Raw genomic sequence first — 69,539 nt, 5'->3', positions numbered from 1 at the left:
AGACGGAAGATCTGGGGAGAGGCAACGTGGCCAAAGACCACTGCTGTGTGTGGCAGCAGGAGGGAAGGATCCCAGCGGTGCCGGGAGGAGACAGCTAAGGCACAGGGTGCAGGTGCCGGGACCTCCATGGCTGCTGTCACAGCAGGGGTGAAACATCCTAACTTCACCTATTCCTTCAAGGTCTTTCCCCGGGTCTGCCCTAGAGGTCTGGGGTGATCTCAGTGCTTTCCGCTGACTCCGTTTCCCATTGAGGGACCTGCAGTTTCCTTTTCCTTCGGAGCTGCCCAGTTCTTCAGCTCCACGAGAAGCAGCAGTTTCAGTGGCATCCATTACAAAGCGGCTTTGCTGTACTGAAAGTCAGCTGGCGCGTGGCCGGGGACACAAAGCAAAGCATCTTTGCAGCGAGAAAGCCTGAGCATCCCCTGTGCCAGCTGCAGGGACATCTGGATGGAGCTGGCTTGGTGGAGGCTGCAGGGCAATGCAGCATGGGGGGCTCCGTAGCAGAGAGCCTCGGGGCAGCAGGAGCTGGTGGAAGGACCCTGATGTCCCCTTCCCTTTCCTTCTCACCCCTGGAAGCCTCTTCTCGCCAAACTCTGTGCTGCTCAGAGACTGGGGGCTGCGAGGAACCTGCTCTGCTGAAGTGATGCGAGTGAATGTATCTTAAAAAAAAAAAAAAAAAAAAAAAAGAAAGAAAGAAGGATTTAATTAAAGAAAAAAAGAACGATCATTAATGTGGTCTGATTTCCCCACAGATCCACAACCGGTTGCATCAGTACAGCTGAGGGGGGTGGAAAACTGAAGTGGGGGCAGAAAGGAACAAAAACTTTGCAAGTCAGCTCCACTGCTGAAAATTCCCAGGCTCTGCTGAGTCCGTGTCCCTCCCAGACCGTAAGAGCCGCTCCGGTGTGCGGAGACACAGCCAGCAGACCTAGGTAGGAAAGGGAGGAGAGATGATTTGTTTGAAGCTGAGCTGGGAGAAGGGAATTGCTGCTTGTTCTGAGGTAGGCTAATTATATTCTCTGTCCTTGGAAGCTAAACCTGTCCTACTCTGCTTGCATAAGGGAGATGCGATGGCTTTTTGCAGCAGCACGAGGGTTTCCCTCCAGCCCCCAGCCCAGAAGCACCTGCCTCTCAGTCCTGCCTCCCCCGGAGGGCTGCTGAAGCTCTTGGGATTCCTCGGGGATGGAAACCTTGCTAGAAATGCAGGGTAGGCTTACTCTAATTCCTTGCTGTTTGGGATCAAACTGAAGCCTGCTGCTTAATGGGGGATAAGTGGGTATAATGCAGTCAGTCAATAACTTTACGCACACACAGAGCCCTTTGGATTACTGATTTCCAAAAGACAAGAGTCTCCCTCACGAGCCCTGCAATACACTGACTCAGCCCTGAGCCTTTTGACTTTGTTTTTCCTTCCTTACAAAGTGACTTGTACTTCTAATTCCTTTTTTTTTTTTTCCCCACTTTTTCATTTTTTTCCCACTTACTCAGTTGGGGGGGGCCCCCCCCCCATAAAAGTTTCCAGCTTGTCAAGCGACTCTCCCTCTCCCTGTCTCTTTTCTCTTTGCCTCTTGCAGTGGGAGGAAAGATAATAATAAAAGGAGCGGTTTTCAAATAAAAAGCCCCACGTGTTACCTGGGAGCTGTCTCCCAGCATCCAAATACCCGGTGGGGCAGAGATCGCTCAGTCCCCGCTGTACCTTTGTACCCTCCAGACACTGCGTGTGTTTTGTCACTAAATGCTCCCATCGGGTTTGTCTCCTGGTACAAGCAGTGCTGCCTGGGCCCTTGTAAAATATGATTTACACCTTTACACCTCCCTGCTAAGCACTTCCCTCTCCTTCCCTTCCTCCTGACGGGAGGAATTGCTGCTCCTGCTGCTGTTCCAGCACCCAGCAGGAGGAACGGAGTCAGCAGGGTTTGTGCTGGGTGCCTCAGTGCTCCAAATCCCTCCTCATCTTGGGCACCCGCCTGGTGCTGCCCCAAGTCTTAGCAGGAGGTGCTGGGAAGGGGCAGGCGAAGGGGACGTGAGCTCTCCTTCCTCTCTGTGTGTCCTCAGTTCCTGCTCAGCTCCAAGCTGGGACCTTCAGAAGTTCAGCTCTCTCCACAGCCTCTCAGGACATCTGGGTTTGGGCCATTTAATGGCTTTTACTCGATTGCTCCTGCAGGGACAGCACTGCAGGAGACGCAGACCCAGGAACTCCTGTAAGGACTGAAATATCTCCCTGGGCCCCCAGACGGGGAGAGGCAGGAGGCAATGATCCCCTCTGCCTCACTTATCCCAGCCCTGGCTCCGAGCGAGGAAGCTCATTTGACTTTTATGAGGGCTGCAGAGACCAAGCAAACAAAGCCTGCGGGTTTAGTCAGCGCCAGCGGGCAGAGCACGTGCCTCTTCCCTCTCTCCCTCCTTACCCTCCCGCTGACAGCTCTCCCAGGCATGCGGCTGTGTGCGGCTCCACAGCCTCTCGGCGGGAATGAGCCCGTTGATTGGGGCAGGAGAGCATTTTTTAGGGGTTTTTCTTTCAGCTCCAGGCCTTTTTGATATCCTCTGAGCCTCAGGGAAGCTGAGGAAGGCTGGGAAAGGGTGGGAGAGGTGCTGGAAGTGCCTTGAAACATGAGGATGCTCTAGTGGGTGGAAAAACGATTCAAAGGACCCAAAAGCTTCCAGGTAGAAGGGGCACAGTGTTTTCCATCCTTGCTCTTTCCTGGAGAGTCTGTTAGAGCCACGGCCTGTCCTTTCCACTTCAGCAGTGATGGGGGAACACAGGAATCACCAAGCTCGAGTGGCAGCCCCCTGCAGCCTCAGCGTCCCCCAGGCTGGGGATCTGTGAAGGTAGGGCTGGAGGCAACATTTGGAGCCGAAGCAGAAAGCTCCTTTTCCCCCACACTGCTGGGTTTTGCTGTCTGTGCAAACCTCTCCCTTGCCTGCTGGGTCTGTGCTCTGGGGCTGGGAATGAAGCACCGCTCATCCTGCTCATCCATTCATTGCAGGGGCTTTGGGGAATATTTGTAAGTAAGCCAAGAGCACGAGAAATAGAAATCCCTGCCTGACACCACAGACCCTTTGTTCTTGGCTTCTTCCTCCCTCCCAATGCCTCGGAGAAGCTCTTCCAACAACCCACCGCCCTGCTCAGCCTCTTCTACCAATTAGCAGTTACCCATTAACTAGCCACGAACCACCAATTAGCCCATCTCTTGAGGCTCTCCTTCCCCGGGAGATGCAACTCCACTTCAGCACCAGCACGAAAGGAGCACTCGAGCCATGCACACGTGTCGGTGCGTGTAGACGCATGCCCATAAGGAGAGGCTTTGTTCCTGCTGAATTTCAGCTGGTCCATGGAGAACGCAGGGCCAGCTGCAGCCTTCTTGCCGCTGGGACTCCTGCGCTCTGGGCCGTGCTGATAGAGGGGAACCCGACCTCTGGGCTTCACTTTTCTTGCTTTTTTTTGTTGTTGTTGGAGGAATTTTTAAGGACACCAAGATATCTCTGAAACAGCCCGTGGTGACCCGGTCAGGCGTGGAGGATCCGGGATGGTGAGAACTAAGCCGTAGCTGTTGCAGTGGTGGCTGCTCGATAACATAAGTGTTTTCAAAGTAAAAGGAAAGTAGCAGGAACGAGCAGAAGAAAGGATGTTTTCGGTCCTTGAAGGGAAATCCGGAGAAAGAGAGATCCTTTTAAAGTGTGAAAAGGAGCCAGTAGGAACAGAGCGCCGCTACTGCTTTGATCAGAGCAGCGAGCTGGAAGTGGGAGGACTTGCAGGTTACCCCAGATAGGAGGAGAAGCCAATGCAGTGGAGGTTCCTTAGATGTGCTCTGGTCCTAAAAAAAAAAAAAAAAATTAATTAAAAATAAAGGACACACTCCTGCTCACCTGAGCCCAGTAGGAAGCAGAAGCAGCCACACTCACACCTCTGCCCTGCTTTGTCAGTGCTCAGCACAGGCGTTTTGGGGCCATGCTCTGAGCCCTGCCTGGGATTCCCTTACTGCTCTTCTCCAGTTTTCATGGTTTCCCCTGTTTATTTGCCCTGACACATGTGCACCGCTTTGCACTGAAGGCATCACTTGGCAGATCCTTTCTCCCTGTTCCTGGGCACATCCTAGCTTCTGGTTTATGTCCTGCCAATGCCTGTTCTCCAGATGCTAAAGGTGAGCTGCAGGGACAGCAGCAAGGCACAGGAGGAAGAGGGGAGGTGAGGGGATCAGCCAGGACAGGTCTGTGGGGCTGGGAGCTCTTAGGAAGGCTGAAAGCTGGGGCTACCCAACCCTAGCCTGAGGTGGAGGACAGAGGAAAGGGGAGGGACGTGATATTCCCTGGTACCTGCATTTTTCTCTTGTTCCCTCCAGCTCTCAGCTGCTGGTACAAGCAGGGCAGCGCCCAGATGGAGCGACTGGGGCTGTTTCTTCTCCCATCAGCCAGGCAGGTCTGCACATCTGCAGTCCCCAGACACCTCGGGAAAACTTCTCCATCGCTTTTCACAGAGCTGTAGGAGAGCATGGCCAGCCATCTCCTAGTTCCCTGAGGGAAATGCTAAGCAGGTACCGGAGCAATTACATACCCAGACCTCAGGAGCAGGCTGCGGGCACTGCACCAAGCTCAGTAACGCAGCTGGGCCATGCACTCCCTTCTGCTCAGGTAACGCGAGGGAGAAGGACGGTGGCTACAAATTAATTACCGTTAACGATGCCGCCTTCCTGCAGAGCACGACAATTTCTGCAGAGGGCATAAGGCTTGGTTTTAGCAAGAAACCAGCCTGCAAAGATGCCTCCTGGCATCCCTGCGCTGTCCGTGAGCCCATATGTTCCCAGCGGGAGCCGCGGAGCCATCAGGCAGCGCCGGATGGAAGCACGCTTGGACTCCCGGGTCAGAGGCTGCGCAGAGCCCATCGCTCCCAGTCACTTCTTTAATTGACACGGTGAAAGAAGCCACATCTTCCTGCCCGATTCTGACCGGCTCTGTAATTGAATTCAGCCCAACATCTCCGCTCCAGCCCCCCGGGGGCCCGGCAATTAATGATGGATTTTTTCTCGCCTTGGGAATTTCTCCTCGCTCCCATTCTTTTTATTTAATGGGATCTGTTGAGAAATCCGGCAGTAGTAAATCTCCCACCCCCATCCCCTACCTGTCCCAAAGGTACCTTGTGAAGAAAAGTGCTTGGGCATTAAAAGAGAGACAAGTGAACATCAGGGACTGAAAACCTGTGCAGTTTTCCCGACTCTTGTTCCTTCATCCTTCCTCTCGCTCCTCTCAGGACTTTTGTTTCTCCTTGCCAAAACTGCTTGTGTGCACTTCAGTCAGGATCTAATGAGACCGTTTTAGAAACTGCAAAGCTGAATTGGATCCTTCTTTTTCCCTCAGAGTGCAAAGCCTGTTTAACCTTTCTCCCCTGGCATCCATCTCTCCCGGCAGCCTATTTGCAATTCCTATGGCTGCGAAGAAATCCCAGTGCTGACTGAGTTTAAAATGGGGGCGGCTGGGGATGGAGGCAGGAGCACGGGATAGGCGGTGGGGTACGATTTCGGGAGGGCTGCAGGGGGCAGTTGCTCCATGGGTCTGACTTAGCCTGGTCCCTCCAGGCCCTGGCAAGATGGAGAGGTTTTTCATTGCTCCTTGAAAGGGAAATTTGCATGTCAAAGAGTGGGAAAGGGCAGGGGACAGCAGCTCTCCAGCCTCTTTCTCTCTCCTCTTCTCCTCTCCCCCCGCCTCCCTGCTTCCCCCAAGCTTTCCTTTTGGCATTGCTCTGCCATTAATGAGTTACCGCTTCGTTAAAGCAGCCAGTCATCTCCTCACGGGAGAGATCCTGGGGTGTCTTGAGCTGCTGGATCCCGGTGATCATCCTCGCTAAACTTCGCCCCTCCTGCTGCGTGCGGGGAGCTTCCCACGCAGACCAAAGTTCGGTCCCCAGCCCACCGCTTCTCCACGCGCGGTGACGTTCGAGCCCGCACGCAGGAGGCGGTGAGGGGAGGCTGCCTGGGAGAACGTGTCGGAGGCAGTCACTGTTTGCTGAACGTGCAGAGAAAACGGGATCGGGATCGGCGGTTACCCAGCTGCTGCTGGCATGGTGACTCCAGTCCCTGCTAGAGAAAGGCCACCAGCAACGCTCCTTGTCCTTGCCAGCTGGGGACGGGTGGGAGGAAGGAGTGGAGGCAGCAATCCCTCTCTGCCCCTCTCGTGGGGTTCATTTCATCCCATCTCATATACGTGCACAGGAAAATTGCCCGGGTTTTGCAGGACAGCAGGATTGCTATAGGTAGTACCTGCCTGAATGACTAGAAGGCAGAGATTTTTTTCTCTCCTTCCCTTTACTCTGCATTTCTTTCCCAGTTTCCAGGAGGGTTTTTATTTTTATTTTTATTTCTTATTTATTTTTTTTTTCGCATGTGGCTGCCTGCTCTGTGCTACTCTTCCTCTTGGGGATCCACACTCGCTGCCCACACCTCCTGGAGCAGGAGAGCCAGGACGATGCTCACACCCGGCTGGGAAGAGCGCACAAACCTCGGGGTGCTGCTTCCAGCCACCTGCACCCAGTAAGGCTGTACCTGCACACGATGCTGAGGCTGGTTACACCAACAACTCATAGGACAACGTAGCTCTGTGATGTCCCAGGTGTACCAGCACCTGCTATGACTGGCAGGAGCAGTATCCTACTCTGCACGTGCTGAGACCCCCTTTTAGCTGCACTGACTGTCCTGGGGGCTGGAACAGTCGTAGCAGCGTGTGCTTGTGTCCTGCCTCCACCAGCTGTGAGGAGGAGGGAATCCTCACTGCTAGGTTGTGCTGAGGCATCGGTGGGATCATTGGCTCAAGGAGATGTGAGCGTTTGTTTTCCTGTCTTGCTTTCCCAGGCCCGGCAGAGAGCAGGGAAGAATCATCCGTGGGTCTTGGTGCGATCAGTGGGAACGGGGCTGTTGCCCTGCGCATGTACAGGATTGTTCTCACGCCCCGTTTCCTTTGTGGACAGAAAGGAGAGATATCAGGAACCTGCACCTGCTTCCAGCTGAGGAGAGGAAATGCTTCTGGAAGGGGGAGAGCACGGTGCTGGTGTCTCGGGGGTTTGAGACAGACCAGGGCTCTGCTGGGCTCAGCATGGCAGAGCCTGGCACTGTGATTTTCTGGTCAGGGTGGCTGGAAAATCATGGCCATCAGCAGGACCTCACACTTCTAGTTCCACCCCACAGCAGTGTTTTCATCCTGGGGAGCCTCAGCTCTAACCCTGGCTGCATCCCAAGAGCCCCAGAGGTCCAAAGGAGGTGTCCAGAGCTAAGCTGCCTGGTTTGGGGACAGGGAGGGCAAATATCTCAGGGCCGGGGGGCGATCCTGATAGTGTGGTGCATTAATGGGGAAATCGAATTAAATGGCTTGACCAGGGATGTAAAGGGAGTTGGTGGAGACTCTCAGTCTGCCTAATGGGCGCCCTCCCCCGGGTTTTCTGCCCTATGGTGAAGCAGGATGTGCTGCTTTCAGGCAGTGCATTAACTCCACGCTAAGTGCCTTCTTAGAAGCAGGTGGGAATGAAGAAGCCAGGAACTGGAAGGAAGCACACAGAGAGCAAATTTTGATGCAGCTCTCACGGGGCTGTGCTGGATCTCAGCTCCCCTCTGACCGTGAGCGTGGCCAAGAGCCTGGGCTCTCCAGCCTCAGGAACAACGAGGTGCTGGCTCGGCTCCACAGCAGCCCCAGCCCTTCCCTAAGACCGACTTGTCCTTGGAGGCACCTTCCTGCATGAGTTGGGCAACAGCACAACCAGGTTCCCCCCCCGGCACAGGGCACCCAGAGCTCCGCTTACCTTTGCGTAATGAGGTTAAATCACTGCCTCATTAGAGCCCTCAAATTAAGTCACCACCTCGCGGGATCGATACCGTTTTCCATGATGCACTTGTGACACTGAGCCCGGAGATGGATTGGTGCCGGGAGGCTGAAGGGCTGCGGGGCAGCTCCAGCTAGACCCGGTGCTGGGCAGGGTTTGTTCTCGGGGGAAAATAATAATAATAAAAAAAAAAACAGCAAATTTCCATGGAGAACGGCAGCTGAGGGGAGAGGCGGGAGGTGCGGTGGGGTGACACTTTTTTGCGGGGGAGTGTCCCTGCATGCCCATGTCTCGTGGCAGCAAAATCTGCTGGGGTCTTCACAGGGCCCCCTCTGAATAAGGTCAGGGGGAGGAAGGGTGAAAGCAGCAGCTCCCAGGGGGTGATCAGAGAGGTGTGTGGGTTCCTGGGGTTCCTGATGCCTTGCTGATCCTTCTGCACTGGATTTGCATCCTCCACACCCCAGCACTACTGTCACAGGGGCTCCCTGTTCCTTCCCACTCCCCATGGTACCTGCCACCTTTCCCAGGCTGGGGTCTGACCAAACCCCCCCCCTCCCACGGTGCCTTCAGCACTCTGGAGAGACATGAACTGGTGGCCACCAGGCTGCTGTGGCTCAGCCGGGGACTGCATCCAAGCAAGGAGTTCCCTGGGGGTGAGTTCGGGGTGAGATGCGAGGCTGTGGGGCAGTTTGGGATCCCGAGTGCCAAATCCCCGTGCTCTGATCTGCAGCCAGACCAGAAAAAAAAGTCCGTGGCCAGCGTGGCTCCTGGCAGCCCCAGATCCCAGCCCCGGGATGCTTGCACCTCTGCCAGCTCCCCACGCAGGGACGCTCACAGCGGACATCTCGTCCCTTTCCAGAGATGTGGTGCGGAGCAGAGACCACCCACCGGTGCAGAGCAGGGGCTGCGAGCCCAAGCTGGAGAGGAATGATGCTCAACATCCTGGCTCTGTCGAACATCTGCACAAAATCCGAGCCTTCTGCAGAGCCAGCACTTCCCAGCCCCTCACCAGGAGCCAGGGGTTCAGAGGAGCAGCTGCAGCCCTAAAACCATCCCTCACCCCCACCCCAAAGAGCATCTCCTGCCCCCAGGGTGTCCCCACCCCTGCCAAACCAGAACACCTGGGTGATGCTTGCTTTTCTTTTATTTCCTTTAAAATATATATATTTTTAATAATTTTTGCTGCTTTTCTTAGCACAATTTACTCAAGGTATTTGATCTGGCATCACAAATGGGATTCCTCCTCTTAATCCCTCTCCGGGTGTGCCCAGGGGTGACCCAGCGGCTGTCACAGCCTCCTGCGTGGGCAGAGGAGGAGGAGGGGGTACCAGAGCAGCAGGTTGCTGCCTACCCCCAGGGACGAGGGGGGTGGGTGGGTGCATCTGAATAAACGACGGAGGCAGCGGGAGGAGGGCAAAGCTGATAAAAATGCCCGACGTGGATGAGGTGACACTGCTATCGGCTGCTACTTGTTTTGAGGCTTATCAACTCTGGAAAAAAAAAAAAAAAAAAAAAAAAAAAAAGCTCATTCTTCCTGTCCCAAGGGCCCTCTTAGGAGCTGGAGTACTTGTGCAGCCCAGCAGGCTCTGATCTGCCTCCAGCAGCGAGGCAGGAGAAAGCCCAGGGCGCAGCACGAGACCCACTGCGAGGAGTGGGGGCTGCAGCTTTTTTTGGGCTGAAAAGTCCTGCTTTAAGGGCAAGAGGCAGGAAGAAACTTTCTGGCTCACGCAATGAGTGGTTCAAGACCTTGGGGAGCTCGTCCCTGGCCTGGAGAGCAGGCAGGGGGCCCGGGCTCGTGGTGGCACTGCCAGCCCTGGCCGGGCTGCGAGGCCGTCCCCGAGGAGGCAGAGCTGAGTGCTTTGTTCAGCCTTGCCTCGCTACCAAGCAAGAGAAAAACACCCTGCCGAGTGCCGCCAGAAATAGCCCGGGCCTCAAGAAGCCAAAAAGCTTCCAAGGGGGAGTTTTAAAGTGCTGGGAATTTGGCCTCTCAGGCTGTGCATCAGGCTCCTGTGTGTTGTAATGCCTGGGCAGGGAAAGGCAGAGCCTGAGCACAGCCCCCAGGATCCAGCAGCTCAGGCTTGTCACCCCAAGATCTGCTCATCTCCCGCTTTCTCCCCAGCCTCTTCCCCCTCCCAGGACTCAGCAGGGCACTGGTGATGTCCAACACCTCCCCATGAGATCTGCTTCTGGGGCTGCGATGCTGAACGCCCCTCAAAAGCCCATTGCTGGCTCGGGGTGCCCCCGAGACGAGGCCACCTTGCAGAGACAGCCCTGCTGCCGGTGAGGCCAAAATTTGGGTGCCCTTAAGGGGAAAGAAATAAGATGCAACGAGCCTGATCAGTCCCACGGGAGGGGGCAGGTAGGAGCAGGCCTTGCCTCTCCGGGAAGGGTAGCTGATCCTTGCGCTGCCCAGATGGGGTTTGGGTCACACCGTGGAGAAACCATCTCCACGTGGCACGTAGCAGAGGCTGCAGGGAAGACAAATGCTGCTCCGTTGCTCTGGTCACCCACGGGGACCTCCCGACCAGCTTTTCCATCTGTCAGCACCTTCTCAGCACCCTGGAGCAAGGGCATCACACGGCAGATGCTCCACAAGGACGAGACACCGTGGTGCACAGCCACGGCATTGCTACACCTCCTGGGGTGGCTCAAGGCTGCTCCATCCCTTTGGGGATGTCACCCAGAGCTCTGCTAGGCTTTGAGCATCCCCGGGCAGGCTGCAGCCTTTGGGAACCTCCCGTGCCCCTGATCTGTGGCCGCACACCCTAAAGTGCCCCTCTGGTGCACCAGGACAGAGCGAACCAAGTGGTGTGGGTGCGTGGAGGAGGTCACTCGAGGCACGCCGGCTTTGCAAAACAGATCCCGTGATGAATGCAGGATCGTCTATTTTAAGTTTTACAGGGGGCATTTTCCCTTGCCAGGAGCTGGAGAAGAGAGGACCCGGGTACCATCTGCCCAGGGGACTGGTGAATCATCCTATTTTCCAGTTAACCGCACTTGTTTGCTTTGGGAGATCTCCAAGTTAAGGGGGAAGAAAAAGAAAACCCAACCCATGGATCTTTTCCCACACAATAAGAAAAATGACTTTTTTTTTTTTTTTTTTTTTTTTTTTTTTCCCAAAAAAAACCAGTGTCAACTCTGCTTTTACTTAGCAGTGGGCTGGATAAAAATAGGCAGTGAAGTCATGACGCCTTCAGAAGAAGCAGCAGGTATGGCCTGGGGAGGGGGTGAGGGAACTCAGGCCTGGGGGAGCGGGGTGTAAAAGCCAGCGCGGGGACAGGCAGGACTTTTGTCCCGTGGCCATGCTGGGAAAGGGGAGACGCTTCCCCTGGTGCCTCGTGCGTCGTGGTGGGAACGGGAGGCTCCTCGGTGGGAGCACTGGAGTCCAAGCCGCCGTGCACGTGGTCAGGATGGGGCCCAGCAGGCTCCAGGGGACCGTCCCTTTGTAAGGCCGAGGCGTGCGGAGCGTGAGGCACACTGCAAAGCCAGGGGAGCAGCGGGGAAGGGATGCCAAGGGGCTGTGCTCCTGCTTTCTCCGTGGCTCTGTTTTTGCAGCCTCCTCTCTCAGCTCGCTGCTCAGATCTGGCTTTTTCTCCTGTTTTATCACCACGCCAGGCCACGCTGGGCTGCTTGGAAGGAGAGTGTTTGTGGGGACTTTGATGTCTCCAGCTCCGGGCAGGGGCCTTGGAAGGTGCTTGGCCACCTGGAGCACCAGGAGGTGCAGCTGAAGCCCACGTCTCAGCTCTGCTGGCAGGAGGCTCCTGCGGCAAAGCCTTCACAGGGCTTTTCGTGCAGGGTCTAGGAGGGGGCTGAGCTTGGCCAGCTCTGTGCCTGTGGCGGTGGCAGGAGAGGATCCTTTTGAGCAGAGCCTCTGCAGCCTTTCAGCATCACCAGAGGAACCGGGGATGCGAGGGAAACTTTGCAAACCCCCCAAGGGCACGTGGAAACCCAGCACGTACCAGGGAATCGGTGACTCCCCGCTGCAGGGCTGGCTTGTGGCAGGTGCCCTGGCTGACTGATGAAGAAGACCCCAAACTGCCAGTCCTCCCCATTGCATGGGGACTCTGTGGTGTCCCCTCAGCACCAGGCGCTGCCTTGGGTCGCAACTGAAATGAGTTGGCAGGCCTCGGTGAGACCTTCCATGGGCCTTTATATGCTTGGAAGTGACGTGGTGGCTGCGAGGAGGTGCCAGTAGCTGCATTTTAAGGATGCTGCCCCACAGGGGTGATGTGCCCAACAGAGCTGGGGCTGGAGGTTTGGACCTCTCCTTCCCAGCATTCAAGGTGAGGGCATTTTTCCCCTTTCTGTTAAATAAGCTTCCAAGGGAAAAAAAAAACAAAACAATCCATGTGGAAACTTCAGCCTTGCCCACAAGGAAGGAACTTTTCATCACTGAGATAATTCACACAAGGGGAAAAAAAAAACACATCCTTTTTTGCTCGGTCGAGGGCTGTGGGGCAGCAACAGCCTCTGGCCACTCCTGGAGGCTGAGCCGCGGTTTGGGAGGCTGGCGAGGCGCGGGAAATATCTGCATTTCTGCTCGATCACTCACTGGGAACCAGCATTATCGCTGGAACAATGGGCTCAGCTCGCGCCCGCCTTGCCAGAGCGCTCCCAGATTTATTTTTGTCTGGGCTTGGAGCGGGATGCGGAGATCAGGTGACGGTGCCCGAGGAGCGCTTGGCACCGCGGAGCGGGGAGAGCGGCGCGGGGCTCTGCAGCTCGGCCTGGGGAGTCAACACCAGTGGCTTTGCTTTGACGTTGGATTTAGGGCCCAGAAAGCAGGTTTTGGTGAAATTAGATCATGGCCATTGAGGGAGGTGACCTAAGTGAGGTGGAAAAGTGGTGGCAGGGGAAGCCCAGCTCCCCAGTGGCCTGTGCAGTCTCCATCACCGCTTGCCTCCTCCTTTCCCTGTGTTCTCCATCGCAGGTTGGGTTTGGGCAGTGACTGAGAGCCCCATCCCGACCCAGTAGAGCCACCGGCCTGGCAGATGAGATAATCTGTGAGTGAGCTAGTTCATCAAGGAGGCCAAATCTCAGCAGGCTTGGACACAAAAATAAATATTTAGGGTCTCTGGGACACGTCAGGGAAACTCAAGCTTCTTGGGGCAGGAGCTGGGACCACACTCCAGCTCTGCCTGAGGGGTGCTCAGATGAGGTTCTTGGACTGGCCTTGGTCCTGAGCAGGGATTTTTGGAGCCTCCTGCTCCCCCAGCACCTAGAAGGGAGGAGCCAGGAGCCAACCTCGGGCTTGATGTGCATCACCGGAGGCTTTCATTTCCCAGGGGGCTGCAGAGAGAGCAGAGCCTGGAGTTAATCAAAGCCTGGGGAGTGCACAGCAGTGGCCACCACTGAAGGAAGCTCCCGGGGAAGCAGAGCTGCACCGGAGTCTGGGGAGCTGGGGCGTGCACGGGGCTGTTTTTTTTTTTATTATTATTATTTTTCTTTTTTTTTTTTCTTTTTTTTTCTTTTTCAGTGAGTGGGGACGTGGGAACACAAGGAACCAGACTTGAATTTTCCAAGCTTGGGATCAGGAGAGGGACCAGGGCACTGTGCTGCTGCTGAGAGTGCAGGCAGGGCTAGAGGCACATGCAGCATCACTTGCTGCACACGAGTGACCACGAGCCCTGCCGTGTCACCTGGTGCAAGGGTCCAGCCTGACCCCAAAGGGAGCCGAGAGCCCCGTGGCAGCGGCTGGGGCTCTCCCTGAGCCTGGGGGATTCAGGCTGCAGGCTGTGAGCCTGTGAAGAATACCCTTTTCTCTAAATCCCAGCACGTGATGCACGTGTGGAAGGAGCCTCCTCTGCCCCAGCAGGCCATTCCAGGCTTGGCTGCGCTGCTTTCCTCCTGAGGGGTGCTTGCCAGCATCTCGGAAATGGCATTGGGGTGCCCAGGCATGGCACCAGCAGCTGATGACCTGCCCGGAGCAGCTCGGAGCAGCAAATAGAGCTTGTGGCAGGAGGATGAAGGTGGAAGACGTGGGAGCAGCTCCCTCTCGCAGTCCATGGGGTGATTCTGGCCCCGGCCTCGCTGAGCAGGGAGCCCATGACTGTGTTCCCATGTCTAACGGGGATGAGGAGCAAATCCTGGCCTTGCCTGCTGCTCTGCATGGTTTCTGTGGCTTGCTGTCATGTATACAGCAGCTGATTTGTGTTGACGCGGGGGCTTTGGGGGCTGCTTTATGGCTTGTGGCATATGGAAATCTATAGACTCCTCCGGCAGTGCTTGCATCGATTCTAACACAGCGCCAAGGGACTGACCCTGCCAGTGCCTTTCAGCTGTGTTTCCCTGGATGGTGGTTTTGGATATCTCTGATGTCGAGATGAAAGGGGCTGTGCTCACGCACAGGGCTGGAAACACACAGCAGAAGGGGTACAGGCACAGAGTACTGCCCTCCTCGGCACGACTATTGCACCTCTGTATGGAGAAAGCACATAAAGACACGCACAAAATGACATTGGTGGGTACCACTCGTCAGTCTCCCCATGTAGGAAATGACCCTGCTGCTCCTCGGGGTGAAATTCTGCAGACATTTAGTGCTGAGCTGACCTGCGGGAGCTGACTGCATGCGTGCAAGGTGGGATCGGTACCGGGAGCAAGGTGTGCGCCCTGCTCCAAGCACTGTGCCCTTCGGGGCTCGTTAGGGGAAGTGTCAGGGACCTCATAGGTTAATACTGCGAGGCGGCCAAGACTGACAGGTCAGGGCTTCTCTCACGGTGCTGGTGTGCCACTAATTGCAGCTCTCCCTAATTAGGAGGCGGTGGCGTGGCTGCTGGCTGCAAGCCAGGTCTCCTGGGCAAGCCCCGGGCAGTGGGAAGGGATGGGGCCAGCCCTGGGGACCACACAAAGGAGCCGAGTGTCCAGGAGGGTCCTTGGGGGGGCACAGAGTCCAGAGCCCCCCTGGCTGGAGTCATGGGGCTGCTGGCAGACACGGGGAGCTGGCAGCACCGTGCATCTCCTGGGGAAGAGAAAGGCCAAGCACTGGAAATGAGAGCTCAGAAGCCTTTGGAAGCACAATTTCCTGTTGGCTGGTTGACTGCTGATCAAACAGCTCTTTCTCCTTCCTTATTTCCACATGAAGACAACTTGATTTTAGTTCAGGTGTATCTTCTGATGCACAATAACCTCTCCAAGCAAGCTCATCTCAAGCAGAGCCAGGAGGAGCAGCCAGACACCAGCACCGGTATATAACCCGAGTGCCTTTCACTACAAAGCCCTCCTGCTCTCACCGCGCGGGTTGCCCCAACACAGACTCACAGGCAGCAATGAATTTTCACCCCAGGCATGTCCTCACCCCAGGTATGTGTTCTGCTCCTTCAGAATGGGGCAAAAAACACTACTTGGACCTTTCTGTCACCATCAGTGTCCTGCTTTGAAATCCATGGACCGCAGGGGTGTTAATTATTTGTCAGGAAGGATGCCATGAAGGGAAAATAGGTGATGCTTTCGTAAAGTGGAGCAGCCGGACATGGGAATAGGGCCTGCAGCTCGTCTTCCCCGAGAGGCTGCTGGAGGAGTGGGGTTTGGAGAGGGGAACCTGGGGCAGGTGCCCCCACGGGACAGCACAGGCAGCAAGGGGCAGCACAGGGGTCAGAGGATGGGTTTGGAGGGCGGCTCGAAGCCTTCAGCACAGCCCCTCTCCCTGGGGCCGGGGAGGATCAGGCACAGATCCTCTCCCCAGCCCAGCGCCTGGCCTGCAGCCGGGGACGCCTTGCAGATGGAAAGCTTGCGGCTCTGCCCGGCTGCTCTCGGCGGGCTAAGAATACCCCTGGGAGAAGGTCAGGTGGGCAGCGGCGAGGGCGGCTCCGATTACAGGCTGTCACGCATCACCCCCGGCTGCCAGAGCCTCCGGAGACCTTTGGGGATGTCTTGGAGGGGAGCTGGTGCTGCGACCCCTCCTCCAGCAGCCGCTTTGCTGGGGAGGCAGCTGGGCACCAGCCGTTGCCCCGTGGTGTGGGAGCAATGCCATGCGCCCCAGCGCCGTCCCTGCTGTCCCCCATGTGCCATATCCCCCTTGTCACCGCGCCGTGCCCTGCCTCTCCGTGCCAGCAGGACCCCGGTGCTGTCCCACCGCAGCAAATGTCCCAGCAGAGAGGGTTTTTATTATTATTATTATTATTGCTGAAAAGCTGCTTAGCAGCTTACGGAAACAATAAAAGTAGTCTTATCCTCAATGGCGAGGCAGATGGTTTGGATGATTGGTTTGACTCTTAAGCTGGATTTGAGCTACGGATATTCTGATTTTTAACAATTTTTGGCTGGTCAGACTCCGGCAGCATAATCCCCAGATCCCTGCTCACCGTAAGGCCAGTCCTCTCCACGTCAGGAGCTGCGGGATGGAGACATGTCCTGGGGCTGCGATGCGGGGACCTGCATGGCAGGGGGCACCCAGACACCCCCCACCTGTCCCCACAGCCCTGGCACATCCAGCGATGCCACCGCCAGCCCCCTGCCTGCCGGCTGTCACTGCAGCCCATGCAGCCCGGCCACCCCGACCTGTCCAGGGGACGAAGCCCCTCTCTTCCAACCCAGCATGGGAGGGAGCACGCTGCAAATCCATGGCTGGCAGGAGCCCAGGCCTGAGTTCTCCCCCCCCCCCCCCCCCCCCCATTGTCTTTTCAAAGCGATTTATTTAGTTTTTCTCCTAATTATCAGGAGCTGCGGACTTCCCCCTACCATCTGAGCGCTGCCACCAGCCCGCAGCGCTCCTCCTGCCTCCTGCCGACACCGAGCGCCTGTTCTTACCGTCGCCCCCGCACAGCATCATCGCCGTGCTGCCGTATGGAGCCCTCGGACGGCAGCGTTGAGCTGGTGGGACACGGCCGGGGGCTGCTCCTGGTGGCCCCCCCTGCCCAAAAAGCCCAACTGGGGGCTCCCGGGTTTGCCTCGCTCCAGGACTTGCCAGCAGCCTCCAAAACTTCTTTATGTCGCTTCCACACGCATGTGCTTGGCCAACCACAAGCACCTGCTGAAGGGCAGAGAACGTGTTTGGGGGTCAAATCCAGCCCCTCAGGGTTGGGGAATTCTCCTCCGGAGGCAGCTCCAGCCCAATAAAAGCCACCCCTGGGGTTTTGGGGTCAGCCCTGATGCTGAGGGTCCTGCACTGCCTGCCCGGACACGGAGCAGGGGCTGTAGTTAATTACGGCCCAGCCCAAGCCCCTGCGAGCATCCGCATGAGAAAGGCCATCACCCAGCATGTCCTTCATGTTTGAATCATTTTTATTTAGCAAATCTCCAGAGCATTAAAATAAAATTCCCAAAAAAAAAACAAGGGGTCATCTCTGTGTTTACACTGAAGTTGTAAACTGGGCAAAAGAGGAAGACTTCTACAGAGGTCAATGGTCACCCAAAACATCCCTTTAAGAGAAATAAACATCAGTTTTCTGGTACAATCGCGCGCTTCGGTGCTGGTCGGCAGGTACAGCAAAGCGGAGGGTGCGGGAGGAGGAGAGCGGTGGGGATGAAGGCTGCTGGGGGGCTCTGCACCTCTCGGTGCAGCCCTGCCGCTCCCAGGTGAGGAATCACGGGGAAAAATAATAAAAAGAAAAAAAGTTTTAAGGAATGGGGGTGATTTCTGTGCTGTTGGAGGGCAGGTTGGGGAAGGTAGCCCTGCTAAGGTGCCCGGTGGGCACCAGGGAGGGGATCGGTGCTGGCAGCGGGATGCTGCGCTGCGTCTCAGTGAACGGGGCCGTGGCTGCGAGCTCAGCGCCCGATCCCCAGCGCCTTTCCCCTGCCGGCTCCCGGGGGCCTGGCGAAGCAGTGCCAGAGCTGCCAGGCTTATCTTTAGCTCTGTTCCCTCCCTCGCCCCCGCGCCCACCTCCTCGCCGCTCACCGCGTCCCGGCCCCCACCAAAACATGCCGTTATATAAGCGCTCGCAGCAACCATCTGGGGCTGAGTCAGCCACGAACCCAAATGGACAGCAAGCCCACGAGGCAGGGGTGCCATCCCCCAGAGGACAGGCTGCCAGGGCCAACCCCGTGGGGTCACCCCCTCTTGGCACCCTAATGATGTCCCCGAGTGCCCGGCATCCCCATCCCAGACCCCATGTGGGTGCTGCAAGCAGGGACCTTGCTTTGGAAGGGGACAGCAAGAAATGCTGCAGCCTGTGGGACAGGCAAGTTGCTTGGGGTCATCAGGCAGCAAAGAGGAGAGTGTTAATTACACGCTGATGGGGTATTGCCAAAATGAACGTGCCAGCTGGAGGGGAAGAGGAGGGGAAGCATTGAATGTCTAGGGAAAGGGCTCTGCTCTGCCAGCCCGGACATATCTCCTCTTCCCTCCCCATCCGCAGCCCTGATATCCGATCAGAAACCCTCCTGCACGTCTTCCCTTAAAGCAGAACCACCGTGCCCGATTTGACTCCAAAATCTGTTGGTTTAGGGGTTTTCCCCGAAGCCCCGGGACCGGGAGGGGTCTCTCCTTCGCCTGCGTTAAAGCGCCGTGTTCTCCCGGAGCAGCGTCGTGGCGAGCGTTTGCGACCTGAACTTGGCAGCGTTGTGCTGATTCACGACGGCTTGTCACAGAAACTGCCTAAAACCGACAGAAAAAGGGACGCTGACTCATGTGTTTGCCTTCCCCAAGCGGAGAGAAATGTGAAAGGTGAACAAAGTACTTAACGGGTGACAATTACATTCAGTACTGAAAAATTCGATCCATATTAATAAGCCAGTGTGTTATTCCTAACAGAGGCCTTTTACAATTAAAGGAAAAAAAAAAAAAAAAAAAAAAAAAAAAAAGATCTAAGATTTTAACCTTGACAGCGACCTTTTAGCAACAACTATAAGGAAAACCCTTAATTTTGTCCCACTGACACTCCTAAACGTGTGTTAAGGAGAAACTCCGGGCGCCGTGCTCCCGGCCACCCCGCAGGCTGCAGGGGACGGCTCCCCATCGGCACCCCGTTATGGAGCGGGGATAAACCAGCGTGGGACGGGGTGAGATGGGACTCGAGGAGCTGGAGAGCAAAACCCTCGGCGGGAGAGCTCTCGGCTTGGGAGAAAGGAGCCGGAGAGGGTCCACCTTAATGCAGGATGAAAAAGCAAATTGCTGGCAGGAGAGCAGGGATGCTGCTCCGTTGCCATGGCTACCCCCAGCGACAAGCGAGCATCCCTGGGTATCGCCCCGCGGTACCCGAGCTGCTCCCGGGTGCCTGGGCTGGTGCAGGGGCAATCCGGGTGGGCAAGGGAGCAAAGAGGAGAGGTCTGTAGGGTCTGAGCTTCACGATGTGGCCAGGAGGATGCACTCAGGATGCAATGGGGAGCAGCGCTGCCGTGGGGTCAGGGTGAAGGTCCTGCCTCCACCTTTCTGAAATGAGGGATTTGGCTCGGAGAGCTTCTGCCTGGCACTGATCCGACCCAAAGGAGACGGACACCCACAGTAATGCCGATGCTGGATGGCAGAGCCCATCCGACTGAACCCTGCCTGGGAGAAGGAGCCGCAGCCGTGGGGGTGATCCTGCTGGACCCAGCCCTGCCACATCACACACCACTCAGCACACAGCACACAGCCCCTCACCAGCCCCACCCTGAGCTAGCAGAGGCTCACAGCCCCTCCTGCCTGCTCCCCACCTGGCTGAGGGATCAGCGCACCCAGGTTTCAGTGGAGGAATATTTGAGCTGAGCCCATCCGAGGGCATGAAAACACCGGGAATTTGCAGGGCATGGGGAGCTGCCCCAGTCCTCTGAAGCCACAGGGAAAGAGGCAGGAGGGCGGTCAGCTTGGGCTGCTGCATTGGTGAGAGAAGAGAGGGTTTTAGCAATTAAAGACATCTCGAGTATTGGAAGCAGAGGTTGTCATCTAAGAAACAGTCCTGATGCCTCTGGCAGCTGCGCAGCCTCCCTTCTGCAGCCCATCAACGATCCCTGGGGTGTTCGCTCGCATCCCTGCCAAAAAACGCCCTGCCCGTGCCTGCCCTGAAGATGAGGGTGGTCGGAGTGGAAGTGAAGCAAGGACCAAGCACCCCAGTAGCCCATTTCCTGCGGTGCCAGCGTCAGCTCGGCTCCCCAGGGATTTCTGCTACAAGCAGCCACCGAGGGAGGAATTGTCGAGGCAGTGCGAACCGTCCCCAGGGAGCTGCTGGCTCCCGAATCATTAAATGCTTCCACAAACGAAGCGATGGCTTTTGTAGTGCGTGAGGAGTCGCTGAAACAGGGAGGGAGCAAACCCTGGGAGCAGAGGCACAGGAGCTTGGCGAGGCTGGGGCTCGACTGAAGGACCCCCCCTGCCCTCCCCGGGGCAATTTTGCCTCCAAAATCCAGCCCATGTTTTTGAGGAGAGCAGGGAGGTTTCCGTCTCACCTCCTGTGTGCCTGTAACAGCCCATTACCTTTCCCAACTAGCCCTGCTCTGCTCCTCAGCAAAGAGCAAAGCTTCCAGAAAAGCATCTGGTGCAGATTTAAAGGCATTAAGAGACAGAGATCGGTAGCTTGTTCTAATAGCTAATCATTATTAAAAGATCGCTCCTTATTTCTAAGATAGATCTGTCTGGCTTGGGCTTCCAGGAAGAGGTTGTTATTATGCCTTTCCCTGGTAGATTAAGTTACCTCTTTGTACCAGTGTTTTCTCCCCATGACAAATGCTGTAATCAAGTCACCTCTCAGTCTCCCCCTTGATAAATTAAACAGGCTGCGCTCTTAAATCATGCTTAGCCCAGGCCCTACCTTTGGTGATTAGAGCGAGCGGCTGGCAGAGATAATTTTTATTTTTATTTTTTAAGAGCAGAAATCTCCCAGTGGGGGAAGGGATGGAGCCGGCCGGACCCAGCCCAGCATCGGCAGCTGGAAGCTGTCGGTCACCGGTTGCCCAGCCTCATTTTGTGGCCAGCTGGAGAAATTATGATGAATAACTCCTCCGTGAGGACCTCGGTACACAAGCACCATTCCCTGCAGAAGCAAAGCGAGGAGGGAGATCCAGGATGGCTAATCCAGGAGGCTCCCCATCCACCAGGCAATTAACCTCCCTGTACACTATGTCCCTCATGCTGCCTCTGCCTTCCTTCGCCCCTGACGTACCGCTAAAGACATTTAAGCTGGCACTTGGACACGGCACGGCGTCCCTGGAGGAGGCAGTGCCCTTAGGAAACAGATCCTCGTGCAGCTCAAGGGCGGCCAAGGTTGCTCAGGGAAGATTTGTTGGGCCAGCCTCGGATGACTGGGCTCTTTCTGCCCGGCTGCCAGCCACAGTTTTCCCATCTCCGGGCTCCCTGCATGGCTGAGCTGCTCAAATCCGGTCCCTGCACTACCTCAGCAGCTGATCTGGGGCTGCACGAGCTCGCTGGTGCATCTCGCTGATGCCTCCTCAGCATCCTTTCTGTCCCAGCAGGCTGGTGCCCTGCACACCCCACAGCCCCATCACGTTCCCAGGCATCAGCTCCCCTTGAGAAGGGCTGAGGTTAAACTTGGGTTTTCTGCTCCTACCTAGAAGCATCAGATGGGCATTTACTTAAAAACCCCTAAAACCCACCCATTTTTGTCCTAGCCAGCTCCTGGGCAGCGCTGTCCCGCCGACCCTAAGGCTTGCTCAAAGTTTGCTGCACGTATTAAAGACACGTGTGACAACTGACAGCCTATAAATCCCACTTCAAGTATGCTACAGCCAGACAATTCCCTGCGATCTTTAAAATATACAGCATGACGCGAGATATTTTAAATAGATCAAAATACATTTATTACATATTTATATTATTTTCTCTAGTCTATTTATATCTTTTGGAGACTTATATATAATATATATAATATATTTAAAATAACATAAAATTGGCCAGTTTTGTCATTTGAAATACATTTTACAAATATATATATACATTGTCACATATATCTCAAATATATGTGCAATGAGACAGAGAAACACCGGAGGTGGAGAAGGTACAGAGACTTCCATTGCATCCATCAGTTTCGCTACCGCTGCACGTCACCACAGCCCCAGCGAACGGGCTCTGCCTTTTACCCCCTGGGAAACCAGTGCTCCCAGTTGCCAACCTGCCCGTGTGAACTGGTGGCCTGCCTCGGTCCCCAAACCGCACGGGGCTGAGCCTGGGGGAGCCCCGAGGTGCGTTTTTGGGGTGGGGGGAGGAAAAGATGGGGCTTTTTCTGAGGTGGAGGAGGCGGCGCCCACCCGTGAGGGGACAGCGGGATGGATGTGCAGAGCTGGCGGGCGTCCGGACCCGGCCCTGCGCCAGCCCCCTGTGGCAGCATCCCTGAATTGGGGCTGGGGGCAGAGCAGGGTCCGGCCGCGCGCCGGAGCAGCGCTGCGTGTCGGCGTGCAAGAAATGGAAAAGGATGGGGTGGGGGGGTGGGTAGGGGGGGCTCTTTTGGTTGTCAGCACGAGAGGAAAGGAAAGAGCAGGAGGGTTTAAAAATAAACGTATTTGTTCTGCCTTATTAAAGATAGAAAAGGTGGCTCTGAATTCATTTCCTACAAAAGGTTTGAAGGTCAAGCAGGCACCGCGTCGCGAAAGGTTAAGCGCTAAAGTGATTGTCCCAGCCCTAAAGACTAAGTGCACTAAATTCGGTGATGAGAAGCTAAGGCTCGTCCCGACGGCTCTCGGCCCCAGGGACCCCCGGGAGCGGGGACAACTTGTGCCACGGCTTGGGGCGAGCAGCTGCCGGAGGCAGCGGGTGGTCTTCGGAGGCGAGGGCCGAGCTGTGCGGGATGCTGGCCAAGAGGACTAGCGGGGTCGCCCCCGTGATCCTGCAAGGATCGAGCGTAACGCCAGCGGGGGCTCCGTGGAAGGAGCAGCCTGGGCTGGGGGCAGTTTTGGGGGACGAGCCCCCCAAGGTTGGCTCTGAGCTCCCACCCCGCAGGTCCCGCTCTGCCCCCGCTCCACGCAGACACCAAACCCCACACCCCGAGAGCATCCCCATGCGTTTTCAGCCCTCTCCCAGGAACAACCACCGCTTTGGGGCTTCTTTTTGCTTTTTTTATCCCCCCTCTATTTGACGATGCCTGTGATGAAACCACCAAGGAGCCGCCAGAAGGAAGCCTCCCGGGCAGCCGTCACCACGCTCCCTGATGGCAGCAAAGCGCCCAAGAGCTCCGAGCACTCGCGGGTAGGCAAAAATTATATTTATACACCAAGTGCCAGCGCGCCCATGGCCGGGACGAGGACTATACAGTGCAGATACGACGACTCGCCAGAGCTAGAGCCTCACTAGCGGGGTTTGGGGAAGGGGCACGTGAACGGGAGCTGGGGAGGGTCCCAAATTGGCCTCTCTGGGCTCTTCCCAGCCCCCCCAGGCCCCCCTATGCGATAGTTTAAAAATACATCTGTATATATTATTCTATTCTCCCAGGTAACACTGTACAATCATATAAGTTTCTTTAAAAGCAATAATTTACTTAAAGACATCTCTATTTCTCTTTCATTTTTGTACAAATATTTACTGTGAGATACATATATATATTTATAAAGAAATTAACCCTCTGAGAATCCTACAGCAGCAAGATGTGCACCTTTTTACACAGTTATTATTTATTCAAAAGAACCTAAAACCACTTAAAAGCATTTTTCTTAAAAAAATAAATAAGTAGTGCGCACACAAAATCTCTCTGCCCCCCCGTCGCCCTGCCCACCCCCCCAACCCCCCAGATGCTGTGGGGCAAAAAGCGGGTGGCAAAACCATCCCCCCAGGGGCAAAGGGACCAGCAATGGGATGGTGCCCAAGGTCGCAGCCTTAGAATCACAAACATCGTGGCCAGCACCTGATGGCACATCCCAGCACGTCCCCAGATTTGGGGACAGCCCGTCTGGGGCACTCGGTGCCAAAACAGCGGGCTATTTCCCAGTGGTGCCTGAGAAGGGGATGGTTTTTCCCCGCGGTTTTTTGTTAGGGGAAGCCAAAAACAACCCAGCCCCTGGGTGGGCAGCATGGGGCTGCAGGGGGGGGAAGCTGTGGGATTAAGGGTGGGAGAAGAGAGGGGAGGGAATGTTGTGGGGACCAAGCCCCCGACCCTGTCTGGATGGTGAGAGGCTGTGCGGCAGGGGTGGGCAGGGGGCAGCGGCTCCTCTTTGCTAAAAAGAGCTGGAGATGGGGGCAGAGGACAAACCCTGCCTGCTCTGCTGATATTTGGACATGTGCCGCCGAGTTACAGCCCCTGGACACGGCTTCTCCATTGTGGGCTGGGGGGAGGAAAGAGCCATGAGCCCCTGGAGCCGAAACGCTGCTCCCAGCCCTTCTGCACCCACCCGAGTTGGGTGCAGGATGCCGGCGGGTGCCCCAGCCTTTCCTGCAGCACGGGGAGCACCGATGAGCACCAGCGCCGGGTTTCAGGGAGCAGCAAGCTGCGCCTGCCCAACCTCCCTCTGTGCAAAGGGAGCAGAGGCATCCCGTGCACGGCGTGGTTTGCCTCGTGGCATAGCAAATGTCAAGAGCAGCCCAAAATGCAGCAGACGGTGGGACGGGGGTCCTGCCGCAGGGGCAGAGCGATGGGGTCGGGGCGGGACGGGCGCGGGATGAGTTTGCATCTCTAAGGCACGATCCACCTCGAGGCTGGGGCGCGGGGACAGGGTGATGTGCAGGACGCGGTGGGTTTCCTGACTGGCATCTCTAGGTTTTGGGAAAGCATCTGCCTCCGAACCAGGACTCTCCAGTGAATGGGGAATTCATAAATCCCAGCCCAGCAGAGGCGGCACAGGCGCTGCTGTGCCCGGATAGGGCAGAGTTCTCATCCTGCTTCTGGGCTAGAAGAAATGCAACCCAGCAAGACGAATTTCACCTGGATTTCCACATTTCAAATGAGTTTTCGAAGGAGAAGATACCACTTTTTTTTGGTGAAGTGGGGAAATACCTGAATTTGAGAGCTTTCGAGTCTGCCCTTTGTGCTTTTCATTATGTCATCCTAGTTACGGTGAAAGTTATGAATTCCCCACCAGAGACACAGCACTTCAGCAGCTGATGCCCCAGACCCAATTTCCACCCTGAAGATCAATATTTCCAGAAATTGGCTAATTATTGTGTTTACAAAGATTCTTTCTATAGCAGTCTGGCTTTTCCCTATTAGCTACTTTGCCAGTAATTATGCTACTCGCTTTCGCTGCCACGGACCTGCAGCCACTTACGTCTATTTTCTGCCTATGAAGCCGTGCCAGTGGAAAAAAAGCACACCCGAAAATCGGATGCCATCTTGGCTTCAAGCTCTTGCATCTGCCCAGCAAGTCACCCCTCAAAGGACCTTGGTGACTTATTCGTTCCCTTGCTCACTTTTAAAAAATACCGAATCACTCCTTTCAGGTTTATTATTATTATTATTATTATTGTTATTGTCATTATTATTTTGGTAAACAGTCTCCCAAACGTTACGTTGAAAAAATTAAAAACCCTCTCACCTCCCTCCCCTCCCTTTTCCCCAAATTAAAAAGAAGTACGTTAACATTGTATGTTATTTCAAGTGTTGATCTTGTGCAACTGAATCATACTGCCTGCCGGAAGGAGCAATTGTTTTTGTTGTTGCTGCTCAGTTTAAAAACAAAACAAAACAAAAAAAAAAAGAAAAAAAAAAAAGAAAAGGAAAAGAAAGAAAGAGAGAAAGATTTGTTTCCTGATATTTCCTCTTTTTGGATCTCGGCTCCAAGAAAACGCTCGTGCTTTCCCCGCAGGGAGAGCCCAGCCCTGCAGCTGGTGCTGGGCACGCACACGCCCGGGGCCCCTCCGCGTCCCCAGGGTGCGGGGAGCGCCCGTGCCTGCCCCATCCCCTCCTGCAGACCGCTCAGTGGTTATTGCGATGAAACTGAAAACTAGGAACAACACTAATTTCTCAAGCATTCCTATGGCACTTGCATTGTTCTGCATAATTTGAGCGGGTTGTAGGGGAAGAGATTAGAGGAGGAAAAAAAATACCCTCGGAAAAGTCAGTGAGAGGACCAAGAGTCATATTTCCGACTCCCTCCGGTACGACCTCTGATCCAACGCTATCGTCGCTTGAAGCCGGTCGAACTCGTGCCTGTTGTCCGGGCTCAGGTCATCCAAACCCCTGCTGTCATCGTCCTCCTCATCCTCGTCGCGGCTCATGAAGGCCAGCTCGTTCTCGTAGCAGAAGGAGTTGGTGCTCGGCAGGAGGAATTTGTTCTCCACCAAGTCCTTGGCGCTGCAGCGGGGGGTGGACGGGACCTCATAGGTTTTGTGGAAGTGGGAATAGTCTACTTTGTACTGGTTTTTCTCCTCGAACAAGACGGGCTCGAAGCGGTGGCCCCACAGGATCTCGCTGGCCAGGTAGGAGCTCCGAGCTTGCGTCGTCATCGCGGTGGCTTCCACCATGCCTTCGAGGATGACCACAATCTCAAAGTCGTCCGTCTCTAAGTCCTGGCGGCTGATCCCGAACAGCGGGCTGTCTTCGTTGATCTCGTGGAGAATGGTAATGGGGGACACCAAGAAGATACGGTCCAAGCCTTTATCAAACCCCACGTCGATGTCTATTTGGTCGAGCGGTATGTACTCCCCTTCTTCCGTGATCCTGGGCTTAATTAACTGAGCTCGTACGTGGGCTTCTACTATGTGGCTTTTCCGGAGGTTCCCCACTCTCCACATCAGGCAGAGTTTCCCATCTCTCATTGCCACTACCGCGTTATGGCTGAAAAGTAATGTCTGGGCCCGCTTTTTGGGCCTGGCCATCTTTGCCATTATTGCACCAATCATGAAAGAGTCAATTATACACCCCACGATGGACTGAACAACCACCATGAAGACAGCGAGCGGGCACTCCTCTGTCACGCAGCGGAAGCCGTAACCAATAGTCGTTTGGGTCTCAATGGAGAACAGAAAAGCAGCCACAAAGCCATTGACCTGCAGAACGCAAGGCTTGAAGGTATCGTCTCCACCTGGGTTTTCTAGATCTCCATGAATGAGTGCAATTAGCCAGAAAATCAGCCCAAACAATAACCAGGACACCAGAAACGCCAGGGAGAAGAGCAAGAGCATATACCTCCAACGGATGTCAACGCACGTGGTGAACATGTCTGCAATGTACCTCTGCGGCTTGTCATCCATGTTGGTGAACTCCACGTTGCACTGACCATTCTTCTTTACAAACCTGTTCCTGCATTTCCTCCTGGTGTGGATTTTCCCATTGCCAAAGCCGTTGATCCCTGGCATGGTGGTCAACCTCAGCCCGTCTTCCTCAGAGGACACAATGCTGTAGGGGTTGACTCTGCCTGCAGTCATCCCTGAGCCAAGCCCACAGTGAAGGTGAAGGGTCTCACGACTCCTGGCGTCCCCCTGGCCCACCCCTGCCCACCCCCCAAATTCTGTTGCGGTGGAAGAGAAGTCCCAGGCTTCCACGTCTTGGCGGCCACGTCACCACGCGGATCCCGTGAGAGGCTCTGCAATGAGAAAACAAAGACACGACCGTTACCTCCCTGGGCAAAAGGACTGGAGGTCACCCCTCGAGTTCTGGCTGTGAGCTGGGTGAGGATTTCCCTGATCCCATTTATCTTGCCTCTGTGGCAAGGCTGTTCCCAAAAAAACACAAAGGGGGAAGGAAGAGGTCTTAAAGTTTGTTCTTTCGTGCTGCAAACCTTGCTGGGGAGACTCGTCATTTCTGGGAACCCCAAAGAAACCAGCAGATGAAAAACCTTGGGTTGCACTGGAGTCTCTTAAGACGTCTCAGCTTCACAGTCCTCATGAGCTCTCCTGTCAGGGTCAGGTTTCTGGAGGGGAGAGCAGAGAGGCCGGGCTGCTCTCCTTCCTCATGCAGAGATATTAATAAAGGTACGCCTGAAAGCAGCTCCGGCAGTTCACATTGCCCGTGCCAGATGGACGGCTGCCCAGCAGCGGTCACCCGACCTCCCAAGCACCAGCTCTTTTGGGGTCGAGGGAAACCACAGGGAGATGTGGATTTAACCTCCCTTCCCTTGCCCGGGGGTGGGAGAGGACACGGCCAACGTGCAGCTGGTTGGAGACGGCCCCGGGAAGGCACTCGCTCTGGGCAGATGTCCTGAGGAGCAACGTTCCCAACAGGTCCACTGGGACACGGAGCCATCTACGGTCATGGGTGGGTTACGGTGGCCAAGTCTTAAGAAGGGACAAGTGCTTCTGGGGAAGGGGGGGGCTGTTTTGATCCCATCTGTTTGGCCCAGATCATCTCATGGTGGGGGCACCCCGCCGAATCCTGCTGCCCCCTCCCCAGCACGCCAGGCTGCAGAAGGGATCACGGAGAAGCCACATCCCAAGCACCCCAAACAGATTGCTCTCCCCAACCCCTCTGCCACAGCTCACCCTATTATTTAGCAATGTGGGATGTGTCTGGGGATGAAGCCACCTTGCTGGTGGCCCCCGTCCCCCCTAGCCCAGAGGTGCCCGGCTCATGGCCGCACGCCCTGCTCCGTACCCGCTGTGCCGATCGACGCGCTCGATCCCTGCAATCAGCGCGAGCCCTGGGGACACGCAGGGACAAGCACACCCTTTCCATTGCACGCAGCCCGGGCTGGGCGGCCGGCCCAGCATCATCGCCAGCAGCGGGGAGCATTGCCAGGCACTGCCTGCCTCAGGCTGCATCATCCCGGCTCGCAGAGATCTGCTACATTTCCTTTTACATAAATTCTCCCGAAATCCAGCCTGGGACTTCGGGATCCCCACAGAAGCCCTGTACTTCAAGCAGAAGCACTAAGAAACTGCCCAAACCTCCCAAGTGCTGGAAGAAGACCCACATGTGCCACCATCTTATGCACTAAATCCCGTATTTCCACCTGCTGCTATCCAGACACAAGCATTTTTATCCCCAACGCTGATTTTTCAAGCACCGCAGGCCCTTTTTGGGGTGTCAGCACACCGAGAAATTGCTTCTGGGAGCACTCAGCACGACTGCTGCTGGAGATGCACTCCTTCCTTACAGCCACGGGAAGAGAAAAATAGGCACTGACAATTACTAGTGAGGTTACTACTAACAATTACCACTGACACTTAATGTTTACCACCTCGTGCTCACTGTAAGCCTAAAGGACCCAGCAGGTTGCTCACGGAGCTGATGTTTTGGGCTGGCTGCAGGCTCAGCCAGCCAAACCCAGCCTGGTCACCCAGTCCACGTCCTCCTCCCCACCACACTGCCTACATCTGTTCAGGCTTTCTCTCCTCCTTTTTAATGAAAGATGAACATTTGGAGACACAATGGGCTGCCTGTCCCTCCATCATGCCCTCTGGCCCGCCCCGCAGCCCCACAGGAGCACCTAGAGGAACACACTGCGTGCTTTTGCCGCGGGATGAATTCATTGTTGCTGTTTTTTAATTAATTCTAGATGCATTTGGGAAGTGGACGAAATGCAGTGAGCTCCCAGTGACCTGCGGGAGGATTAGCTGAGGCTGGATTAGCGGCGCTGGGAGGGAGATGTGCCCAGGCGGCTGCAGGGGCAGCGGCACTGCCCTCGCCCCGGTGACGCTCGCGGGACCCTGGGGCTCCCCATCACAACCACCACTTCCCCACCTCCTGCCTTTCCCCTTTCTTGCTTCGTCTTGCTGTTCCTTCCTTTCCGCATTCCTTCCTGTCCTCACATTCCCTTTCTCTCTTTCTTTCTTTCTCTTCTTCTTTCTCATTCTCTATTTATTTTTATCTTTTTCTTATTTTCCTTTTTGCTCTTTGCTTTTCTTTCCTCTTTTTTCTTTTCTTTATTTCCTTTTTCATCTTCCTTCCTTCCTTCCTTCCTTCCTTCCTTCCTTCCTTCCTTCCTTCCTTCCTTTTCCTCTCTTTCTCTCTTTTTCTCCCTCTCTTTCTCTCTCTCTTTCTCTCTTTTTCTCCCTTTCTTTCTCCCTTTCTCTCCCTCCCCACCCTTCCTCCCTTCCTTCCCTCTCCTCCACCCCTCAGGGTTTCACCCCACTGATGTGCTGGGGATCCCCCTGCTGCAGGCCATGCTACGACACCCGACTATTTTGGGGCCCTGATCCTTCCCCCTTCCCTCCCCCAGGACCTGCATTCAATGTGGTCAGAGATCAGAGCCCTGGGGGGCACAAAACCCTCTGTTGGGAGCAGCTCCAGCCGGGGACAGCAGCGGCAGCCCTGGGAGACCGCCGCTGAATAAAGGAGCGCGGTGGGGCTGTGCCGGAGCACGCGCCCGCCTGCAGCTCGCACTTTATTTAGCACGGCTTTGTTTTCAAACACAGTTTCTTAAATTCGCTGAAAGCTGAGTTTGGTTTTAATTTGAGCACTGGAGCCCCACGCTGCCGCCACGGGAGGCTCGAGCTGGGAGAGGGCTGGTGCGACCGCACCGAAATCCATCCCTGGAGCATCCCGGCTCTGGACCAAGCACAAAAACTTAACACGACCGGTGCCCACCAGCCCCATCACCACCCCAGCACGTGCTGCTCATTGCACAGCATAACACCATTAACGCAGAGGAGCCCAAACAGCAAGAAAGGGGCAGCCCCCAGCTCCCCGGGGGCTCTGAGCACCGCGACGCCCTGGCCAGTTCCTGGCTGCCTTCAGAGGCAACGACGCCTGCCTCTAAACTGCAGCAGCCACAGAGCAGCTTCCCGCTGAGAACCCGAGCGTCTCAAGCAATCTGCTGACTGCTCTGCTAATTTTATTTTCTTTTAAAGGGGCTTAAATGTTACGACAATATTCGGAACAGCTCGTCGAGCGCAGGGGAGGGAGTTAGTTACAGGCGGCTGGGCACGCCGACGTGATTTAGCATCACACCTTACCCCCGAGGAGAGGAGTCGGGGCACGCGGGTCCCCTTGGCACAGGAGAGGTGACAATCTGAGAGGGGACGGCACGAGGAGGTCACGCCGGGCAGCCCTGCAGCGGGAGATAACGTCCCTATCTCCCGCAGCGATGCCCTTCATGCCCCGGCAGCGGGACGGCAATGTCAGCGCTGAGCAGGGAGCGCAGCTCCGGCAGGGGGGCTGTGCCCAAACCCCGTCCCGATGGAGACAGACCCAGCCCTGGGCAGAAATGGGCACCCACGAAACTGGGGAGGGGGTGACGGAGCTGGGGGCTCCCCCACAGGGTCTAGGGGGTAGCAGCAGAATTATTCTGCCTGGAGCATTTGCGCCGCCGCCGCCCCGTCTCTGCGCACTTCCAGGCAATTAAGGGCCGACACGAGGCGGGCCAGGCCCTGACAAAATCCAGAAGATAAATGCCCCCCCGTTTCCTCCCCGCTGCCAGGGAGGACGGGCGAGTCTCCCACGACAGCGCATTCAGAATGAGAAAAAGCTGCTCGGTTTTAGCAGGGACATGCGGGTGAAAAAGCACCACGGGCAGGCACCTCGCCGCGCGGCTCCTGCACAGCCAGCTAGTGACAGCGAGCAGCCGAGACGTCGCTGCCTGTGAGCCTCGGTGGTGCACACAGGAGGGAAACTGAGGCACGGGGACAAGATGGATTCAGAGCAGAGAGGCGCTGGCTCGTCCCCACCAGTCTGGGCTGTGCGCGGTGCCACCGCAGGCACGGGAAGGAGAAAAGGGGACACGCGCAGCGCAGGGGCCGGGTGGCCTCTGCGGGTGATGGGTTTGTGTTTAAGCACCCTCAAAGCCCTGCTAAATGTGCTCCGGGTTAGTGGGGACCCTGGGGAAGGTCTCCCCACCTCCACCGTGTGATGGGGGCACCGAGCATCCCCGTTCAGCCACCTTGGTCCCAGCGCTGGCAGCACCGATACCTACAGTGCGGGGTCCTTGGGGTGCACGTCCACCCCATTGTGTCCCCCCCCGGCTGCTCCTAGGGATGTTCCCCCTGCCCACTGGAGCATGGGGGGGGGGGGGGGGGGGGGGGGCGCGGCCAGGCCACGGGGCGAGGGGTCAGCCCTTACCTGGCTCGAGCCCGGGGGGGTCTCCCCAGCGCTCCCCGGCCATGGCTGCGGGGCGCAGGGTGCCCCGTGGCCCTGCTGCAGCCCGGGAGAGAGACAGAGAGTTTTAATTGAATTTCTAGATTATCCTGGGGGAGAAGTTGTAATCTCCTTAAATCCAACCTCTGCTCGAGTCCCGTAACCTACTGTCCTGTGCTGGGGAAGGGATTTAGCCAGGGGGAGGGGAGGTTTCCCAGCCTGCTCATGCCCGCCGAGCCCCAGGTCCCACTCCGCTCCCATATCCCATAGGATTTGTCCTGGGCTCAGCTGCGTCAGACATCTGATCCAGGCAGCGAGGAGCCAGGCAAGGCAATGTGTCCCCTTCCCTGTCCCCATGTCCTGCAGCGGTGGCACTCTAGGGGTGTCCCCAGAGCCCCCGGAGCTGGGATGGTGGTGGTGGAGGAAGGCAGCTGGCTACGGGCTCAGTGGGGTTTGGGGGGCAGACAGGAGCCCCTTTGGGTGGGTCGTGGCTGGAAGGAGCCTGGGGCTTTGAAATGCTTTAGCATCCAGCCAAGCCATGCCGGGGAGCTTGGGGACCTGGAGGGATGTGCAGGTCCCCAGGCACGCCGGGTTCCAGCTTCCCAAAAATCCCAATCAGCGCCAGAGGGTGTTTTTGGGTGGGTGACCTTGGGGTGTCCCTGCACCCGCCCCATCCACTCCCCTCCGCCACGTGGCCCCGGTCCCTCCCACGTGCCCAGCGCGTGCCCCTGTCCCCAAATCCCGATACGTGCCCGGCTCCTTGCCATGGCACCGCGTGAGCCAGCCCCTGCCCCAAACTCAGGGCGCTGGGACCGGGGGCAGATGGTGGCGGAGCTGAAATCATCCGGCCACGTTCCTGTCACTGCCTGGGGACACGACGGTGACGTGGGTTCCATCAGGGGATGGCGTGTTCCCATCCAGCCCATGCCAAGGGGCTCAGGGGGACAGCAGTGACCCCGACGCTGCCCCAGCCCGGGGGGGGGGGATGGCCCGGCTGCTAAAAAGCACCGTGGGAAGAGAGAGAAAAGCGGGACCAAAAGGGCAAATGTCTTCCAGCGGATTTTATCACCGAGCAGAAGGAGATGGGCTGCAGTGCTGGTGGCTCCTGCACCACGGGAAGAGCCCGGCCAGTGCTCTGCAGCATCCCAGGGTCATGCAGGAGCCTCTGACACTATCAACCTGGGCTACCATGGGCACGAACCATTTTAAAAGCCATCACACGGAGCGATGCTGCCTGTGCCTTGGCGTTAGAGGCAGAGGGGGACTGGTCTGGAACACCTTCGGCTGCAGACTGCAGCAGGACGAACTTGCATCTCCCACCACCTTCGCCCATCCCGCCCATCCTCCTGCGCCCGGCTCACCCAGCCCAGGCTCCTGTCGAGGTCTCGTTCCCAAATCCCGTTAAGGGGAAGCTTAAGGGGAGTTTTCCCGTGTCTCACCCAACGCAACCCTCCCCAGGAGCCGTGTCTCCAGCTCAAGGGAAATCTCATGTGTGGGCAGAGCCGGCGCCCAGGAAATGTTTATCCTGAGCAGGGAGTGCCGGGGAAGGTGGCACAGGAAGGTGACACACAAAAGTGACACGGGAAGGTGGCACGGGAAGGTGCCATGGGAAGGTGCCTCAGGAAGGTGCCACGGTGCCAGGCTGGGTGCGATGGGGCTACCAGCCAGAGCAGGTGGAGCTGCTGCCACCCCAAAGGAAGCAATGCTGAGCTGCTCAGCACCCACTTCCCGGTGGGAAATCCGCACCTTTCCATGCTGGAGAAGGGCAGGATGAGCGCGAGAGACAGCTGGGGACATTCGGGTCCCTCCAGCAAGGGGACAGAGGACGCGAGCAAGGCTGCACCATGACCCACCATAGAGCAGGCACCGCCACTCTCCTGTAAGCATCCTTTTTTTTTTTTCTTTTGAGCTTTACAAACCCAACCATTCACGCTCCAGCCAAGCACCAGCAATTCCTCAACTCTTGGTTAGAGGCACAGCCCCATCCCCGCTCTCCCAAATCATCTCCCAGCTCCTTCGCCATGCCAGCACAAAACTGCGATTTCCACCCCAGAAGCAGCTGCGTTTCCAGCTCCCCTTGGCATCGCGTTGTCAGCAGAGCCCAAACCACGGTCCTCGAGCCCAGGAGGATGGGGACAGGGGATGGACAAGCCACGCTCGGGCAGAGCTGCCCTCCAAGCCCTACTTACCCTGCGTTGGAGGCAGCGCGAGCGGCCGAGCCGGGGACGAGGCAGATGCTGAGCCCGACGCCGCGGCCGGCGGGGACTTCGCCGCGCTCCCGGCTAATTGCTGCAGGCTCAGATTTCAGCCACTCCTTTTCCCTACATGTCCAGGATCTGGCACCTCGGCTGCGGCCGTGGGGAGCCAGCGGCAGCGAGGGGGGACGCTCGCCCTCGGTGCGATCGCTAATGGTAGGGAGCGAAGCGGCGGTGGCGGCGAAGGGAGAGCCTTTGGCGGTGGAAAGGCTGAGATACTTCAGTGGGAACGTGCTCAGGATATGGCTGGTCTCAGGGGAATGGAAGAGGAGCAGCTTGAAAGGGATTGCAGAGGTTTTCAGGAGGTGAAGGAGCAGCCTGGAGGATGCAACACATTCAAAAATTGGACACCAGGCAGGGACAAGGCAAGCGGTGGCCCAAGGCAGGACTTGGGTTCTTTGAACTTGCAATTTAATGCCAGCCATGATCCAAAAGACATCTTCAAGCCTTTCCCAGGGGAAGAAGAAAAAACACCTTCCTTTTCTGTTGGGGCTGACAAGCATGCACAGTGTTGCCTGGCATCTCCAAGACGAAAGGGGCCTTTGCACAGCTTTGCTGCTCCCATCCTTCCCCCAGCTCAGGGCTCTGCCCACTTCAAGAGTCTCCCTGCCCCTCACATCCTCCCAGGGCTCCCTGTAAGGGTGCCATTCCCCATCGGAGGAGTTTCCTTCCCGGGGATAGCCGGCAAGATGCTGGGCTGAGGAGCGCCAGGTTCCTGCCCTCCCCACCCCACTGTACCATCAGTGGGCAGCCAGGCACCCCAAAACTGCAAAAACAACCCCAAAAAAACATTATCCAGGCAGGGCAGGAGTTTTTGGGGCACAAGACGACATCTTTATCTGATGCAGGGAAGATTTAGTGCAGGAGCTGTGCAACGCCATGGGGGCTCGCTGCTCCCCGGCCCCCTGCACCATCAGGGATCAGCAGCTCCATTAATCCCCCTCGTTCCTTGCCCCCAGGTACCAGCCCCAGGGGCCCGGCAGGGAGACATCAAATCCCTGCCCAATTTTGGCATCTGCCAGGCTGGGACCACGCGAGCACAGGCACCCACCTCGTTTGGGAAGCCCTGCACAAACGGGGATCGCTACAAAGGCAGATGTAGGAGTCCCTAAAATAACTCCGTTCTCATTATTTCTGTGCCCCAGCCTCAGGCGCTCCTGTGCATCACTTGGTTAACGGGCCTGCAGCTGCAGACAGGACAGGCAGAGAGATGGGGGTATTAAAAATGTCATTTTTAAGCCAGCGAGGCTCGGCGCACACCCAGCTGCTTTGCTCCTCTGCCCGTTTGCACAGCCCAGGTCAGTATTCGGGTGGCTTGCACAGGTGCACTCTGCAGGATCAGAAAAGCACCGAAGTAGAAGCCAGGAATACTTCCTTTTTGGCCAGCCCTACAAAAACAGCTTCCCTGTGTGCTCCTGGGTGACCCCACAACAAACAGGGCAAGCGCAGAGCTCGGTGTCGTGAGCCCACACACCACTGCGCGAGCACGCACGGCTCGGCGAGACGCAAGGGCATCATTCCCCCAGCAACCAAACACCAGAACGGGAAGATCTGGGGGACAAAGACAACGGCATGATGCTGGCTACCTAACCCCGAGGTCCTGCTCACGCTTCCCAACACCTTTTGGAGATGCAGACCTGGATGTCGCGCAGCACCCCGGCACGGATGGGTGGCCGCAGTGGCATCGGGTGGGCGCGGAGCGCAGGAGCCTGGCGCTGGGGCAGGGGGCAGCCCGGTGGGACAGGGAGAGGTGCCCCCGGGGAGCAGCCACGTGCGGTTACACAACTCTGCCCTGTGCTGCGTGCACGGGCTCGTATCGACGCGGCCCCGGCCGCCCTCCAACACCCCCCGGGGAGGTAACTTTGGAAGCGGTGTAAATGCAGGCACACGCGAGCTGGGGGCTCCAGACGTCCTGCAGTGGGTGCCAGTGATATTCAGGGCTCAGCCTGCCCTGGGTGGGCCGTGCCAGGGGGTAAGGGGGGGCAGGACATGGGGGTGCTGAGCCAATACTGGTTAATGCGCAGCGTGGACCCAGGGGGTTGGGGGATGTGTAGGAGCAGCCTGGAGGGTGCAACAAATTCAGGCCCGGGGGATGTGGCACCAGGCAGGGGCAAGGCAGGTGGTGGCTGCGGGCAGGACCTTGGTTCTCTGAGCCTGGGGAAACTGAGGCACGGCCTGGGACTGGCTGCAGCCCGTGCCACCGCCTCCCCCCAGCCTGGCCGGGCCGAGCTGGAGGTATTTATAAAGCCGATAAGGGAGCAGAAAGAATTTTCCAAACGCCGAAGTTACGTAACCCCAACTCGCCCTCCGCTTCTGTCGTTTATAATTAGAGGCTCGGCGGGGTGAGGGGACCTCTGGCATGAGTACCGGGACCAGTATCGCCCCAAAAGCCTTCATCCTCCTCTTCCTCGCCGCAGCAGGTCCCCAGGGTCATGCCAACACCATGACCCCGCTGGTCGCCCAGTGCTCATGGCATTGTGGTTGGTTTGGAGTGGGAGAGCCCAGATTTTGGGGATCAGGGTGGCCAAACCCTGCATGTGCAAAGCTGCCGGGGTGCGCACACCCCGTTCATCCCATCCTGGCACACAGTGGGTATGGGGGCTGGTGACAGCCCGAGCGCAGGTGACATTGCCACGGTGACTTGAACGCTGCTGCTTGGAGGACTCAGGCGGAGATGCTGCACCAACACGTGCCCCAAAAAATCTCTACCCCCCCACAACACCTGTGGGTACCCCCAGCCCTCCAACATCCCCATTCCCACCGTTCCTTCCCCCATTTCAGCCCCCGGCAGCTTCCAAAACCTCCTCCGTCACCTCGCCAACTCCACCGGCCGTGCCTCAGTTTCCCCAGCCCTGGGTCCCCTCCCCGGGGTGTTTTTCTCTCGCCCAACTCGGGCCAAGCCGGCGGAGTCGGAGGGATGCTGAGCGAAGGCTCCGTCGCTGTGGCAACCCGCCGCGCTGTCTCCAGGCGACCAACCCGAGCCTGTGCGGGCGCAGGGATGCTGCAGAGCTGCTCCGAAGGCACAGCAAGAGGGACCGGGGCGGGGGAGGTTTCCACGGGGCTGCAACCCGCTACCACCCTCCTATCAAAGCTACGGCCTGGATTTTTGGTTAAAAAAATAAAAATAAATAAATAAAATGTATGAAAAGGTCAGATTTCCACCGCTTCGGCTCTGGGGGCCAGCTGAGCACCGACGAGCTCGCAGCACCCCGGGGCCGGCTGGCGGCGATGGCAGCAGGATGCTGCGGCCCTGCTGTTCTCAGGGACACCTGCAGGGCTATGGAAATAATTGCTGGTAATAAGCCCGTTAGCCTCTTAACCCTCATTAAGCGGCTTAGGGGGGACACGCAGCGTTCTACGCAAACCCCTTGGCAGGGCAAAGGGGCGTTAGGGCTGGGGACGGGATTGCGGAGGGTCCTGGGGGGTTGGCGGTGGGGGACCCGGCCCCCTCACACCCCCCCTCGGTGAGCTCCCATCCCATATCCAGCCCCCCCCCCAGTGCTGTTTATCAGCCAGGAGAGCGGGCAGGGGCGGTGAGGATGGGTGGCAAATGGGTGTGATGAGCAGGGCAGGGCTCAGCCCCAGGGGGCAAGGGGAGCGGGGCGCTGCGCAGCCAGCACCGTGCACCACGGGTGGGAGAGGAGCAGGACTCTTCTAATCATGCCGGTTGGAAAAGGTCCCATTTCTGCATTTGCTAAATTAAAGGATGTCATCATCTGATGCCGAGTGCAGGCTCCCTTGGAAATTCAAGCTAATGACAGCAAAGAAAATGAGTTGAAACCAGAGCACAGGCGTTCCCACGTTACCCAGCCACGCCAACGCTGCCCAGCCGGGACCGTGGCAGGGCTTAGATGACGGCTTACAAAGCACCAACCATCAGAAACATCTCCATGTTCTGCCCCAAAACGCCACCTTGCCCACAGCATCGCTGGCCCCCACCGGGATGGTGAGAGCCCATCCTGCTCCGGACCCCCACAGGGTGCAGACGTCCCTCCTGCACAGAGGCAGTGCTCCGGGCAGTGGGTTTGGAGCAGCACAGGGGGACAGGGGATGCCCCACAGTGCCTTCAGAGCGGGGTGACGAGTGCGACGTCGGGATTTCTGCAGCTTCGAGGACGGTCACGGGCAGCTCCTCGGCACCCAGCACCCTGCGGGCGGGCAGCGGGTCCCAGAGGGAGCGGGGACGTCCCACACCGGGGGCATCCCGTGCTGCTGGCACAGCGGGCACCCCGTTCCCCGACAGAAATACCTGCGTCAGGCGAGGGCCTCGGTCCCCGCCGCTCTCCAGGATCCGCCGGGGCGTTTCGTGCTGCAGCTGAGCAAAACCACGGGGTGGTTGGTTGGTTGTTTTTTTTTTTTTTTTCCTTTTATAATTTTCTCTGCGAGATAAAATTAAACAAACAAGCCCTTCTGGGAGCACTGCAAGGAAGGGAGCCTGCTTTCCTACAGATGTGCGTGTCCTCAGCAATTACAACCACCGAATTAAGCTTTGCTCGTGGCTGGGACATTTGCAAGATCTCCCCCCGCTGCCTCCCGCGGTTTCGCTGCTAGCAGAGCCACTCGCTCTGCAGCCTCCTCTCCATGAGGTCATCACCCAAACACCGATTTTTCACAAAAGCGGGGAGAATTGGCTTCTCCCTGACCTCACCGCCTCTGTCACAGCCCGGCAGCCTCAAGCACCGGGTTTTGTCCCGGGGAACAGGGCTGCAGAGCGAGGGGTGCAGGGGATGCTGTGGGCCAAAACTGGGGAGCGGGCTCCCGGCTGCCCCCTGAACCCCCCAGCCGAAGAGAAACAGCCACGGCACGAGACTTGCAAACACCCTCCAACTTCATGGCTCGGCACGATTCAGGAGCCACCGCAGAGCCGTTGCCATAGCTTTGCCGACCACCGGTGGGTTTTGCAGCGCAATCTGGACCACGGATCTATGCAAATCCCCAAGGCAGAAGTCTTTATGGAGGCATATGACAACCGAAAAAGAATAGCGCTCAGTGCTCTACTCCCACACGCCACCCCCCAACTTCACCATCATTTAAATCAGTCTTAAGTTGGAAGAATTCAAATCAACACTGTCGTCACAGAGCCAAGCGGAGAGGTGACACAACTTGGATGCTGCCAGGGAAATTGCCCCCCTGAGACTCCAAAACCCATCAGCCCATCGCTTTCTGAAACCCCACCAAGGAAAACAAACGAACTGGCAACCTGCTGCCCCCAGCCCTCCGTCCCCTCCGGCCAGGGCTGCGGGACAGATTTCCAACCAGCCTCTCAGCACCGGGACCAGCAACGGGGGGGGGACCGCGGGGAGAAAAATATCCAAGACATGCTGCTAGGGCTGGAGAGCCACAGTTGGAAAAGAAATCAAGAGCTTCCAAAGAAAGAGATGCCCAGGAGATACGCCGTTCCTGGGAGAAGCAGGACATTCCTCCCCGAGGATGAGGAACAGGGGAGGAAGGCTCGTGGCACCCATTTTAGCTCTCCGCCGAGGTGCTCGGAGGGCTGCGAGCACGGCAGCCAGCTCGGGCTGCTCCCCCCGCTGTGCGATGCTGCAGACACAGATGGCATCGCAGCTACTGACTTTAGTTGTTGTTTTTACTTTCTTTCTTTAAAAACACGCTTCCAGTTTTGGGGGAAAGGTTGCTCGGTCCTGCCAGCAGCCAAGCAGATGCAAAGCCATGCTCCAGGCTCCCAGACACCTCCCTGGCTTTGTGCACCATGCGCCCAGACCCTCGGGGGCTCTCATCAGTCATCTGGGGAAGGAGCTGGTGGAAAACGATACTTGACTACTGCCAGAAACTCCAAAATCAGGTCCCAGTCCAGTCCAGAGAATAAAGGACCAGCAGTTTAGGTTCTCCTCCTGAACCATTTTTGAGTTGCTCAAGCATTGGAAGCAAGTGGGGCAGATCGTTGCGGTGCTCTCCTGGTTGCTCCCCCAGAACCAACCAATTTGGCCAGCTCAGCGATATTTCCACAGCAAACTGTTCCTTCAGGAAGTTTTCTACCTGTGCCGGGGAGGTTTGAACGCCCTCGGGCAAAGTGCTGACAGCCTCCTTCGCTGGGAGAGAGCTCCCTGCCTCCCCAAAGCACAGGGAGGAGGCTCCTGGGGAGGCTGGAGGGAGAGGAGGACAGGGAGCAACAGCACTAAATAACCCCATGGCAAGGAACCGGGAGGAAAAACAGCAAACAGACACCAGGACGTGAAAAAAAAATGGGATCCTTCATGGTGTAAATAAGCAGAATCCAGCCCAGCCGTCACCTTTCTGTGAGCAGCACAGACCCAGAGCCCTGGGCAGGGTGGGCAGTGTGTAACGTGTGCTGCGCGGCAAAACCTCAGCCACTCTGCTTCGTTAAAAAGGCAAAGAGAACGGGAAGAGTTAAATTAATGTGCCCGATGGACCGTGCCAACGCAGGGCTGGCCTGGCTCATGGTGTCACCGGCCCCAAACACTCAGCGATCCCATCCCAAAGTGCCAGCAGGTAGTGAAATAGCCCATGTTTAAGGCTGTCATTATTCGCAATCTGCAGTTCTGGAGAAAAAAAAAGGCAGTAAAAGCAACTTCTCATTTTTCCCAATAAACAGGGAATTGCAGACGCTCAGCAAGCAGAGTGGCCAGCAGGTCACAACCGGCAGTGCTGGAGTGATTCATCCTGAACAAGCTCGATTTAGTCAAACCAGCCTGGAATAGCGCAGGAGAGGCAGCCCAGAGCTTTCCCTGCTGCTGCCCCAAGCGCCGGGGCCAGCAGGGAGCAGAGCGAGCGGGACCGGCCCCGCAGCCGCTTTTTCCCCCTCCACCTCCAGAAAAAATGAATGAAAAGCTTCAACCCCAGCTCCTGCATCCGCTCCGTTTCAGGTTACCGCATTTGAGCAACCCAAACACGTTGAAGAGGGTTCGTTTCTTCCTCTCGCCCCAGCCCAACCTCCCCGGAGCACACCGGTCCCCGTCCCCAAAGGCTCTCAGGGGAGCTGGGTCCCGCTCCGCAGCATCCCCTTGGCAGGTTTTCCTCCAGCAAGTCAGCGAGAGCCGCCTCAGCTTTGCTCGTGTGTAACTTATTATTAAAGCCGAGCAAATAATTCAGGGTGAAAACTCCAGGAACGGTGTTTCGCCTTTTCATTTTCTGCTCTCGAGCTGTCTGCAATTTCCCCGGTGCTTGCGGATGATTTAAAGACCTGTCTGCGGACCGGAGCGCCGTGCTGCGACGCTGCCTGCGAGTGGTTGATGGCCCAAATTTCACGTGGGCAGATGAGGACAAGCTGGACACACAAGGATGGATGAGTCTTTCCTGGTACCCTAATTAGAGGAGCAGGATTTGCAAGTGGGCTTCTGGGTGTCTTTCTGCGTCCGAGCCCTGCTTTATGTGAGCAGCGGTGCTCGAGCCCGTAACAAATCCTGCCTCGGAGGGTGGGGGGGGTGTAACCCGAAAAGATGCTCAAGCCAGAGAAAACAAGGCGGTGAAACGCAAGCACTGGGGCAGGCGCTGTGTGCCAGCCACCCTGAGCTAACGACTGCGGGCTCGTTAGTCAACCACTGCTTTGCGTTATGGCTGCTTGATCTTCCAGCCGAAGCTCCCTGCCCGAGCACAAGATTTCCAGGCAGCACCTTGCTCCCCGCGGGACACAGCGCCCTGCCCTCCTTGCCCCTTCTCAGCACCACTAAGGGCAGGGGAAGGACGTGAGCAGGATGCAACCGCGGGGCGGGCGGCTCTGAGCTCCCAGCGCCGCAGCCAGCCCAGGCGCTCGCTTCCTCGTTAGCGGAAAGGTTGGGGAGAAAGGAGAGGCTCTCTGCAAGCTCCCCACGGGGCTCACATGGTGCAGGCTGGCAAGGGCAGCCCCTGCAGATGCTCAGGCAAGCAGCAGCCAAAATAAAATAAAATAAAATAAGCGGAGGGAGCCTGGCTGCTGATGGCAGGTATGTCCTCCGGCACTTGGGGCTGGGGGTGGGATGCAGCCCCCAGGAGAAGCCCTTAAAAAAACACCGTCCCCAGACCCCTGCTGCCGCCTGGTTTGTGTGCTTTTGGGATGGAGCAGAAGGATCTTTTGCCCTCCTGCTGAAAAGAGCCCTCGGAGCAGCTCATGGGGTGGGATGGAGAGGGGACTTTTCATGCCCCCACAGCATCCGACAGGGGACGGGGACATTTTGGGGCCATTCCAGGTGGCTGAGCCTGGGGCTCCATTAGTCCCTGCTGGAAACTCCCCAAAGTCTCCGCTGAGCTGGACTCTTTCTCCTCCCATTGTGTAATTGCACTTTGTCAGGCGAACCCAGCCGATGGCAATGCATTTTCTCCAGCCTCGCTGCTATTCTGCCACGTTTTCCTCATTCTTTTGCCTCCACCTGGACAGTTGCTGAAGCACCCGGGAAGGGAAAGGAGAGGAAAACCCAGTTCTTGTCCCACCCGTAAAGCAAAACCCAGGATTAAAAAATGGGGAAGAAAAGCACAGGCTGGTGTCAGGTGCCTCTCCCCAACCCGTCCCCTCCCGGTTTGCCTGTGGGGGTTTGACAAAAGTGCTTTTCGGCTGACAGAATGATTACAGGGTGCCGAGACAGTAAGTTGCACATGGATTTCTTCCTGCATTTCAAGCAGGGCAAGGACACGGCTGCGAAAACAGCTGCACTTCTGGAGGGGTCACAGTAGTAGGGGAGAGAGGGGGTGGCAGAAAGGGGGGATTTGGGGAGAAGAGGAAGGAGGGATGTTGTCTGCTTGGGAAAAGGCAAGGAGCGAGCAGGGGGGGAGCACGCACGAATGTGCAAAGGCAAAGACAAGTGGAGATGCATGTCCCTGTTGGAACAGGGACATGTCGGGGGGATGCTGGCACTGCTGCTGGACCTGTCCAAAGTGGGAAGGGGGCAAGCAGGAGCTGCTGCCCCCAGTGGGGTCAGATCCATCAGTCTTGCTGCAACGTGGGGCTTGGGCAGCGGCAGCGCTGGGAGAGCTCCTGGCAGGAACAACGAGCAAATGGCCCGTAGCGGGGTGCCCGGCACGCACTTGGACTCCCCGTGCCTGCAGGCAGTGGGTGCTGGGCAGGGGGGAGGAGGAGAGGAGGATTTCAGATCCAAACTCAATCTGTTGGAGAACTTGGCCTGCTCCCCGTCAAGCTGAAAATAGCACATATGTAAGTACGTGCATGCAGTGCTGGCTGTGTCCTCGCCGAGCGCTTCCTTCCTGCTGTGCTCCGCTGCCGCGTCCTAGCCCCCAGCCCCGCTCACGGGCACGAGCTTTTGGCTCGAGGCGAAGAGCATCCTCTTTTCACCGGAGCACGAGGTGTTTCGGCACAGCCACGGGACCCTGGTCGCCCTTTGCAGTCCCATAGCTCCAGTGATGCTCGGCGTGCGCGGAGCTGCAGCTCCGTCCTTTCACCTTCATCCGCTTTCTGCCTCCGGCACGAGGTCTGACGGCGAGGTGTCCTGCGGAGGTGGCCTCACCATCATCATCTGGAGCGGGCGAGGACGAGCACGGCTCACGGCAGGAGATGTGTTTTATTAGAAACAAGCAGCTGGCTCCAGCCCCGCGCGGCCGCCGGGCCGGGCGCAGGATGCGGCCGTGCGGAGCCGTGCTGGAGCACGCACGAGTGCCCGGACAGCTGCCACGGCAGGCAGAGAACCTCTGCAAGCCCCCAGCGCTGCTGGGGTGTTGGTCACGGCACTGAGCAGAGCTTGGGCAAAGCCTCTCCATGCCCTGCTTTGAATCCCCCCTATGGAAATGTCCAGGACAAGCAGCCCGGGATGGAGGAAATACAGAATTTCTATCAACAAGGCTTATGGGGGGGGTTCCTGGGGAGGCAGTGTGAAAAAGCAAACAGCAGCAGGGGCTGGGGAGGGACATAAAGGCAACCCACACGGACACTTCGTGGCACGAGGCAGCTTGCTACCAGTTTTATAAGCACATAGGTCGGGCTCAGCGTATCGGGGTGCCTTATGGCCACTGCATGGACATCTCCTAGCTGAACAGAGGCGGAGCAGCCCCCAGCATTTCAGGCACGGCCCTGTTGCCCAAGCAGCACCCAGCAGGAGGGGGATGGCTGTGCAGAAATGCATTTATCCCCCCCAGATCTCTGCTCTGGGCCGCTGCATTGCGGCAGTGGCTGATGTGCTGCGGCGTGGCTGGGACCTGCAGCCGGGTGCAGGGGATGGCACCGGCTGGGGCAGAGACGAAGCAGAGCTCTAAAACACACTCACATCCACCAAAAACGCTCCTGAGCATCGCCCAAACCCCACTTCTTTCCGAAGGCCTCTGAGGACTGGCATTAGAGAGCGTGTGGTATCAGCTCTCCTGAAACAAAGCCATTGTGGTTGAGCCAGGATCCTTATTAATTCTTTCCTCTCTTTAATTTCCAATTTTTCTTGGTTCCCTTTGCAATTGCTCAGGCAGGCGTTGGGTGGGGGCCCCGCCACCGCCAGCCCGTGTCCCTGCGGCACGGCACGCCGAGGCCACCCGCGGTATCGTTCTGTGACACTGGGATGTGGCAGCGGCAGCCCCAAAATGACACCCTGGGGCTCAGGGGGCCAGCCAGCAGGGCCACCCCCCAGTTGGGACAGGACACAATTTGCTAAAAAAATCGTATTTTTTCCCCAAACAATGCCCTCAGGGACAAACCACAGGGCTGGGACCCTCTGGGTGCCACAAAGCCCACCCCAGCCGTCACCTTGTCCCCCTCCACCTGCAGCACCCACCTCACCCGACACATTTCCCCCTCCACCTTTGGGCGCCCCATCTCCCCTCTCCCCCAGGCCCCCCAAAAACCACCGATTTCCCCGTTGCAGCCTGCACAAGGCGCCCCTGCCATCCCCTCCAGCACCGGCCCCGCAGCGCCCATCGCCGCCGATGCCACCGACGTGTCCCCAAATCCCGGGGGGGGACACGGGGTGCCCACCCGGCAGCGGTTACATAAACCAGAGCCGGGGCTGCTTTCCTTCGTGCTGCCTCCAGCGCCGCGCTCTTCAGCTTTATTTGCATAACAAATAATTAATAATAATTAATGACTGGGAGAGAGCGGGTGCGCCTTGCCAGATTGTGCTAATTAGCGAAGAGGCGCAGTCGCAAGAGCGAAGGCAGGAGTCCCACGGCCCTGCCGGGGAGGAGGAGGATGGTGGTGGTGGGATGGTCAGCGATGCTCGCAGGGTTTGGGGGGGGGGTTGTGAAGGGTGTCCACGCGTGGGAGCCTCAACGTGGGTGCGTGGAGCAGCCCCCTGCCCCGACACAGCCCCTCTCCTTCCCGCATGCGTGCCGCCGCGCCGCGTCCGGCGCCTGGCTTTTTCCCTGCCCTTATTAGAGCCCAGGACAACACTGCCTGCTTGTCCGGGGGTGGCACCGCTCCATGCAATTAACCAGAAGAAAGACAACAGCTCGTTGTACAAAAGCCTTTGCTCCAGCCGCAGCGAGGGGGAGAAGGGGGCAGGGGGCACGGGGCTCCTGCGTCCCCGTGCATGAGCCATCCAGAGGATGGGACCCCCTGGGGACAGGGGATTGGGGGGGGGGGAAAGATTTTGGGGGTTTGTGGATGAGCCTCTGTGGGGCACCAGCAGTCCCTCGTCCCCTTAATCCCCATCTGCATCCCCCTGTCCCGGCAGGGGTTGTCACCTCTAATGTCATTTCAGCTGCTCGTGGGTCTGCGCCTCTGTATTTTGGGGTGTCGGTGACACGGGGGTGGCTCCATGTCCCTTCTGTCCCCTGGGGTGGGGGTGCTGCCCTGCTAAGGGTCCCCCAGCAAGGAAATCTCTGGCAACTGGGGAGAGGGAAGGGAAGGGAAGGGAAGGGAAGGGAAGGGAAGGGAAGGGAAGGGAAGGGAAGGGAAGGGAAGGGGGAATCAGAGTCTCTCATCTTTCAGCTGCTCAAGCACTAGCTGCTGACTGCCGTATCACACAGGGGCATCCGTGTGTGTGCACAGAGCAGTGGGGTGTCAAGACAAGCAGCAGATAAAGCCCCCAGACCCTTGCTGACCTGTGCCAGCCCTTGGGCAGCGGGGTCTTCTCCTGAGGAGAAGAGGGGACAGAGCCCAGCCCAGCATGATCCCCTCCAGCCCCCTCCAGAGCCCGCTGGGGCCAGCCTGCCTCCCTTAACCCTTCAGCAGCAGCTGGGACAAGCCCTCGGTGCCGGCACTCGCCCAGCACCGCTCCGCGGCAGCTCCACGCCAGCCCTGGCCGTACAGCACCACGAGAGCGGAGCTGCGCGCGATTCCGCCTCGGTGCCTCTCCCCTCTGTAATTCCTTCTCCTCGCCGAATTGCTTCCCCTTCAGCACCGCACATAATCCGTCGCGCTGTAATTACACGGGAATTTGATGCATTTATAAGATGCACTTAATTCATCAGCCCCTTTAAGCACGTTGTCATTGCAGCCTGCAGCGCGGTGGGAAGGATGACTCGCTGTCAGATGGAGATTAGCTGGCCCCCGGGTGTGATGAGCTGGAGGGCGTTCTCAGCCCGTGCTGAGCACCAGGGGGGCCCTTTGGGTGCCCCCCCAGGATGAGAGCCCTCCGTTTGGGAAGGCCGAAACTGGCACGGAAAGAGTAGCTGCTACCCAAGGCTTATTTTTCCTGGCATTTCTTTCGGTGGCTCACTTCCAGACGTGTCCTAAAAGGGAACCAAAGGCCTTTGAGCCTTTTGCAGTGAGGACAAAGCCATGATTTTCCCGGCCCAGGCGGGAGGGATTCGATCACAGGAGCCCTTGTTCCCCCTGCTTCGGGGTGCGGGGTCCCTGTGCCATGGAGCAGGGAGGGGACAGCGGGGTGGGTGGGTGGCTCCAGAGGGTGCCTGGGCACCTCCCACCCAAAAAATGCTGTCAGGGGCTGAGCCTCGGCACAGGAGGGGACAGGGGACAGTCACCATGCAGGCTCAGTCACCATGGGGCACCACATTTTTTACATTGGTGTCACACTCGGGTTTTCCAGCCCAGAGGGACGCCCTGCGCTGCCCTGCCGGGGGTCCCCAAGGGTGTCAGCCATGGGAGGTGGCACCCTGCCCAACCATGGGGGTGCGGCAGGGACCCCGCAGTGCTGGGCGACCCCAAACCATCAGGACAGAGCTGGGGGGGACCCCGCATGCCTCCGTGCCCAAATCCTGCTCCTGCCTCCCACAAGTTGTGCTGGAACAGAGCTGGAGGGGGACATGGGGTGAGTGCCACCACCAGCACCGGGGCCACCTACGGCTCCTGTCCCCAGGGCAGCTCCCAGGTGTGCACTTCTCTGCCGTCAGTCCCAATGATGCACTGGCCCCTGGCCAGACCACAGCATGGCACCGAGGCCTTTCCTCCGGGTGCCCTGTGCCCCGCGTGGCCCTGGGGACTCCAGCTGGGGGCAGGAAGGGTGCTGCGGCCAGCCTGTGATCCCTGCCTGGCCTCCTGTCCCCGTGCCACTGGGTCACAGCACGTGTGACAAGCTCCAGAGCTGCACCTCGCTGCACAGACGCTGCCCAGCACGGTGCCAGCGCAAGGGGCTGGCGATGTCCCGTGTCCCCACCCAGAGGAGGACCCCACTCCCTGCTCCTCCTTGCCAGGGGAGTCTCATTGCTCTGCCCAGCTGTGCTCGCACCCTGCCTCAGTTTCCCCATTTCCAGCAGGGGATTTCTCTCTGAGGAGGGCAGAGAAGTGAGCGCGGATGCCGGCAGGGTCCCTGCACACCCTCCCCACCCGGACACCCCGCACCTTGGACTGGGGCAGGACCCTCTCCTCTGTCCCCCTCCCCATCCCCTCCTTATATTTCATCTCCCATGGTGGCAGGAGGAAGCTCCCCACGGCAGCACCACCAACCGCCCCCCCTCGCCAGCTGCCACCCACCCTCCAGGGCTCATCTGAGCCCGGAGCATCCCCCCCCCTTGTCCCCAAAAAGCAAACCCCCGGGGACAAGGGGACACGGGGACATGGGGACATGGGCTCGGCGCCGCAGCTCAGCCGGTGGCAGTGGCAGCAGAGCAGACTGCAGCACGGCCGTTACGTAAGCCCGAGCTGGCTCTGGGGATGTAGGACACCGGGGCTGTCCCCTGGCCCACCCGGGGGTGTCCCCCACCCACCCCACCTCGGTCCCCAAGGCTCTCGGAGCACCGTAGGGATCTCCAGCCCCTCAGCCTGTGCTGCGAGGGGTGCCGGGGGCTCAGGGTGGCCCTGGGGTCACTGTGTCCCTGGAGAAGGTGGTGGCAGGGGGCAGAAGCAGGGAAATGTGTGGGGGCACAAGGGTGGTGGTGCTGTGGGGTGGGAGGTGGTGGGCGCTGCACCCACACCCCACTGAAGCCCCCCTGAGCCCCTCAGCCACGACCTCGCAGGTGAGAGCACGGGGACAGAGCCCGGTGGCCAGGATGGGGCTCCTGGGTGCTGTCACCCTCCGGGAAAAGGATGAACACCAGCTGGGGGGGCAACAGGATCCCGGCCTCGCTCCCAGCCCGCTTCCACCTGCTATGGGTACGTCCCCATCCCTGCAACTGCAGAGGGTCAGACCCCCGGGGTCAGCCTCCTTGGCACTAGCAGCCCCGGGTCAGCATCCCTAGGGACAGAATACCTGGAGTCTGCACCCCTGGGGACAGCACCCCCCAGATAACCTCCCTGGGGACAGCATCCCCGGGGACAGGACCCTTGGCATTAGCATCCCTGGGAGCAGCACCCCTGGTGCCCCCAGCACAAGCTGGGGAGCCAGGATCAGGCCTTTCCAGAGCTAACGAGGAAATCCTTCCCCTGCCCCAGTGTCACCTGCCCAGAAGGGAGGTGACAGGGACAAGGGACACCATGGTCCCCCAGCCGTGTGGCCTCCCCCAGCTTTCCACCAGGCACAGCCTGGACCCGGCCGTTTCCATCTGGGGGGAGGGAAAAAATAAAAATAAAAAACAATCCCAGGCTAAGGCTCCTGGCAATAGGAGATACCAGAACAGGGAATTAATGTTAATTAATTCATAATGACGCCGAGATAGTGATACCAGATGCTTCAAAAGTCCAACGGGGGAATCTGAAAGAGCTTTGTGAAAAAAAAAAACCCGTCGCCCACCGGCAGTCCTGCCTCGCTGCAAGCTGGGAGCGAGGGAGGGAGCTGGGAGCCGGGGATGGGGCTGGGAGCACGAGAGGAACGGTGACAGAAGGGCACGTCCCCGCGAGGTGACGGGCACACGGCCAGCCAGAGCTGTGGGGGCAGCACCGGGACCCCCGAGCGCACTGCAGCCCCCCCCAAGTCCCCCCCTTCTGCCTCCCACCCCAGCTGAGATGCTGCAGCGGGGCCGAGGCCAGCCCCCCGTGTTCTCAGCAGGCAGTGGGACGCGTTTGCACGCTGCGTGCCCGCAGGGTGGATGGATGGACGGGCTCGTGATCCGGGACAGGGACATGGGTCCTGCACCAGCTGCTGTCCCCACGCTCGGGGGACAAACCCCAGCACCCGCAGCGGGTCAGCAGCACGGGGAACAGGCACGAACCGGGCCGTTTTCTCCCTTCCCCATAAGTGCCAGCCATGGCCATTGAGTGTTGAACCCCAAATGGGCCGGGCACAAGCCGAGAGGCGCAGAAGAGCCTAGAAATGGGCTGCAGCCCCCGTGCCCCTGCCAGGCAAAGCTGCACGCACCAACTCTGCAGAAATCACAGCAGAGCCCCGTGCCCACTGCCGCTGGTCCCCAGGGTCCCCCCGGCAAAAGCTGGGGACATTTTGCTGCCCTCATGGTGACGCAGCAGCACCCACACCCATCAGGACCCCCCCAAAAAGGAGGTTTGGCAGCACCAGCAGTGGGGCTACGGGAGGTGCCCGAGGCCACACAGCACCGGCGGTGCTGGAGCAGGATGGTGCTTACATAAGGTGGCTGCGTGCCATGCACCCCAGCACAGCAGGGAGGGGGCCAGACCTGTGTCCCCTCTCGGTGACAGCCCTCCTGGCCCTTCTAGAGGCAGCATCCTCAGGGAGCACCTTCCCCATCCTATTCCCTACCCGGCAGAGCTTGGGTGAGGCTCCCCCGCTGCTCGAGCGCATTTAGACCCCAAATCCTGACTCCCACCGGGGAGAAAACGCCGGTTTTAAGCTCACGGTGCCATTGCCTGGAGAGCTCCCGCAAAGTTTCTCTGCAGAGGGGCCGGGTCCCCCCCGGCTGCCCCCCAGGAGCGAGCTCACGTCGAGCTGCGGCCATGCCCCGAGCATTGCTGAGCTGTGCCACCGCCTGGGGACCGCCACCATCCCGCTGGGGTCACCTCAGGGCTCCAAAAGAATCCGCCTTAAATTCATAGGTGAAGCAGCTCTTTCGGGTAAAGACCCGGCAGGGACAACGAGGGATTTTAAAGCATGTCGTAGATCAGAGGCGAGAGGTAAAGTGGCCTTTGAGGTGCCTGCCCGAGCACCGCCGGTGCTTTACTGAGCTCCTTCGGCGCGTATGGGAATGCTCAGCGCTATTCCGGGCCTGGAAGGGGCAGACGGGGATTTTTATTTTTATTTTTTTAACCTTGTTTTTGTTATTTTCTGGCTTCGTGGCTTTGTGCTCACACAAAGGGAATTTCACCTGCTGTTCAGAACAAAAGGACACGGAAAGTTTTCCAAGCACAGAGAGAGGGATGAGGGGAAGGAGCTCTACAGGAGCAAAACGAGTTGTTGCTGTGTTTTGTTGGGCTTTTTTTTGCAGCAAGCTGGAAAACATCCCTGTCCTTCGGTGCCTGCCAGAGGCACACAAGTTTCCTGTCCCCCCCGGGCCACCCCAGCGAGATCCCCCAGATGCTGACGATTGGGGCTGCTCCCATTTGGGGTGCAGGGGTGCTGTGGGACGGCAACACGGCCACTTTCTGAGAGCAACACGCTGCCAAGTGCTTGCCACAGGCCCAGTGCCCATGGACAGCTCAACCCCCTGGGTAAAAGCCATCCCCAAAATTCCTGGCCCGGGCCATTTCTGCCAGAGCTTTCCCGACACCAGAGGTAAACAGGGCTAGCAGACGAAGTCATCGGCACGCTTTCTAAGAACAGGAATACAAAAACCCAGACCTCGTTCGCCGACACCACCGCAAAACAGGTGGCTCGAAACCACAAGGGTACGGGGCAGAACCACCCCGATTTGGTGATGTTGTGCTCACATTCGCTGCAAAACCGGCCGGGGATGAATCCTGCTAAGCACACACCATTTTCTCTCTCACACGCTTTGCTCTATAATTAAGAGAGCCTGCTAAAAATACAAACAGCCTCATGCACCCAGAGAAGGCGTGCAGGTGCTGCTAACTGGAGGCACTTTAGCACAGCTCATTTTCTGGACGATTTTACTCGCCTGGCTCGCGCTCAGCGCCGATACTATTACAGTGATGCAATTATGCTGCTGCTGCTGCTGCTGTCGGCGGCGGCTCGCTTCGCTTTTTCCCTGCGCTTTGCAGTTTGCTTTTAAGCACCCCCAGCTCCCGGCTCGCCCCTCTCCGGGCTCACGGGAGCGGGCATCGCGCACGGGCATGTGCATGCTCGGGGGCACAACCCCGCACGGGCATCTCCAAAAAAAAAACCTTGTGCAAAAGTTTCGGCTGACAAGGCGAGCACGGCACCAAAGCTCCCCGAAAGGCAGCAGGAATCCTCGCCCGCCGGGCAGGGAGGGGGCCCGAGGCATTGGTTTGGTCATGGGTTGGTTTTTTTTTTGGCAAAGTCGAACCCACCCTGGCATTTCGGGCATGGTTACAAACAGGGAGGGGGGCGAGGGGTAGGAACTTCACCGGCGAGGCTGCTGCCGCGAAACTTCCCCGTATTATTCCTACGGTAGGGCTGCAAGAGGTGGAAGTGATTGACTCACTATGAGACTGCTGTTTTTGCCTCCGACTTGGGATCAGGCAGAGCTACAGGAGCGGGGGAGCCGTGGCGCTGCCGCCCGGGGAGCAGGCACTTACCTCTCACTGCATCGAGCCCCCCGGCCCCGGGTCCTGCGGAGTTAGCTGGCGAGGGACCCCGCATCCGCTCCGGTTTCTCCCAGGACCAGCATTCGGCTGCTGCTTCGTAGGCACAGACCCAACCCCTCCATTGCAACCACACGGAAAAATAATAATAATAATAATAAAGATCTTCTTCCAAAAGAAAAAAAAAAAAAAAAAAAAAAAAAGAGCTAAAAAAAAAAAAAAAAAAACGTTTTTTTTGTTTGGTTTCCTTGGAGAAAAAAAAAAAATAGATAAATCCCAGCGGCCAAGAGATCCAGACTCAGGTGAATTTAGCTTCAAACTCCCTCTGCGCTTTCAGAGGCTTCACCCTCAAAAGGGCTCTGGAAGATGCTGGGGGCCCCATCGCTGCAAAAGTGTCATCAAATATCCTTCGGGCTCAACTCCGCTCCTGCCCGGGGAGGGAAGACTTCTTCGCTGCTGGATGCGTGCTGTGTAGTTGGCAGGGACCTGCCTGCTTCAGTCTCAGCGTGGAGGGTGGGTTGCTTGCTTGCTCGGTGGTTTGTTGTTTCTTTTTTTCTTTTTCTTTTTTTTCCCTCTGCTATTGGTTTCCTTGCTATCTGATCCTGAGCGAGCGCTGCAGCTCGGCGCTTCCCTGCTTTTCCCCAGCCGTTTGACAGGGAATGAAACGCAGACACCCAGCGAGACAGGCTCCAGCTTCTACAAAGCTCCACTCCCTCCTACCGCCTTTGTCCGTGAACAGCAACTCCTCCAACTCTGCCCGTAGACACAAGTGAACCTCTGCATCAGCACTTTCCTAATGGCTGCTTCGCCCGAGCCCTTCGGCCCTTCTTCTTCCTCGCTTCCTCTCCTCCACCTCGATTTTCCTCCTCCCTTTGATTTCCCTGGCCGAGCAGAGCCCTGGCCGGTGGCAATGCTCCCCCCCGGCTCCAGCTCAGCTCCCCGGTGCCGGCTGCTGCGGCCGGGGGCTCGCGGCCCCGTGCTCCATCACCGCCCTTTCTGGGCTCCTTCCACGAAAAATCGATGGTGGGCACGGCCACCCCGCAGCCTTCGCTCCTGTTTCAGCTTTTTTAGGGGCAGGGTCTGCGGGAAGAGAGGCAGGGGGCAGGGGGAGGGCGGGGAAGCAAAGCCGCTTCTTTTTATTGCGGGCAGGGATTTTTTTTTTTTTTTAAGGTTGGTTGGAGTCCAAATTTATTTCTTGGTGGTGGTGAACATTATTTTCAGCTCTTTGGGAGGCTTTGGGTGTCTCCAGGTCACCCTGTCCTTATAAAAGTGAGGCCTTTTTGGAGAGGGTCGGAGCAAAGTCCTGCTCTGGCAGCCTCTTCCCCCACGGTGGGCTCCCGACCCAGGCTGGCCCCCAGCCAGCAGGAGACACAAACCAGCCCCCGGCTGTAATATTTGCTGTGTTTGCCTCCTCACTCTGGCACCCACGAGATCCCAGGGCCGCCGCCTGCTCCTGGGGGGAGCTTTGCAGGCTTCGTTAAAAACGACAGCCGGCAGACCTCCAGCCTCAGCAGCGATGCTCAGCACCGCTCAGCTGAGCCACCCCACGGCCCAAAAACTGGTGGCACACCCACAGGTCACGTAACACCCGCACAGCCCCCCAGCACGTTCAGAGGCTTCCTCCCCACCTCCCTTCCTCACATCCTCCCATGCATTCCCAACTCCTCTTCATCTCCCCCCGTGGTCTGGGATCTCTGCTCCCTTCCTCTCCTCCTCCCTTGGGCAGTGACTCTCCTCGCCCCCGCTGCCCACCTCCCATCTCTCCCCAGCTGTGTCTGATGGAGCACCGTGCTTCCCAGCACCATTTCTCCCTCTCTCCAACACCCCCAAGCTCCAGAACATCTCCGAGGCGAGGCCAGACCTTCCCGTGCTGCCTCCTTCCCCTTCTCCATGCCGTCTTGCCCCAGCCTCACCCTGTTGCTTGCACCAGCCCCACAAACGCTGACTTTTTACCAATGCTTTGAGATCCCGAGCTGGAAAACCCAGACCCCAGGGGATGCTCAGGGGATCCACAGCCCTCGGGGCCAGCTTGGAGGGCAACAAGAACCCAGCACCACGAGAGGTGCCAGAGAGGAGGCCAGGGGTCAGGATCTGGCCTGATCCTGCAGCCGGACCAGGTTTGGCCGCGTGCTTTGGAGCTATTAAAGTGAGGGATGGAGAGGGGAGGGATGCAGCGTGCCCTGGGGGGGGGTCCCTGCAGCCCCCTCTCCCCCGGGAGCCCCATCCCACCGCCCGGGAGCGCCGGCACCGCGGCTGCGCAGGGAGGCGAGCGAGTCAGCACAGAGCCATTAGGGCTAATTTAATCAAGACGGATGGGCCGGTTGGAGGGCTGCCGCCCATAAATCCCGCGCTTGCACCGCATTAGTGTCAGGGCTCCTGGAGGAAGAGGCTGGGAGGGGGTAGCGGGGCCCGAGAAACATGCTAAGTCACCCGTCCTGCCCGTGGCACGGGGTCACAGGGCAGCGGCCAGGGCTGGGGGGCTCCCAGGCACAAGCTGAAGGGGACCCGAGGCCCCTGGATGCCAGATCCATCCCAGAGCTGGGCTGAGACTCCTCCTGGTCACCCCGTGCCAGCACACCGTGGGGCTGTGGGATGTCCCCACAGTGGGGTGCTGCTCCTAGAAGGGCCATTTTGGGGCTCTGGCTGGCAGTCTGATGGCCCAAAGCAGCTTTCCAACACCATCCCCATCCTTACAGGTGCTGGCTCTGCTCAGGCAGTCTGGATGCACGAGAGGAGTCACCTACCCGAATTAAATACAGCCGTTACCACGCTGTTGACATGCCCTGATGCTCCATAGGCAGCCCTGCGGTGCTTGGTGCAGCCCCCATGTGCAGGATGTGGCCCCAGACAGGATGGGGGAGCTGGGCCTTCTGCTCTGGGTTGGCGTGGCAGAGCCAAGGGCCACATCCTGCCCGAGGAACAGTCCGCCAGGGGCTGTCATCAGTGCCCTGCCCCATGAGGAGCCACGGAGCAGAGGAGACATCCCTCCCCCAAAACATCCAGCACAGGGAACAAGACGTTGGCCTTCCTGCCAGCCACCAAACGGGGTTGCTTGCAGCCAGTGAAACTCTGCAGATTTTGCTAATAAAGGATTGCTCCGTCCAGCTGGATTTGTCCCCAGCTGCAACGCCGACGTTAGCAGCATTGTCACCGCATGCAAGCGCTGGCGTCCCCCCGGGGGCTGGCCCCGTGCCGCGGGCTCAGGCTCTCTGCAAACTCAGGCACCGGGGTCTCCCCCTCTACATCCCCACGTCTGCCATGGGGTCGTGCAGCTGGGATAGCACTGCAGCCCTCGGGATGCTCCAACACATCTCAGCACCAGGAATTTTTCCCTTGTACTCAGCCTCATCTCACCCAGCGGAGCTCATTCCAGCTGGGTCCCTGCGGAGAGGCCCAGGCCATGTTGGTGGGACAAATGATCAAGGAGACCCTGCCTGCAGCTGGGGAGCAGGAAAAGAGCCAGTGTGGGAAAACCAACCACCCTCAGCATGTCACCACCCCGAGATCTGCCCTGGGACCGTGTCCTGCTGGGATCCTGCCCAGCAAATATAGGACGAAGCAGGAGGCAAGAAGCTTTGCTGCTGCTATCGTGACCTGCCGTGTTTGGGGGGGAGGATTTGGGGCAGCAGCTGTGATTTCCCAGACCTCGTGCATAAGCCCGGTGCTAGCTCATGCCCTGGACCAGCGTGGATAAGCCGGGCTTTGCCTCTGTGCCATGGGATGCTTCCAAAGGAGTTGCTTGGAGCAGTGGGGTGAAGCCCCCCGTCCCCTTGCTGCTCTCCGTGCTCCACCACCAGTGCTCAGCTTCCTTTCACTTGCCCACGAGGCTGATTATTTTAACACAGGGAAGAGGAAAGAGCTGTGATGACCAGTGGATGCTCATCACAAGGAGATGGGCACCCCAGGGGCGAGGCAGCCAAAAAACAGCCCCCCAGAATACCCCCCAAAGAGCTCTCTGCAGCCGGTTCCTTACGTAAACAGCCTCTGGGCAGCAGCTTGGGGACCACCAGCTGCTGCGAGGACAAAATCCACCCCGTCCTGGGCAGACGTCACCTAATCAGTACGTTGGCTTCCACCCAACGCGGTCTTGGGGCACACAGTAAGTATTTTATATAACTATCGCTGACCGGGGGTCAGAGCCAGCTCAGCCACAGCGATGTCCTGCGTGGAGGCACAAGGGGCCAGGCAGGAATGACGCTGTCCCCAGCAGGGACCCTCTACATGGCCACAGGACCTCTCGGGGACCCAAATCTGCTGCTTTGCTGGAGGAGGCTGCAGGAGAAACCCTGGCGTATGAAGAAATGCCATCCACCCCCAGTGGACAGAAAGGACAGAAGACAACAAGTCACCTCCACCTCCCGGTTATTTGCCCTCCAGGACTTGATGGCTGGGTGAGCAGCTGGAGACAGAGCCTGCAGAGCCCAGCACCTCTCCAAAACAAGCCCAAGCACAGCTTTTCTGGCAGGACCTTAGGCGCTGGCTGTGATGGAGACATCACACGGGGTCGTGAGACCTCTGCCAGCGCTCAGCTCTCCCCACCTGGGAAGTTTTGGATCCCGCTCCGTGCTGCAGGCCAGCTCCCAGTTTTATTAAAAAATAAAAACTCCCCACACGGGGCATTCTGGCCGTTCTTGAAACAAAATATTTTATTTCCAAAGTCAAAGTGAAGCACCATGATCTCCTCATTTGTTTCCCTCCCCCATTTTGCACAATCACGCACTCTTTTTTCCAACACGACGTGAATTTGGGAACAGCACCAGTGCTGAGCGCCCGCAGCTGCCAGCAAACACCAACTCCAAGCTGCAGTCATGGCCAAAGGGGCAGAGCAGCCCCAAAAACCAAGGGCAGGGGGCTCATAAAGGGATGGAAGAAGGCTCTCCCCCTCTTCCCATGACATCCTTCCCTCCTGGAAGGATCAGGCCGTGCCCTCCTGCACCGCATGGGTGGCACATGCATAGGGACAGCAAGAGTTCAAAGCAAGGAGCTCCAAGAGGAGGTGCAGTGCTTGGAGAAGTACAGTCAAGCTCCCTGGGAGAAGAAAAAGAGCTGTGCCTCTGCTACAGCAGCCTGTGCCTCAAATTCAGCCCCACTGGGCTGGTAATTTGGCTGCCAGCAGGTATATTGATGCACACACAAGAGGAGAAAAGAAAGCATGTTCCTCTCCAAGGACTGCAGCCAGCACACTGGGGCTGCCACCACGCCAGCACTCCACACTTCTCAGCAAAGGTGCTTCACCAAAACTGGGCTTTTTCCCTCTTTTTTCCTCCATTTTGGATGTTGGATGATGAAAGAGAAAGCAGCAAAGGGTTTCCTGGAGCCTGACCCGCAGGGACCCAGGTGCCCCGAGCATCCTTGCAAGAAGTGGCAGTTCCCTACAGTGCTTCCCTCTCTCCCCCACGGTAAGTGCAAAAGCATGGGTTTGTTTGTCAGGGAGCAAACTGTGCCTCTCCCCAGGGATCTTCCACCTCTGCTCCATTAAAGAAAAGAGGAAAAAAAACATTTTAAAAACCCAACGCTTAACAAGACAGCTGCAGGGAGGCTACTTGACTGATTGAGTTTTTACCTGGCCCTTACAGGCAAGCTAAGGTACTTAACATAGAAATGAGGTTTAGTCACAGCAAGGCATTTGGGATTAGAGTTAGCTGGAGAAACTCTGATGGAACTACGTTCCTCCAAAATATGCACTCCTGTCAAAACTGAAATGCTTTGTGAGATTGAATAGGTTTAACCAGAAGTTCATTTTCTAAAGAAAACCAGGGAGCGGGCGCTGGAAAACGTTGAATGAGAAATTGTGCTTTTTCTTTTCAGCCAGGCTGTTGTGTCTGCTGGGTGTTTGGAAGTTGTGCATTACCCTGGGAAGAACCTGTAGAATTTGTTTTCTCCGTAATGAAAAATTTACCCAAACTCAGCAATTCCCCGCTCCCTGCTGGCTGGCAAGCTGGTAGCCCTGAAGACATTTCTGTCTCCGCAGGAGATGCTTGCTGTTGGACTCCAAGGCCAGCGAAACTCGATAAAAGTGAGCTATCAAAACCCACCTGGAGCACGCCTGGGGAGGCAAGGGCAGCCCAGCAGGAGCCAAGCAGACAGCAAAAATGCAGAGCAGCGATGAACTTTATGAAGGTAAGTCTGCAGCAGTGACCTGCGATACCTCTCTGCAGCCTTTTGGGAAACTTCGTCCCACTGGAAAGCAGCAGAAGTGATGGGGGAGCCCCTCAAAATAGAGGAGCTGGGCAAGCGATTTTCCATCCATCCTGGATGAGAGAGCCTGGGGTTTTGGGGAGCCTGTTGGCTTCTCTTTGCAAACAGCTCCTCTGCCAAAGTCCAGCATCATTCCTTTTGGGTCAAGCTGCTACTCGAGTCCTGGCAAACACTCGTGCTGCTGGATCTGACGGGTGAAACTTTAGGGTCAGGTCTTTGTCAGGAGCTGTGATCTCTGCTCAGGAGAGACTCGCGCCAGGTTCTTGGGCTCCAGTTTGAGCACTGGGACGAACGAGGATGGCCTGGGCTTCACCTCCCTGAGACAGCTCCCTGGAGCCTGGTGGCAGGGTAAGGGATTTTGGGGTGCAGCAGCCCCCTGCCTGCCCAGCTGGGTGGATTTTACATAATCATAAAATCATTTAGGGTGGAAAAGACCTTCAGGATCACCAAAATCATGGATGCAGGGCACAGCCCTGCCCAGGAACAGGGGCTGCAGCTGCTTCCGCACTTACCTAGAGGATGCCAACAGCCTCCCTCCCTCTGCCTCAGGAGGCAGCAGCCCCAAATCCCCCCAAAATCAGGTTTCCCATCAGACTGATATTTTAGCAGCCCTGCCCAGAAGAGACACTTGTCTGAGAGCAGGAACCACAGCCAGAGCTCCAAGACCCAGACACAACACAAACTAAAGCCCAGTTTGCTACAAATGTCCTTTTAGGACATGGGGGGGACACAAGCTACAGGAGCAGGTTTTGGGGAAACCACCAGCACCTTGTGGCCCAGGGGAGCGAATCTGAAATTATTCTCCAGCACCAAAAGCCACTCGCTGCTGCTGCTGGAAACCAAGGAGGCTTTGTGCAAGCAGATCTGGGGCTGGGGTGTCCATGAGCTCTTGGACTGCTGTCCCTGTAACCCCAGCTGCACGCCCAGCCATCCAAACCAAACAGTGCTCTGGGTTGTGGGTGGTTGTTTTTTTTCTTGGTTTTGTTCTACCACCCCCCCTGCTTTGGGATGAGAAGACCTTTATAAATGACTTCCGCTTAATCTCATTGCCAGGCAGACATCGCTGCTCTCTGCCATTGCATCATGCTCTGAAGACAGTTTTCTGCCCGGGCTTAAAAGAACATTGTTTGTAGAACAGAGCGAACAACACGTGAAAAGGAGAGGGGAAAAAAAAAAAAAAAAAAAAAAAAAGAAAAAGAGAGATCAGTGATGTTTGTTGGAAGAAAAACCCGTTCGTTTGTTCAGACGAGGATTCTCAGCACGTACAATCTCTGCTCAGAACAAAAGGAGTTGCTTGTTCCCTTCTGTGTTTGCAGGGAGAGTCCTGCAAATATTCAGGGGTGTTTGTGCTGCAGATGAGATCGCCCACCTGAGCATCCCAGCACCCCAAAAATTACGGATGGGGGCCCAGCCCTCACACAGCCCCACAGCTCCAGTCCCCGAGCCTTTCCCTTCCTACTCCATAGGAAACAAGCAGCGCATTCAAAAAGAAATAACCATGACACCAAAATTCCTCTGGGCAGAAGTTGGGGAAGAAACACAGCCCCGTCTGACCTTGCCGGTGCTCACCAAGAAGTAGGTCAAATATTTTCATTGCCAAGTCACTAATCCCCCACGTGCAGCCTTTCAATATTTGCATTGCTTCGTACTTCTTCCCCGCCGAAGCTGCGGGGGGGATAAGAAATAGCTGCCTGGATTGATGGGCTGGTAATTTCTGCCAAAACACAGCACTGGCTACAGGCGCTCAGGATGAATGGTTGTAACTGCAGGGAGGAGCGGGGGGAGCCGCTGCTCTGCCAGCTGCATTTCGGGTCGGATTCACGGCTTTTGCCTCCTTCCCGAAACAGCTGCATCCCCCAGCACCCGAGCACAGCCACCCCGATGCACGCAGACAGCGTGCCGGGTCCGAGCACACCCTCCAGACCTCCCCACTCCCGTCAGCAGCCAGGAACTCGGAGCAGAGCACTTGTTTCACGTTGCAACGCTGAGCGAAGCGGCGCGAGCATCGCCGGGGCTCGGGCGCCTGCAATGCGGCCACCTCCGGGCTGCAGCACCGGAGCCTGCCTCGGCGGGGAGAGGAGCGGTGAATTGCATCGCTGCCTCCCGGGGAATTTGAGGAGACGGGAGCGTAATTACCCGTGATGGAATTTGGCTCGCACAGAAAAATACTACAGCGGGAGCCGAGGCTCCCCGGGTCACGCAGGGACAGGCAGGAGGGAAGAGGGGGCCTCGAATCACCGGCTCCAGACCCTGCCATCGCCAGCAACCGAGCCACGTAATCCAATTCGGAAATCTATCATGGAAATCTTAAAATTAGCTCAATTTGCTGCCTTCCCCCCTGCCACCGCCAGCTTCCTGCTCTGCAGCTGCCTCCTTCCGACAGAGCCGAGGATGCTCTGCTCCCGGCACGCCCTCCCTGGGGTGGCTGTCCCCACGTTTTGGGACACTCAGAGGTCCCCACGTGGACACGCACAGACTCGGGGCTGGCTTCCCCCGGCTGGCTCGGTGACGGCATCTCCAGAGAGGAACGAAACCGGAGGAAAAACTGCGGCACGGAGAGCATCGCGTCAGGCCAGAATTAAAAGGCCAATTACTTTATAATCTCCCGGGTACAGGGATGGCCTTGTTCGTTCAAACAGGGCTTAACAAGACACGGTCCTTGCCCAGAAAAGAGATGTTTCTGCCGAGCAGATAGCATATAATAAATTCTGATGAAGACAGAGGTTGCGTCACTGAAAATGAAGCAGGCTGCTTTCTGCCCTCGTATCTACCCCTGTAAATCCCAGCCAAAGGATTTGCTAGGTTTTGCACACACATTCCTCTCCCCACCGCTTCGTTAAATAATTTTCCATGTCCTTTTACCAGCACAGGCTGGAGCAATCACCCCGGGGGTGCAACAAGGAGCCAGCAGCCTCAGGGCTCTCCTGGGAAGAAGATCCCTGGGGACAGAAGAAATGTTTGGATTTTTGTTCCTCCTTTTTCTCCAGTTGTTAGGGAAGGATGTACCTGGGCTTTTTTGCAAAGGTCTGATGGCTGGAGCAGCATTTGGAGGAGCCTCATGTCCAGCCTCACATTTGCAAACAGGAAGAAAAACATTGATTTTTCTCCTCCTAGCCTGATTCATGGAAATCTGCTGTTTGGGCACCTGATAGCAAGGGACGCCCTGGATGCAGGAGGATGGAAGAGGCTGTGCCTGCTGGGGTGCAAGGCTTGTACCCCCACACTTGGCTGCTGCAATAGGGAGCACCAGGACCTGCGGAGACCTCAGAGCTGGTTTTAGCAGGGCATGCAGGCCTCCTGGACCAGTCTAGCTCTTCAGCAAATGAAGGCTCACCTCTGCCTCGTGGGGACGGTTATCACTTCAGAGAGTTAGTCATCCCGACCCAAAGCCATTAGTTACAAAACAGGGAAGAGGGCTTAAATGCTTGAACATGTTAGCTCAGCCCTTCAGGGAACTCCTGATGTGCCAGAGCATCTAATCTCTGCAAATCACTTTTATTCTGCCATGCTCTGGGTTTTCCTTTTTAATCAACTTAATCTTTATTCATGAGGTGTGTTGCTGCATTACAGAAGCACCCGGATCCTAAGCATCAGGATCGGGGAACAGAAATTAAGGAAGATTTGGTGTTTGTTCCAGCCGGGGCTTAAGGTCTTGAGCTGTTTATCTGGGCGGGTGGCAGGGCCCTGCACTCCCCCAGTTCCCATCAGAGATGGGTGCAGGGGAAAGAGGAGGTGGGAAAGGGACCAAGGGTGCGGAGGATGAGCGATGCACCCCGAGGCTGGCGTGCTTTGATCAGCACATCTCCCTGCTATATTTAATCAGCCAGGTCCACGCTCACCTCACCTTGCCGGCAGAGCCTTTTAAAAAAAAAAAAAATCTTTGAAATAAAAATAATAAATTAAAAGGATCAAAGAAATGAGTGACAGCAATGAGAACAGAGAATAAAGGAAGTGCTAATAAGATTGAGGGGAGAAGTGGGGCAGAAGGCAGCCTCTGCTCCCAGAGAGAGCAAAGAGCAAAGACACCAGGACCTGCCCTGCGTGGGCTCAGCCCATTCCCTTTGTCCGTCCACACCTACAGGGGATTTTTGTGAACCTGCTCCAAGAAGGGACCTAAGCAAATTCCCTGGTGTGCTGGGAAACGTCAGTGCTTCTGTTCTGGGAAGACTGCTTCCAGGAAACCATATGTGGAAATTGATGCTAAGGGCCATCATTTAGGGGTTCCCAGGAGGGGCTGCCAGAGCAGGACCCCATTTCTGGGAGCCAGCCCCGCAGCACCCCAGGTTCTGCTGTGCAAACGCTGCTGCTCAGCAGCCCACATCCTCTCAGGATCAGCCTCCCCCTCCCAGCCATCATCCAGAGGTACTAATGGGATTGTAATTCTGCTAATGAGCTGTAATTAATTCATTAGCCTGTTAGCACAGGAGTTTTACATTTTTGGCAAACATTTTGTAGCTAGAGGGAGGCTCTTCCCCAGCACGATGGGGTACTACTGGTGGCAGGGGACGAGCCCCATCCCTGCACCCAGCACACACTTCTCTGCTGGCCCCACTGGGCACCGTTTGTACCATAGGGACAGGACCCTGGAAAAGCCACAGATGTTCCCTGGATTGCAGACAACATCGCAAATGTTAATTCGGAGGGTTCAGACATCTCCATCAGCCCCCTGAGAGCATCAATCCCTTCCAGCAAATTTAACAAGGAAAACACAGCACAGGCAGAGAGCAAGAGATACCGGGACGCTGCTCGGTCCCTGCAGAGCAGGAACAAGCTGGAGGAAATTCCCCAAAGCACCGAGGAGGCAGCCAAAGCAGGCTGGGGGCCAAGCAGTGTCTGAGCTGCAGCGAGCAGCCCTACGATGCTCAGAGCTGCGCTGCTGCCTCCTGTGTGCCCCCAGAGCCATGCACAGAGCCTGAGCCCAGCCTGGCTTCTCCATTACCACGGTGGTTAATAATTGAAGCAGCAGTGTAGAGGCATTAAAGTTTCAGGGCTGACACGTTTGGAGCAAAGCAGAAGGCTCAGGGAGCGGTGCTGCTAATTAGCCCAGCACAGCACAGGCAGCACAGTGCAGGTCCCTGCCCACCTGCCCCCCACAGACAAACCCTTTCCTCCCCACAAACCCTGCCTTCGCAGAGCTCCTCAGACCTGCTTTCCAGGAGCACCCATCCCATACCTTTCATTGGGATTTTGTCTCAATAGCAGCTATCTCGATAACACCGGAGGATTTCTCCCCAGGGAGAGTGGTTTTCCGTAGAGCACGTGGCTTCGCACAGAGCCAGCCCTGAGCAAGGGTTACGAGCTACCTTTGCTGGACTCGGAGGCCGAACAGGAGGGCTCTGCTGTGCGAGCAGATGGAGCTGGCATGCCTGGGAGCCAGCCCAGCCCCGCTGCAGTGACAGACTGTCCCACGCCGCCTCCTCCGCAGCACCGCATTGGGACCCCCCCACAGCCCCCGAGGGGCACAACTCACCCCATAAGGAGCCACAGGCCAGCTCTGCCCCTCACAGCCCTCCCCCAACATCCCTCTTACCCCCTTGTTCCTCCTATTTATAAGCCACCAGCCCAACAGGCTGGGGAGCTGGGTGCTTCTGCTCTCATTAGGCTCAGCCGGGCAGAGCTCACCATCTTCCCACAAGTACTCTCAGTAATTAAGCTAATTGCATCCCCCCTGGGTAGCTGATGCTGCTTCCCTGACGGCGTTTGGGTTTCTTTGCGCTTTAGGGGATGGGAGGTTGTTGCATGCAGGATGGGATCCCCCGGATAAAACCCTTTAGACCTATTATTGCTCTTGGCTCCTTAGGAAATGCTCCTGCAGCAGCCAGGGCGGGCTCCACGGTGCAGTTGAGGCTTGGGGCTTGGTGGAGCCCTCATCACCTCATCACCAGCCTCCTGCCACCTCCTGCCCGGGGCTGAGCCAGCAGAGCCGTGGCAGGATGCGGCCGCAGCAGAGCAAAACCCCACAAAGGGACGCAGCCCCCACCAGCTCTCCCTGCTGCACCCTTGCAGCTCGAACCCTCCTAAGCCCTACACTGAAACCCCATGGAAAAGTTGGGATTTTCAGCGCTGCAGTTTGAATTCCCTTTGGTTGCTGCATCTCCAGGGAAAATGGAGCGCCGAGGGCAGGCGGGCGGCGGGGCTGTCTGAGCAGAGCCTGTCGCTGCGGTCGGGTTTTGGAGCACGGCGGCTCGGCGATTAATCTTCCCCCCCCAGCCCGACACCGCCTGGGCCGAGGCGCAAGGGAGCATTACTTTGATTAAAAGGGAGGCGTTAATGCAGCCTGCTGGCCCCAGGGTTGCATCCAGCTCCCCAAATTGCAGGGAGTCCACCGGGTGCCCAGGACACCGCTGAGCACCGCGGGCTGCTGCTACCCAACGCTCCTGGGCACCGTCCCTCCTTGCTGGGCAGCCAGCGGATGCTTCCCTCATTATTTTTTTTGCTCCTTGGAGGCTACGTCTGCCCTTTCAAAGCATCAGGCACCGCAGGCACAAAGGAGGCCTTTCTCCTTGCAGTGCCACCCGCCGGGTGCCTGGCCTGGGAGCGCACCAGCACCCCTGGGTGCAGCGCTGGAGCTGAGCTAACGATGCCACCGTCACCTCTACTTCCAGCCCAGGTGCTTGTCCCACTTCCCAGCCTTGTTTCACCGCTTTCATCTTACAAAAAAATAATAATATATATATATATATTTTTTTTTTTTTGGAGAAGTTTCTTTCATGGCAGCATTATAAATGTGGCTTCCCAGCTGTGCATTTGGGCTGTTCCTTGCCGCCTCCCTTGGGGACCGTTCCCAGGTCCCTCTCCCCTGTCATGTTGTCCCTGCACCTGTTCTTGTTTGCTCAATACCAGATATTTTATTACCTCCCTGGAAAGTTACTGGGGACATTTCCTAGCACAGCAAACACTCGGAGCCACGCGCTGCTCCTGGGGCCGCACAGAGCCCAGGGGAGCTGCAGCCACCCTCATCCCGCACAATGCTGGGAGCTCAGGGGACGTCCTGGCCCCATGCTTCTCCCTGCTGTCCCTGTTCCCAGTCCCGGGTGTCAGGATGACAAAGCCGAGCTGAGCTTGTGGGAGCAGGCGCAGCACCCGGCAGCTCCCGTAATTAATGGCATCGCGAGCACTTCCCTGCCGGGCCATGAATAAAACATCCCTTCTCAGGACCCAAACTTTGAAAAATCTCTTCTTTTTTTTTTCTGTTAATTATATCTGATGGGACGCTGTGCTTTTATTATTTTCTCCTTCTGATTAATCAGGGGGTGAAAGCTGGTTTGGGGCCCCAGTTTCCTCGAGGGATGGAGTAACCACGAGGCAGCCTCCCCCCAGCCCATCCCCACCCCTGGGAATGCAGCCACCCCTGCTGTGCCACAGCCCATGAGCCTGTCCACTTGGATTTGCTCCATCCATCATACTTTTTGGCATTTCTACGTCTTTCATCACCTAAGACCTGGAAACCAGCCTCTCCAGACCCCTTCCAACTCACAAACATTGGTCCCAGACCCCCTTATTCTGCAGAGAGAGGGAGAAGGAAGGGGCTAACAGAAGCCAAGTGGCTCTAGGCCCTCAGGATGGCCCACAGGCTGCCCCCACCAGCAGCTTCTGCTGGGCAAGCAGTTCCCACTGCCGCTTGGCTTGGGGAACCAAAGCAATTTCTAAGCAGAAGAGAGCTGCTGCCTGCGCGCATCCAAGTCTCGGAGCATCTCCCTCTATGGAGAAAGGTGAAATTCCACCCACAGCTCTGCTGGCTCTGATCCAGAGGAGCTGCATTAGCAGAGCTTTGCCAGGCCAGGATCAGCCCCAAATCCAAGCATTGCCGTTGCAGAAGCAAGAAGCTCAGCCACCTAAAATGTGTATGCCTGGTACCTGCCAGCAAGGGAGGACGGATGCTGCCCCACCGCGAGCACCATGGCATGGTGCTTTTATGGGTGGCAATGGCCAGGACTTGAATTTCCCTATTTTTTTTTTTTTTTTTTGAGCTGTGGTTCCTCGGGCTCCGTCAGGCACTGTGGGCTGCGTAGCCCCGGCCGAGTGTTCGGCTGCCCCTGTGCCCGCAGCCTCTACTGGAGACGCAGGCTCAGGGGGAGATGGCAATTTCCTGCCTGAGCAACAAGCGCTTTACTTCTCGCTGCTTCCTCTGCCAGGCAATTTTCTCTCTCTGCTGAAAGCACTGGGCTCCGTCCAGCTCCGCCGTCCAGCCTCCAGCGCAGCGCAGGGCTGCAGCCAGCAGTCAGCACGTCAGCCTGGCCGGGATGGTCGTGCACAGGCTCACCCTGAGCAGCACCTCTCCATCACTTCTGTCCTCCTGAAGGTCCTAAAACACTCAGCTCCCAGCAAGGTCTGTGCTGTAACCCTAAGAGCTGCAGTCTATGTGCTACAAGTGCTCTCCAGGGGAAGAACTGGCACCTTTACCACTAGGAAATGTGGTTGCATCCACTCACACGAGCTAAGGATGCTTCACTTGGTTTTTAAGAGGGTGGCCTGCAGGGCAAAAGGATCTGCTAGCAGCTTTGTCACCGCACTGCAAGTATAGAGCTAATAAAGGAGATGCACTCTGCCAAGGTGGAGAGGGACTAAGGAGAGGAAAATGAATGAGTAATCTAAACACGGCCACTAAAAATCCCCCGGTGCTCTTCAATAAAGCAGAGAATAGGAGGAGGATTTGCAGCCCCGCTGCAGGCTGGTGCTCGGCTCCACCACGGAGGTTTTGCATGGGGCTGAACAGCTTCGTTGTGTCCTGCGCTCCTGGTTCCCCATCTGGGAAGCAGAGACCTCCTTGATTCCCCGTTAACAGCTTAATTTGGTGCTGGCTGTGCAGCACTCCAAGATCTCTGGAAGAGGGGAGAAGCTGCAGGAAGGCAGAGCGCGGCACGGCCGGGTGGCGGGGAACAGCAGGTACGAGCTGTGCTCATTTCCATGAGCAAAGTCTTCCCTCAGATGCATTCATCAGCCTCAGCTAATTGCTCACTTGCTGTCACCAGGATCTCAGTGCTGCAGAAAAGCCCCAGCCACCCTGCGAGGGCTTTGGGGGGCTCCTGGTGCCCATGGCCCTGAGCTGACCACCACCAAAAGCAGCTTCATGCCCATGTGCTGACCAATTCCCTACTGAGCAGGGGTTTATAAAGGTGTCAGGGTCAAAACCTCGAGGTACAGGGCATGGAAGAGATGAGGCTGTGCAAGACCAGACTGCACCATGGCCAGGGTCTCACCTCCAGAGGTGCCACCGCCTGCCTGCGTGCCCAAAGCACTTCCCTTCATCTCCTGGAATGGACACAGCCTTCCCATGAGGGCACCAGGAGGCAGAAGCCCTCCCGAGCCCTCCAGGCACATCCTCAGGACAAATAATGAAGAGGAATTTGCACGGGCCAACAGAGATGGAACCAAAGCAATCCCAGTGGGAGCATATTTTTGTAAGCCAGGGCTGTAAGAGAAAGGGCAGGAAACCTGACACATCACAAATCACTCTCCTGTCACTCGCTGCAGTCTCGAAATGCTCTATTAAAAATAAGATAATAATAAAGCTGCCGGCAGCAAAGCAGAACCAAGGCAAGGGCTGAGGGCAGCTCAGGTTCAGGGCTGGCTTCCAGGTGGATGGAAAAGTGTCTGAGGTTTGCAGCTGATAAGCTCTGTTGTGATTTATCAGCACGGAGCTGCTCGGCTCCGTGGCATTTGTCACCCGCAGCAGCACACGTGGCAGGGGAGATGATGCCCTGGGTGGGCTCGGCCAGACCCGCACCAGGGAGCAGGGAGGGGAATTAGCTCAGACACAGCCCCGGGATGCTGCGAGTCCCTGCAGCCCAAGGCTGAGCCCAGAGCCACGAGAAACCTCAGCTAACAGTGATCTGGCTGAAAAATGAGGGCAAAGGGAACTCTGTGCAAATTCAGTGCAAAGTAAACAAATAATTAAAGTGGGGGAAAGGAAAAAAAAATCAAGTGTGTTGAAGCATTTCAGTGCTTCCAAAAGAAGCACTGGGGGTTTTCTCAGGTAGCGCAGGCACCTGTTTGCTTTGACATTTTCCAGGTGAGACCTCCGGCAGCATTTACCACCTTCCGTTTTCAAACCTGGCTGCTCTGATCGTGGAGGCGAGAAACCCTGGGGAAGAGTAGGAACCTCCCCACTTCCCCAGCTCCAGCGGGGCTGCCACCACCTCCAGGCCCATTTTCCCACATCAGAGCCAAATCCGTGGACTTCCCTGGCCCCAGGCATGGGCTGGGAGATCTGGGGGTGCCAGGTGCCCCCTGGGCATGGGGCGAGCCCCCGGCAGGGCTGGGCGAGGTGCGCCCACCCCAGCACCCCGCTGCACAGCACGCATCAGCTTGTTCAAATAAAGCCCCATCTGTGCGGTTTATTTACAGGAGGATGTTTGCTCTGCTGCAGAAGCTGATTTGGTCATGAAAGTTTAAACAGGATGGAGAAGGGCCACGGAGCGGGGGTGTCCTGGAGACGGGACACGGCCCGGATCCCTGCAGCAGCGCCCCTCCACCTGGGCTCCCCGACACCGCGAGCACCTCGGTGGCATTGACGCAGGGGCTGGGATCCGCAGAGAGCCACCGGCCCCGGGACAACCTGCCCTGCAGGTTAGAGGAGACGCAAAGTGGCTTGCCCACACATGGAGCAAAAATCCCTGCTGGCCACTGAAAGCCCAGGGCGTCCCATCAGAGATAACCCTGCACACTGTGAACTGCCCCGGGAACGGGCAGCTTTTGTAAAAATGATCCCCCCAAAAGCAGGTGTCCTGTTGGCCAGCCAGGAATAAAATCCCTGCTCAGGCTCTGGAGCATGTTGCTGCAACCCAAGGTAGACCAGGAAACCACCCTGAGTCCCTACAGACACCAGGACAACCCCCAGGCCACCACATCCATGCCTCCTTCCCCACCGGGGGCAGATGAGGAGCCCAGCCCTGGAGAAAAAATTCCTCCCAACCCTTCCAGATCCCATCAGGATGCTCCAGGCTGGTGACCACCCCTTGGCACGTCCAAATGCCCCCTCCTGGCAGGCAGGGAGCCCACCCATCCCACCCGGACTCACCCACGTGGACTCACGCTCACTGGGCTCCGTCTTTTCTTCCACAGACAGCTCCTGGAGCCAAGGAGCCAAAAAATCTCAAAGGTCTCACCTCTCGGAGCCAGCCCTCACTGTACTGGGACACCGTGCGCCCGTTCCTCCCGTGGGTGAGGTCGAGGAGCTGGGCAAGGAGCAGCTCGCCCAAGACGTGCTCCCGTGGATGGATCGAGAGCGGGGAAAGGGCTGGGGAAGTGGGAAAACCTGCACTCGAGCCAGCAACGCTCGCCCAACCGCTGGTTAGTGGCCCCACAGGAAACACCTCGCCGTGCTCACCCGGACAGACATGCTCCCGGCAAGGCAAGGCTGGCGGTGGCCAGGAGCGGACGGAGGCCGTCACAGCTGGGTGATGGACGCAGCCGAGGCGTTTTGGGGTGCCAGCACCCACACCAAGTTCCCTGCAGCTCTCCCACCAGCCTCCCCAGAGAGCCTGGGGCGCAGCACAAGGCTCCTCTCTCTGGTTAGGAGAAGGTTACTCAGGCTAAAGACACGTCCGTGCGTGTGTGTGTCATAAAACCAGACACTGCTTCCTCCTGCCGCCACCCTCACCGCCGAGCTGGGCGGTATGGCCGGTGCTCGCCACAGGGCTTCAGCCAGGCCACCAGCAGTTCCAGGAGTTCCTTCCCCGTCACTGCAGAGCCCTCAGCACCCAGCCGCTCCTTGTGTCGAGGGACATGTCGTCCTTTCCCCTCCTCTGCCAC

The 69,539-nt window shown here is 57.4% G+C and overlaps 1 protein-coding gene across 2 annotated transcripts; it reads right to left on the bottom strand.

The window, feature by feature from the left end:
* Positions 1 to 24,559: 24,559 nt before the first annotated feature.
* KCNJ12 (potassium inwardly rectifying channel subfamily J member 12) lies at positions 24,560 to 52,645 on the bottom strand. 2 transcript variants are annotated; one of them, XM_035339591.1, is made up of 2 exons: positions 51,582 to 52,645; positions 24,560 to 27,112 (listed from the first exon to the last, which is right to left on the bottom strand). In XM_035339591.1, exon 2 carries the CDS (start codon positions 26,952 to 26,954, stop codon positions 25,665 to 25,667), a length of 1,290 nt encoding a protein of 429 aa, XP_035195482.1. In that variant the 5' UTR covers positions 26,955 to 27,112; positions 51,582 to 52,645; the 3' UTR covers positions 24,560 to 25,664. The 2 variants fall into 2 exon arrangements, with proteins under 2 accessions (XP_035195482.1, XP_035195483.1); XM_035339592.1 differs by lacking the exon at positions 51,582 to 52,645 and adding an exon at positions 33,729 to 35,648.
* Positions 52,646 to 69,539: the final 16,894 nt, after the last annotated feature.

The sequence above is a fragment of the Oxyura jamaicensis genome, chromosome 14 (genome assembly GCF_011077185.1).
Source record: "Oxyura jamaicensis isolate SHBP4307 breed ruddy duck chromosome 14, BPBGC_Ojam_1.0, whole genome shotgun sequence".
NCBI lineage: Eukaryota > Metazoa > Chordata > Aves > Anseriformes > Anatidae > Oxyura > Oxyura jamaicensis.
The sequence above is the reverse complement of the archived record's forward strand: the minus strand, read 5'-3'. Positions and strand labels throughout refer to the sequence as shown.

Bases quoted from the DNA above. Each gene is read 5' to 3' on its own strand.
- KCNJ12 (XM_035339591.1), bottom strand. From the start codon at position 26,954: ATGACTGCAGGCAGAGTCAACCCCTACAGCATTGTGTCCTCTGAGGAA.